We start from the raw sequence: 72,089 nt of genomic DNA, 5'->3' as shown, positions 1-72,089 counted from the left end.
GTATGTCAATATGAAATTTGCTAGGGAGATGTGGGTGTCTTTAGAAAAGAAATATGGTGTTGATGATGCCGGGAAAAAGAAGTATGTGATTGAAAATCGGTTGAACTTTAAGTTGGTTGATTCGAATTGAAGCCTATCATGGACCAAGTCCATGTGTATGAAAATTATGTTGCTGAAATTCTTGCTCAAGGTATGAAGATGTGTGAGATCCTGCAGGCTAATGTTCTAATTGAGAAATTACCTGATTCCTGGTCTGATTATTGAAATCATCTCAAGCATAAAAAGAGGGACTTAACTCTAGAGGAACTTGTGAGCCACATGAAGATTGAGGAAGCAAACAGGCTTAGGGATGTCTCCTCTAAGCCAAAGAATGAACTAGCAGTTAAAGCCAACCTTGTTGAATCTGTTGCTACTCTAAAAGGAAATCAGGTGACAATCATGCCAAGAAGGGGAAGTTTGAGAAGAAGGGAAGTCTCCAAGCTAAGGGCAAGATTGAGAAGAAGAACTTTGTCAAGTGTTGGTCATGTGGTGAAATGGGGCACTTTGCTTCACAGTGCAAGAACAAGAAGAATAAAAATCCAAAGTCGAATGGAGGGATAAAAAATCAGGCTCATCTGGCTGAGAATAAGGATGAAGATGTCATCGCTGCGGTTGTATTTGAAGTTAACTTGGTTAAGAACAACTTTGAATGGATTATGGACACTGGTGCATCTAAACATTTCTGTGCTAACAAAGATTTGTTTGTCAGTATGGAAGAGGCAAAGGAAGGTGAACAAGTCTACATGGGTAATTCAAGCAGCTCTGAGATACTTAGGAAGGGTAAGGTGATTCTGAAGCTGACCTCAGGGAAGACTCTGGCTCTTCACAATGTGTTGTATGTTCCTTCTCTTTGTAGGAACTTAATTTCTGGTTCTTTGTAACAAAGTAAAAGTTAAGTTAGTTTTTGATGCTAATATAATAAACTTATGTTAACCCATAATGGGGAATCTGTTGGTAAAGGTTACCTTAGTGAGGGCCTATTTGTCCTTGAGATTGTAACCGTTTCTTCAATGAATAAGATTTCTACTTCTGCTTATATTGTTGAGTCCTTTAAATTATGGCATAGTAGATTGGGTCATGTTGGTGCAACAAAATTGAAATAAATGAAGAATTTGAATTTGCTCCCAAACATGTCATTAGATGGACTTGAAAAATGGGAAGTGTGTGCGAATTCTAAATTTGTGAAGAAACCTTACAAAACTGTCACAAAAAGAGAGATCACACTACTTGAGCTAATTCACACAGATTTAGCAGACTTTAAGAACTTGGAAAGTAGAGGCGGGAAATGCTACTACATCACTTTCGTTGATGATTGTTCGAGGTATAGCAGAGTGTATCTTTTGAGGACAAAGGATGAAGCCGAGTCTAAGTTTCTTGTGTATAAGGAAAAAGTAGAAAATCAGTTGGATCGAAAAATAAAGAGAGTTCGTTCCGATAGGGGTGGAGAGTATGGCTCTGATTTCCTCAAGGATCTATGTGAAAGTGAGGGAATCATTCATGAAGTATCTGCCCCATATACTCCACAACAAAATGGTGTGGCAGAGAGGAAAAATAGGACTCTAAAGGAGATAATGAATGCTATGATTTTGAGTTCCGGGTTGCCAGACAATTTATGGGGTGAAGCGGTTCTATCAGCAAATTATGCACAGAACAGAGTGACTCATAAGAAGTTAGACAAGATGCCATATGAGATATGGAAGGGTTATGCTCCAAACCTGAATTACATGAAAGTGTGGGGGTGTCTAGCAAAGGTGGGTTATCCATCGTTCAAGCGCTCAACGATAGGTTCTAGGACCTATGATACAGTGTTCATTGGTTATGCTGAGAATAGTGCCGCATACAGGTTTATGAGTCTGGAAGATCGCTCTATAAATGAATCCCGTGATGCAGAGTTCTTCGAACAGGTATTTTTGTTGAAGAAAACCTTAGTTACTATCTTTCTTCAGTTTCTTCATCTACAGAGCCAGAATATGCTTCCCCTAGGATTGAAAGTGATATTCAACCTAGGAGGAGTAAAAGGCAGAGAGTGGAGACAAGCTTTGGGCCGGATTTCCTAACAGCTTTCTTAGAAGTGTTTGAAAATCTCAGTGAATTGAGGATGATCTAGATGAGATCATGTTGTGTCTACAGGTTATGGATGAAGATTCGAAAACATTCGAAGAAGCTATGAGCTCAGTGGACGCAAAGGAAGCTGTGAACAGTGAGCTTGATTCAATCATGTCTAATGGGACTTGGGAGCTCATGGACTTGCCGAAAGGGAGTAGAGCTATTGGGTGCAAGTGGATTTTCAAGAGAAAAATGAGAACCAACGGCACCGTGGAAAGGTTCAAGGCTAGATTGGTGATAAGGGGGTTCACTCAGAAATTTGGTCTTGATTATTTTTATACTTATTCTCCTGCGACTAAAATTGCAACTATTCGATTTTTGTTTGCCTTAGCTTCATCATACAATTTAATTGTGCATCAGATGGATGTTAAGACAGCTTTTCTGAATGCCGATTTGGAGGAGGAGATCTACATGGAGCAACCTCCGTGTTTTGTAGTTCCCAGCATGGAGAATAAGGTGTGCAGACTAAAGAAATCCTTGTATGGTTTGAAACAAGCTCCGAAGCAATGGTATGAAAAATTTCATAATACTATTCTTGGTTTTGGTTTTGTCATCAATGGTAGTGATGCATGTGTGTACTCAAAGATGTTTGGTGCCCAATGTGTCATTTTATGCCAGTATGTTGATGACATGCTCTTGTTTGGCACAAATATGTATGTCATAAATGAAACTAAGAAATTTCTGAATTCAAAGTTTGAGATGAAGGACTTGGGGGAGGTAGATGTGATTCTTGGTGTTAAGGTTACTAAGACCAGGAAAGGTTATTTTTTGTCTCAGTCTCATTATGTGGAGAAAATTCTGAAGAACTTTAATTGTTTTGATTTGCCTCCAATGAAGACACCCTATAATCCTTGTGGAACTTTGGTGAAGAATGTGGGAGATAGTGTGTCTCAAACTGAATATGCTAAGGTGCTTGGTAGTCTGATGTTTTTGATGAACTGTACTCGCCCAGACATTGCTTTTGCAGTAAGTAGACTTAGTTTCTATACTCATTGTCCTAGTGAGCAACATTGGGTTTCCTTAGAGGCGTGTGCTTAGATATCTTCGTGGAACCATGGTTTGAGGATTGAATTTTGTTGGTCATCCTTTGGTTCTTGAAGGGTATTGTGATGCAAATTGGGTAACGGATAGCGATGAAACAAGTTCTACTAGTGGGATGTTTTTTCCCTTAGTGGGGGTGCAGTTTCATGGAAGTCTGGAAAGCAGACTTGTATAGCTCGATCGACAATGGAAGTTCAGTTCATCGCATTGGATCTTGCTACTCAAGAAGAAGATTGGTTGAGAAATTTGTTAATTGATATTCCCTTGTGGGGGGGAAGCCTACACCACCTATGTCAATGCATTGTGATTCACAAGCTGCTATATGTGTTGCTAAGAACAGCGTCTACAATGGTAAGAAAAGGCACATAAGAGTCAGGCACGAGTTTGTGAGGCAGTTTATTGTGAATGGGGTTGTTACGTTAGACTATGTTTGAACGGAGAAGAACCTGGCAGATCCATTTACTAAGGGATAAAGTCATAGACTGGTGGTGGAGTCATCAACTGTTATGGGTCTAGGTCTTATGTTATAATGGCTTGATTTGTAGCTATAAGCTACGTGACATGATACATTGGTTATAATAAATCTGAAACATGTTTTGGTTTATTTGTTTCATTGTGGTGAATCACTTGGATTTGTTATTTATGTATTATGTGTTTGAATCTATAACTCTTTAAGAGTGGTAAATTTTACTAGTTTGATTCTGTTAGGATGAGCTTGTCTCTTAATGTCATTTGTCCAGTTGTTTTCTGAGCAGGGATTGATAATTGTTCTTAAATGTGTTAAGATCGACCTTTAGCCTAGTGGCTCTTGAAACGGGATTGATAATGACACGGAAAGTTGAGGGTTAAACTTTTGTTCTTAATGTTCTAATTCCATTGCATGTAATTCTCTGATTTGCAACGAGCTTCAATATGTTTTAAGCCTGCTGGGAAAGACCTTTGAATTTGCTTGGAATATGTGTGTATAACACATATATTGAACACCTACGTAATTACGAGGGGTGGCCTCCTTTAAAGGAAGGCTGTGGTATTGTTTTCCTGAAGTGCTCATGAGAGCCCAAGTGTTGGCCAAGACTGGCGGAGTTGCTCAAGTTCAAAAGGTGAATTATGTGATACATGTTCCTTCCTCGCTCCTGGGAGTTCAAACCTTTGGATACTCACCAGAAGAGTGTTGAATACTTGTGTCACTAAGTCATTAGTTCAAACCTTATGGATACTAGTGCTTAAGTACCTAACATTTTGCTGTTCAGATTTCATGGTCTCAAGTCCGTTTTGCATTAGTTGGGAATTGTTGGAGTTTTTGCAATTCTAGTAATGCAAATCGGAGCTTTACCAAGTGAGTGTGCAAGGAGTTAACGAGGGAAAGGTGTAGCAAGCAAGTTGGTGAGCCGCGCGAGACCGAGCTGGCAAGAGAGCTAGAGCTCGGATGCCCTCAATGGCCTGCAGCAGGTCCGAGCAAGAGCTCGCCTATGTGCAAGCTATAGCTCGCTGCTGGAAACGCCTTGCGGCAGATCCGAGCGAGAGCTTTCCAGCAATGGAGCTATAGCTCGCTACTGGCAGAGCCTTGCTGCAGTTCGAGCGATAGCTCGCAGCTCATGAAGGCTACGGCAAGTCTGAGGGATAGCTCACTCGCTAGAGAGCGATAGCTCGCCAGCCCAACCGTGGTATGGGCCTTGCGTGAGGCTTGTGCTATTATTTCCTTTTTCTTATTTCTCCTATAAATACTACTCCTTGGCTATTGTTTCAATCATACGTTAATTTCATTATTGAAATACCCTAAACACTCAAACACAAACCTACCCTTTGAGATCTGAACAGTTCTTGAGTAATTCCACTCTTTGGGTTCGGATGCATGAATCACGAGGAGAGTTGCGTTAAACTTGGGGGGCGTGCGTCACTAGGAAACTAGTACCGGTGGTGACGTATTTTGCTTCTAAGGCAGTGGATTTTGTTCTGCGGCGCGACTGTGAGTTTGAGATCTTCAATCCTGGAAAGTTCTAATCTTTATTTGTTATTGATTTCAACAGTTATTTTACTAACACTTTCCACCTTTTTATTTTTACTTCATCCACTTCCTCCTCCCATTTCTTAAATACCGTGAAAAAACACAAATAGGAACTATAATATGAGACGTAGAGAGTACATATCTTTAGAGACATTAAGGTAATCAATAAAAATAAGTAAATGAAATTTCTTAAATAAAAAAGAACTCGTTTCTAGAAAGTATCAAATAATTTAAGTTCTAAAATTACGTTACACGGGAAGCAAGAATATGGGTTGTCATCCAATTATGATGATCCAAAGGTGCAAATCTCTATTCTCAATTTAACCCAATTAATTAAAAACATGCTTGATTCCAACTAGAGAACTTTTAAAAAGTTATTGGTCAATTGATCTATCTCTCATTATATGACATACGAATGTATATAACCCTAATATATTCGACAAATTAAACTTAGGTAAATCTCCATGAAGCTAAGGTAAGAAACACCCACTCTAATTGATTCATACCAAGTTTTTGTTTAGATATATTTGAGATTATAAGTATGTTATGTTCATCTTATTTTCACTTATTTCAGGCGTAATAAGTTTAGATCGATAAGTTAAGTTCAGAAAAAATAAGTTTTGGTAAGGGTTACCCAATAGAAATTACAACTAAAATAAATTTATTTTTACTTATTTCAGGTATAATAAGTTCAAAGAAGTTCAGTTAAATTCAAATAAGTCCAGTTCAGGAAAATTTAGTTCTGATAAGAGTTACCCAAGTATAAATTACAACTAAAGTTTTTAAGGTATAATAAGTACATATTAGTTCAAATAAGCTCAGGTAAGTTCAGATAAGTTCAAATAAGGTCATATAAGTGAAAATCAGATGAATAGAACTCACCCCTAATAAGTTTAGATTAGTTCAGATAATTGAAAATCAAGTGAATAAAACACAACTATAAATTATAAATTATATATTATATATTATAAAAAAAAATCGAAAATGAAAGAGAAAGAAAGAACTCTTTTAATGAATCATGTCCAAATTTAAATGCTAAGTCGCTCTTAAAAAAGTCTCTAGCAACCTAAAACCTAGGCACCCTTCTATCCCCCAATATCAATTATTGTACGACTATAATGGCTTAAAATGAAAATTTTCTTGTCAAAGGAAAAAATAATATAATTCTGCCATTCATATGCAACTAATATTGATGACACTTATTTATAGTTGGGTCATTTGGTTGAGAATTAATGCTGTTTCATTCAAGTATGGCTAGATTTTTTGATTAGTTAAGAAGAGTACAATGCAAGGGTGAAGTAACGGTCACTATTTTCATTTACTCTGTAAGTTCGTAGTTCTTAATTTCTCACCATAATGACTGGATTTGGGGGGGTCCATTTTGGCAAGGACCCGCCCCTCCGAAGTATTTCTGATTTGTTGATTATAACAAATATAATGTCTACTAATTGCATATAAAAAGTTGTAACATAGTGATTAAATATTGTTATTTTTGAGCAAAAGGTTGGAGGATCAAACCTTGGCCCCTCAATTTTTTGGCCCAACATCCGCCACTAGACTACCATTCACCACATGTTGGCCCAAGCTAGTGTTATTTTTTTACGGCCCAAGCTACCATTCATCTCATGTGCATATTTGATGATCTTTATTTATTGCACAATCAGTTGTATTTTGCAAGATCGTATTTTGGAACATGAATACTATTTGTATTCAACCACATAGGCTAATAAATACTATTTGTATTACCATTCAAAAGGTACAACCGATAGTACATTGAATATTGTTCACTTCAATGGACAGAATGATGGACAATTTTGCTCATGTCTAAGATTTGCTCATTTTCCCTTAAAACATTAAGGTTTGAAAATAATTAAATTCAAATCAAGCCAAAAAATTTGAGGACCCTCAAGTTTAATGGCGGCACAACTAAATGTGGAGCATAAGTTTAACTAAATTAAGATACATGTTAATTTTTATGCTAAAATATGTCATCATTCTGTTAGCATGACATGTCACCACATAAGCAATGACATAATGTATTACTTGAGTTCCAAAATATGAAGAAAAAAAAAAAGGCACCAAATCAAGTTACATTTATTTGAGTTGAATATCAAAACATAATAAAAGATGGATAAGATGGTAAGAGCTTTAACTTAATGTTAATGTTGGTCATGAGTTTAAAGTCTTCAAACACTATATATTGAAAACCGTTTGAAATTAGTTATATGTTTATATGGTCCTGTTTCTTGATTAGTTAGTTGGTAGCTAATTGATATAAATAGTCATATAAATAGTTTGACAAGTTTGTTGTAAATAGCTAGTTGTATAAAGGTATGTGATAATAAATAACTGGTTGTATTGTTAACTGGTTCAGTGTATGTAATAACCAAAAAGTTAAATGTTTAATAAGCTAATTTTAAATATTCTTACTATGAGGTTTTTCAAAACGAGTTTTTTTTGAGCTCAAACAACTCTTTCAATAAGTTTTTTAAGTATGGTCAAATCTCTAATAAGCCTCAATAAGCTAAAAACTCTCTGTCAAACAAAGCTTATAGCCCACAGAGATCTGGGGCATCAACCGAGCGGCCGAGCCATGACTAAGATGATTAGGTGGAAAATAAAGCAATGCATGCATGTAGTATAATCTCATTAAGGGAAGGAGGTTTGTGTTGTGTGAGCTAACATTTAACTTCTAAATCTTGTTTTGTTCCAATCAATGATGAACTACTTATTTGTCTTGTCACAGTACATACAGAGTCACAGAGCCTAAACTCTACAAATCGACACTTCTAAAAGAATTTTAAATGTTATTAAATCTTAAATCTTGTTATATATTCTGCATATAGCAAAAACAAAGATGTAATTTTAAATCTTGTTATATATTCCGTGTATAGGAAATTTTATTTTATTTTATTTTTTTTTGGGTAAGGAGAAGGGCCCTATCGGGTTGGAACCTTCACAGGTCCTTTCGGCTCTGGTTAGCAGGCTAGACACTTATTCCGTAAATAAGAATTGATATTCAGTATTTTCCCTATAATGACAAAATGTTATTATCAACCACAAATTATTGTTACGCAGTACTACTTTAGAATGTGAGGTGATGTTTACGTAATATCATAAAATTTTTGTTTCTTACTTCCTCCATTTTTATTAAAAATAAAATGCATCACTTTGTATTCTAAACTATTCATTCATACATTAGCTTTTAAGATTGTTTCAAAAAAAAAAAAAAACATTAGCTTTTAAGATATAATATACTAGTATATAAATATTACGGCTATTTCACCAAATGCCACTGAGTAATTTCGAAATTCACCAAATGCCATCGAACTTTTCCAAATTCACCAAATGCCACCGAGTTTTAACAAAATTCACCAAATGCCATTTCCGTTAGTTGACCGTCAATGTCCGTTAGTTGACCGTTAGTTATACCCCACCACTTGCCACGTGTCACCTTCTGATTGGTCCGTTTTAAAAATATATATATATTTTTAATAAAATTAAAAAAATAACAAAAATAAAAATTAAAAACTTTTAAAAATAGTAAAAAAAAAATTAAAAAAAAAAAAAATTAAGAGGTGGCAGCCACCACCTCCTCCGTGACTGCCCACCCCAAAACCCTAGCCGCCACCACCTCCTCCATGACTACCCACCCCAAAACCCTAGCCACCACCACCCCTGCCGCCAGGGCTAGCACCGGAAGGCGAGCTGGCCTCCGGCGACCCCTCCCCTTCCCCTCCCCTACCCCGTTGCAACCCCTTAACCCGCAAAACCCCACCCCCCTTCCTCCACCACCCCGAAATACAGTGGGGACTGGGGATTCGCCGGTGGGTCGCGACAGGAAAGGGGAGGGGGCTGCGACGGGGGGAGGCGAAGGGGAGGGGGGCTGTGACGGGAAAGGGGAGGGGAAGGGGAGGGAGCTGCGACGGGGAGAGGGGAAGGGGAGGGGAGCTGTGACGGGAAAGGGGAGGGGGATGCGACGGGAAAGGGGAGGGGAAGGGGCTGCGCTGGGTTAGGGGAGGGGGTTGCGACGGGATAAGGCTAGGGGAAGGGTCGCCGGCGGCCGGCGCGCCTGCCGGTTCTAGCCCCGGCGGCAAAAGGGTGCGGCGGCGGCGGCTTCGTGGGCTGGCCGGTGGCAGGCTGGTGGTGGCAGCAGAATTTTTTTTTTGTTTTTTTTTTTATTTTATTAATTTTTTCAAGTATTTTACTATTTTCCATTTTTTTAAAATTTTTTCAACTTTTTTTTTATAATTTTTGTTTAATTAATTTTTTTTTTAAAATGGACCAATTAGAAAGTGACACGTGGCAAGTGATGGGGTCCACTAACGGTCAACTAACGGTTGTCAGTCATTAATGGCATTTGGTGAATTTTGTTAAAACTCGGTGGCATTTGGTGAATTTGGATAAGTTCGATGGCATTTGGTGAATTTCGAAATTACTCAGTGGCATTTGGTGAAATAGCCGTAAATATTATCATGTAAGGATTGGTCACAATGTCTACTTATATTAACTTTTGTGAAAATTTTATTAATATACAGTATAATTAAAGATATTAATGGTTAATTTATGCTTATGCCTCGACAAATGTGCAAACCCCAGCGATGCATTTAAAACAAACATAGGGAGTATTTCTTAATATATGCAACATTTTAATTTATACGAAGTAATCATCATTTTCATTAATGTATAGCTTTAACCAACAATAATAAGGAGTATTAATTTTTGACTAATAATTTTTTTTACACAAAATTTTAACTAATAATTAAAGCTTACTCCAAAATATATGAAATTTTTTATATACATCATAGAATATGCTACATATACGTTAAAGATAATTTAACAACGATGTACACAATAATAATCATTATTTTTAATACTCCCTCCGTTTCATAATGTTTGTACCGTATGAAATCAATCACATAAAATAAGAAAAGAAGAATATTTGGAATCTAACATTAAAATACAAAATTATTCATAATTAGTTTACCTTATTTAAGTTTTTCGATTTTTTTTTTTTTTAGGAACTCATTAGTCATAATGCATAATTCAAGGTAGAGATTTCTTTACTTAGAGTCATGTCATCAATCCACAACCAATTAATTCCAAAAAAATTAAGTTAAAAATGGAACATATTGAATATAGGTAGATCTTTTTAAAAAGCCCAAAATAGTATATGAGGAAAAATAAGTCATATACGTGACTATTATTTTGCCTTCCAAACAAAGGGAGTGCAATTAGACCTATCATTCGGGTCAACGGGTCGGGTTCATGTCAAATTTCGGGTTGTTAGGGTCATTTAGTTCGAGTTGTTTGGATTGTTTGGATCATTACAAATTATGATAAATTGATCAAATCGGGTCTATTTCAAGTCATTTGGGTCGGGTCAGGTCCGGGTTCTCTCTCAGTAAAACAAGTTGGGAATCGGGTCAGGTTACTGGATCGGGTCAGGAATTGACAGGTCTAACTGCATTCCAGTAAGGGAAAGATGAAATTTTGTATGGAGTACTTGTATTTATACTAGATGAAATAATAGTAATTTGATATTGAGAATCGCATCGATATATAGTTTGTACTTTGTATATTTTTTTACAATTATGCAATCAAAGATGTTTAGGGCCAAAGTTAAATGCTAGCATATGTGCAGATGTGCTACTGAAAATGATAACTTAAAAAAAAAAAAAAAAAAAAAAAAAAAAAAAGTATGAGTAATAATATTGAGATACCGCAAGGTTAGTGTTTGGATCAGTTATCAGTATAAGAAAAGAAAAGAAAAAAAAAAAAAAAAAAAAAAAAAGAAAGAGCATGATCAACTCTCGAGCTTTATACAAGATCATTAATTCAAATACAACGCCATAAACAAAGGAGGCACAAGCTATAATAACGAATCTATTTGAGGGTGTTTTAGAGGAATAATAATGAACAAAAAAAACACTACCCCAACATGTAAAGATTAGGGAAAAAAAAAAAAAAAAAAAAAAAAAAAAAAAAAAAAAAAAGAAAAAACCTACTAATGATCATATGGAATATTATGTTAACAGGGGTCAAAATTTGGACAGGAGTGAATACATTACAGATCTCTTCGGCACAAGGGGCAGGAAGCATGCCTCATCAGCCACTTATCGATGCAAGGAAGGTGAAACAAGTGATGACAATCAGGCAAACTACGAGCTGTTTCGCCAATTTGGAAATCCTGAGTACATTTAAAAGGAAATTTGTAAACATTGTTTTACAAAGGAAACCAAGAATCTAAGCTAAGTACTATCAGAAAGATTACAAGCCCATACCTGAAGACAAACGGAACAGGAAACTCTTTCTCCTGAAGCATCTTTATTGTTCTTGTTTGTAATTTTGATCTCAGGTATCTTCTCAACTAAATCTCCTGGTAAACCCTTCACGCTGCCAGTGTCAAAGATATTTGTGACTTCTTCAAAGTTTGTTTCCGTAGCACCCATCTAATGCATATGGCAAATGGATACAATTAGATTTCATCAAAATCAGTAAACATTGTTGTAAAAGGATACTCAGTGATATACAACTTGCTCGCATAAAAAACCGCAAAATTACCTGACTCTGAACTGCACTCAGCATCGCAGGACCAATTCGTTCACGAACAAGCCTTCCACTCAAAAGACTCGCAATGACATCAATCTGTAAAGTCCATAGAAAAATATTCATACAAGGCATAAATACATAACATTAAACAAGGATGTTTGTAAGAAACATTGTAACGCTTTGCTATAAGTGTAGACAAGGAAAGAAGTCCAAAAATCAAACTCGGCCATTTTAATGAAACCCATGTTAAGAGTAGCAATTACACAACCCACCTACTAGTGGTTAAAAGCTTCACAAGAAAAGTTAATCACACGATTGAAGTGACAAACAATATAATTAACCAACACCAACCAAAAAACTGATTGAATTAAACACTATTACTCTGCTCCAAACCACTAACCTAACTTTTTTAAAACCAAATATGCACAAGAATGTAATACTGTAGTCCATTGCACAATGGTCCTGTTTTGATCTCATACACATTTTTTGTTGTTTTGCTAATAGTTATTAAAAGTCTAACTATGTCATCATCATAATGCATAAAAAATTCATAAAAGTAGCAGAAATCAAATCAATTAAGCAGCAACAAAACTCTTCATACCAAGTAAAGAAGGCAGCCAATGCCGGATTCATCCGATCGCCAAAGAACAACCGATGATTCGAAAACCTCGATTGAGAAAACAGCACCAGAGATAGCTCCAATGGCAGCTCCTCTTACAAATCCACTCTCTGTCTCTTGGCCTATTAAAGCACCAGTCATGGCTCCCAAAAGTGTTCCAACTGCATCATGAACCATTACATAAATCATAATTCTCTGTAATCTTGTTCTTAAAACATGAAATCTAACTACTTTTAAAATCCTCCTGCCAAGTCCAATATAAAAAAAAATAAAAAATAAAAACGCATAATTTGACTACTTCCTTCATCTAATACCATAATTGAAACTTGAAAGTAATCAGACAAAAATACACAATAAATCAAGTCAAATCTAATGAAATCGCCCCATAAAATAATTTTTTATTTCAAAAATAATTATGGAACAAAAATATCTAGATTTCCCAGAACCCCAAACAAAGGCGAAAAGGCCAGATCAATAAAAATATCTAATACAGATAAAAATGAAATACCCAACAATCAAATTAACAACAAAAGGAAAATTAACGCAAAACCCACATCAAATTATGAACAAAACAACAATACAATCAAACAAAAATGACAAAATTGAGAGAAAAATCAAACCTAAAGCAAAACAGAATGTGAAGAAGGCAGAGAAAAGACTTCCAAGAGTCACAGAAACAGCAAAACTTAGGGTTCCACGAATTTTTTCGCCCAAATTACATAAAATTGAGGAAGATGAAGCCATTTGTTGAGATGGGTATGAGTAAAATTCCATTTTTAAGCTTCCCCAGAAACAGTTATTTTCTAAAAATTAATCGATCAATAAGGATTTATAATAATTAAGTTTAGGGATTTATAAAGAAGAAATGAAGAGGAAAAATCAGAAATCTTAGTAGCTAAGGGAAACCTACGTCCACCAACTCGAATTTATAGCCTCTCTCAAAATTGAAATCTATAGCCTGGGAATTTATGAGGGTATCGCTTTCATTGACACGAGAATAGAAATAGAAAGAGAAACTTTCAAAGAAATAGGGATTTGGGATGAATTATTATATTTTATATTATAATTATAATTATAATATATAAATAAAAGATATACGTGTATAAATGAATAACTATGAGTCTTTCTTTAAAAAAAAAAAAAAAAAAAGAAATAATAATGAGTCTTATTTGGGTTTGCTGAAATATATAGAGATTGTTAAATTGGAAAAGTATTGGCGCATAACACTTATGTGCTTAAAAAGTATATAGGATGACTTTGGTTTTCTAGTGGTACAATTCAAAGCATAAAATGTACGTACTATTTTGATTAAATGTACCAATGTGATTTCAGTGGTACATTTTCGGAGTATTAAATTTACCACTAGCACAGTTAAGTGGAATATTCAAGTTTTCTAATGCCTGATAAATTACGCTTCTGCCCTCCTATACACTTCATTTGTTAATAGGTGCTATGCGCTGATATGCACTCTGTTAAATTGGATGTTATAACACCTATTTTGGAGCACCGATCCTATATGTGTCGGGACTTGGGATATGGTTAGTCAGTTTCATTAAATTTGACTGTTTCGAACCGATCCGAAAAGTAACTGAACTATTAAATACCCGTTTTTTAAAAACCGACTCGACCCAATTTTTTCTAACCCGAAACTGAACTAAATCGAACCGAATTTGTGCGAACCGTTACTAACCCGACCCATTATCAAGCCAAACCGTTGCAACCCAAAACTGAAAACAACCCGAACCGATTACGTCTAAACCCGATAGTAACCCGACCCATTCTAAACCGAAAACCGTTTAAACCCGGCAAAAATCCGATAAACTTGAACTGGTCTAACCCGTAACCCGTTGTGACCGAACCATTTATAACCCGTAACCCATTATGACCGAACCGTTTCCAACCCGTAACCCGTTGAGACCGAACTGTTTACGACCCATAACCCGTTGAGACCGAACCGTTTACGACCGGTAACCCCTGTAACCCAATATATTTATGATCTGATCCGTTTCAACCCACTACTCAATAAACCCAACTTATTTATGACTTAACTTGATTATAACATGACCCGTTCCTACTCATTATCTGACTAACTCGACTCGATAATGATCCAACTTGATTTTAACCCAATATGATTTGGACTGAAACCTGCTTCAAATTGGGTAAACCCGTTTTCAAACTGACTAAGTTCTATCCAAACCGATTATGACCTGAACCGATAATGACCGGACCCCCGATTTCACCTGATCTGTCTTGAACCGAAACCCATTTTCAAACCGACCCGGCTAAACCCAAATTAATTATGACCCGAACCGATTACAACCCGACCCGATTAGAACCCAAATTGTTTTGAATCGAAACCCACTTTAAACTGGCTAAACCCGTTTTCAAACCAACTCGGTTCAACCCAAACTAATTATGACCCGAACCAACTACAAACCAACCCGATTAGGACCCGACCCGAATAGAAACCGCAATAACTAACGCGATGTTTTTCAAAACCGACCCGCTAATCATTTCAACCCGTTATAAACCGACCCGTTATAACCCAAAACTGATAAACCCAACCTAAACCCGAACTGTTTACCCGAATTGACACCCCTAGATATGGTAACTACTTAGTTGGCTACGTTACACGCACCTATACTAAATTGACCATACGTCCCTAGGGGTCATTTGGTTAAGCCTTTTGAAATTAGTTGAAATGCAGTTATAATCTATTTCATTCATTTTATTGTTTGGTTAGACTTTTTAGATAGAAATCTCATACTAAAAGGATCCTAACTCTATCTCTACCTCCGTCTAGAATCTCATACTTACTTCACTCACAACAAGAAAATTGTCTTTTCGTAGCGATTATACATTCGCTACAATATGCACATATATTTGTGAAATAGTAAAGAAATCCGTAGCATTTTATAATCGACATAGTAAACTCATATGAAATCGATACGAAAAACATAATAATATATTTATCTTTAAACTGCATATTATAAAATTATAGAAAAGCGTATCGTTTACAATCGCCACTAAAACCCAAAAATCAATATAAAAAGCCTTTTTTACACTAGATTTTAAAATTTTATTTGACACGGAGAACATAAAATATGTCATAACTTATTGGAAAAACATTTAATATTAGAGCTTGAGGTTGCATATTCGAATCTTGTATAAATCATATGTAAGTTTGTTTGTTTTTATTTATATATATTTTTTTATTTTTATTTTTATTTTTATTTTTTATTTTTAGAAAATGAGTTCACCATTTGTAGATATTATAATCGTTACAATAATCCCCACGATTGAAAGTAGTTTTCCGTAGCGATTAATGAGGATAACCCTAGCAAAAGCGAAAACACTACTTAAGGCTATGGCAACGGTGGATGTTGTATCGAATAACCATTCGTTGGGATTTTTTTGGTAGCAATTACAATCGATACCAAATGTTAAAGTAATCGCTACAAAAAGGTAATTTCTTGTAGTGACTAATCTGACTATCTATTCTATTAATGAATGTTAAGACCATTTCAACAATTAACCAATTAAATAACATCATACTAGTATGGGATTTAGAATCCGTCCCACTCTAATAAGATTTCATATAGATCCATTCCAGATTAGCTTCCCAAACGACCCCTAATGAAGTTTTGATTTAGTGATTTAAACTGAGAGCTTGTATAAATTAGGTTACAGGTTCGAATCTCCCACCTTCATTGGTAGTTTTTATTGCTCATGATTCATTCGGACAAAATAAAAGTTTGTTGTCAAACTTGGACTATCATTTGAAATTAGGCTTTGTTTAATCCGCTTTATTTTGTATGAAATTGTTTATTTTAATTTAAATTTGCTTTGCATTGTTTTATATGAATTGAAGCTAAGATCATCTATCATCCATGGTTGTAGGTTGATTTACACCAGCTAAATGTTTTCTTGTTTGTTAAATATTGGAAAATCCCACCTCATAACTGTCATAAGGTGTTTATAAAAGTGCATGACTTTAGTTGTTGAAATGAGATAACTTATATCCAGTGGCGGATCCAGGATTTCAAACAAGGGGTAGCACTAGACATTAGGAAAAAAAAACCTACTACGTAATACCTAATAACTTGAAACTTAATCTAATTTAAGCTAATAATAACACATCAAGGTAATTTCTTTTTACATAATATATTGTTTTATTATATAAAAAGTTACCGATAAGTTTTACGGAGTAAATATCTATAAATTTGGCAATGAGTTATTTTCAAGGATAATTTATGTACAACATATTGTACTATTTCATCGAAATATTCGTATTACAATCAAATAAAAAATATTCAAAGTAATAAGATACTACTAATTCACTTCAATTCACATTTCGCTCCATACTATTATTGTTAATCCATTTTTGATGGGAGTTTATATATATATATATATATATATATAGCCAAGAAAGTGAAAAGTAATTTGGGGTGTGGAATCAATTTTTGATGGAGGTTATTTTTATCTAATCAATTTAAATATAAATGTCAAGAAAGTGGAAAGTAATTTGGGGAAGAAAAAGCAATGATAGCCCTAAAATAACAAAAAAGACATAGGAATGAACCAAAAAAAAAAAAGAGTGTATTGTAGGGGATTCGAACCCTGACCCACAGAATTCAAAGGAAAGTTTCATGTTTTATGTAGATGCTTTGTTACCACTGAAGCAGCTTTGCTTATCTTGCATTGTGTGCAGGCTTTAAAATTTATACTGTGTTTCATAGGACGTTTTTTGTAAACACTTTTTTTGTTTTTTTTTCTTTCTTCTTCTTCTTCTTCTTCTGAGGGTAGCACGTGTCCCCCGGGTTCCAACGTAGATCCGCCAGTGCTTATATCCTCCTCCAGCGAATTAAAGGTTGAATTCATGAATTGCATTGGCTAAGGCCTTGTTTAGTTCAACATATTTTTACTCATTTCAGAAAAAATAAGTTCAGATCAGATCATCGTTTTATGTGTAATTTTTTATCGCTAAATATCTTTAATTTCATAATAAAAAAAATATGAAAATTATATATTAATAAAATACACATTAACGAATCTAACAAGATCCCACTTGATATATTTTTTCCTTACAGATTACATACGCTTATGGTCAAAGTTTGGTCAAGTCAGACAATAAGATCAGATTAGATCAGATAAGTTCAGATAAGTAAAAATATGGTGAACTAAACAGGACCTAAGTGTCATTTTATTGTTGAAATCTTGGAGGATTCAAAAGAGTTAACTTGGGTAGTTTGGGTGATTGTTTTTACTAGGATTAGTTGATGACATTAATTATTGTCTAATTATATTAAGGTTAATTACTAAGGCGTGTAAAATCATTTTTATTAAACCTATTTTAAACTTAATATAAAGGGGAAAATTACAAATAGAAGCAACCCATATGAGTATATGAAGAGCCAAAAGTAGACATGGTTAAGTTAAATTATATTTTAATTACATCAATTCATGCGTGATCTTATTATACAAAGTTATTTCTAACTAAACTATCTTATAATTTAGAAAATATTTATGAGTTGTGTATATTATTAACCTAAATTTTAAAGGGTTAGTGCACCCTTTATCCATTTACTAATAAGCAATGATTAAAGGCGTTAAAAATCGACTCGACTTAATCTAACCTGAAAAATAACCCGATTCAAATCCGACTTGCATGGGGACAATGATTAACATGATTCTAACTCAAATTAGAGTCGATCTGACTATACCTAACCGAATTCAACTCAGTGACTTGAATTGACACTTCTAAGCATGGTAGGTATAACACTTGAAGTGAATCATCATATGGAAAATTAGAAAGTAAAACTGCTATTTGTGGTAGTTGCCACTCCATCCCCATGCATATACAGGGTAATATACTAATATTATGTTCATGACTTTGGATAGTTTTTAGAATACGGATGATTATGAGATTGTGATAAATTAATAGGTATATATTCATGAGCGCATCCTCATTATTATACTCAATGGCTAAGCTAAGTGATGGGACTTAAAGATTTATAGTTTGTTACAAGTATATTTTAATAATTAATTTTTCTTTCTTCCAATATATCTAATTAAAGTCAAAAAGTGCAAATAATTTGATGTCCTTATTAAATTTATACACATATGCACCTTCAAAATATCAATGGCTAAGTGATGGGTACGTATTAAATTTATAATGGTTTCTAGTATATACTTCAAATAATATCTTTCTAATTATACCAATAATATTGTTCAAAATATCTAAGTCACATACTCGTATACGTAGTACAGATAGTTTGTGATCCTGACACAAATAAGTATTTTTAAAATGCTTTCTACAAATATTTCTAAAATGCCATTATATATGTGTGATATATTTTTTATCATGATATTATTAGAAGAATAATATACGGTATATTTAAGATTATTTATATTAAGATATTATTTAGTAAATTTTTTTTTAGGATTTATGATTATAGTAAAAAAAAATCTTTTAATAAGATTATTTCCTATCTTATGATCGTAAGTTTTATATAAATATTCTACCTAATAATGAATAATAAGAAAGTCATCTAATATACTATTAACTCTTTAGTCTTTACCTCAAATTTGTTAAATGTTTACACTGTATAAAAGGTTGCATGTTCGTATCTTCCATTTCCATTTGTAATTTATACTATACCCCTTCGCATACAAAATAATTTTATTGTATAAAATCTTGTTGCAACATTTGTCAAATTATTAGTCAATATTCCGGTTTTTCGCTTTTGTGCTAATTAGAAATTAAATTATTTATATGACGTAGCATAAGAATAAGATAGCATTCTACTCTAAAATAAACTATAGTCATGCTATTTTGAATATTTGCGGCAAACCGACAACAAAATATCTACTGGAAAATTTGCGAAGGAAAAAAGGCAATATCAAAATTAAATCCACTAATCCAGCACACAGATTAAGCAAACATAATTGTATTAGTAAAGCTTCATTTGGTGATCTATGGTTGAGCGAGGGGGAATGGATTTGCGGTCTTCATCCTTAAACAAAAATTGATTTTGATACAAGTTTAAGCTAATGATTAATTAAATTAAGTTGACTAGATTACTAGGTTTCATAATAATTCAATTAGCTTACCAGCTTCAATTATTTTAAACTACCAATATTCCAATTATGCGCCTTACGAGGGGTGTTTCTAATCTATGAGAAGAAAAAATAATAAACAAGCTCTAACTATTGCAAATATCAAAATCCATCTAGTCGGATGCTAAATGTCTTGGATACTCCATTTAAAAAACTAAGTGAGGAAAGAACGAGTGACTTTGATAATATGCTCGATCTACTAAGGCACTGTCTAAACGTCTTTTATTGAGTTAATCAATAACTAATAGATTATTACCTTTAATTTGAATTTTCTGAATGCCACATTGAATAGCTAGTAGGATTCCTTTATAAACTGTTGTAGTTTCTGCTATGTATACTTTTGTAGTTCTAAGGTTGAATGTAGATGCTTTGATGAGGGCCAACTGCTATAAGTGATGATGATTACACAATAATATTCATAATACAGTTAATTGTGCGTGTATAGATCTCAAATCCACAATAATATTAATGTGAATCAGGTCCACACAAGTTTTCCCGCTACTCATAACCTAGATTCATTTTTAGATACATCACATTATAGGTTGGTGTGATTAAATAAGTAATGAAATGCTATCGTTAAGACATTCATTACATAAATTTTTTACATTTAATTTAAATGAGACTTTGCGGGTTCAAATCTACAAAATAAACATGCTTGTGTTTTAATTTTTTTTATGTGATCATATATATATATATATATATATATATGTATGTGAGAACACTTCTCTTATGTGAGAACACTTTATATATGAGAACTAGGGGTGAAACTAATGTGGTTTAAAACCGAACCAAACTGCAAACCAAACCGAATTAGAAATATGGTGCAGTTCCTTTTTTTTTCTAATATAGTTCGATGCGGTTCGAGGAATCCTAAAACCGAATTAATATGGTTTGGTTTCAGTTTTAAGATTTGAAAAACCAAAAACCGAAAGCCAAACCGAATTATGGCCCATATCCAAATTATAGCCTAGCTCAATACTAATTTCTACCCTACATATATAAAGCCAAAAAATAATAAAACTTGTGTTTTTTTATGTCCAAGGATGTCAACCAATGTGGGCGATGTTGGAATGCATGACCAATTAGATGGAGCAAAAAGGAAGAGGATGAAAAATTTCAGTGTGGTTCGGTTTTCTTTTGAAAAATCGAATTTAAAACGGTGTGGTTTGGTTCGTTTTCAATAGTAATATGGTGCGGTGTGGTTTGAAAAATCCCAAAACCGAATTAATGTGATTTGGTTTCAATTTAGGCTATAAACCATACCGCAAAACGAACTTTCACCCCTAATGAGAACACATCTATGTTCTAATATGTTAAGGTAGATGGTCTGAAAGTAAAGTAAACCCATCATCTTCAACCTCAACATTCTCTCTCCTCTCCCCAACAGCACCACCGCCACCGTCGCATGTCTCAAAGCTTCGCCACCACCGCCGTCGCCACCACTCTCTCTCCTATTCCCACATTTGTGATAAAAAATGTTAATGTTGAGGTTTCCTTTTTAAAACCATCCTACCATCTTCAACCTCAACATTCTCTCTCCTCTCCCCACCAACACTATCCAATCTCTAGCTCCTCCATCACCACCATTGCATGTTCCACAGCCTTTTATGCCGCCACATCCACCACAAACACTCTTTCTTTTCTCCCCGCCATCATGGCCACCACTCTCTCTCCTCTCCCACGACGAACACCATCACCACATGCTCAAAATTTTGTGTGTTTTGTATCAACTTTTGAACAATTATAATCAAGAATTCAAGTTGTGAAGTTTAATCAAAGGTAAACCAAGCTTAATTGACAGTTTAATATGTGAAATCAAATTTTTTTTCATCCATATCAATCAAATTGGGCAAATTATATAGAGTTTGAAATTTCAAGGTATTTTAATCGAATTTAAGAAACAAAACAACAATTCAACTGTTTTATGTTACATTGGAAATCAAGAATTAACTGATTTTCGAATCAATTCGTTGTAAAAATCGAATTTCAATTCGTGTTCTATATTAATGAATTATGTTCTAAAAAATTTAAGTATGTTCTAATAAATGTTACATATGTTAGTTCTAAAATATGTTGCATATGTTCAGATTTGTTTTTTGAGTTCAAGGTTATAAAATTTGAGTATCATGTTCCAATTAAAAGTATATTTTGAAATGCTAAGTTTATTATTCTAAGAACTATTACTTATGTCAAAAATCATTGAGTAGGTTCTAAATTTCTAGGCATTTTGTTCTAAAAGCTATGCTACAGAAAGTTAAGTACGATGTTTTAAAAGATGTTGCATATGTTTTAAAAAGTTCTTCTAATGTTCTAAATTTTGAAGTGTTCTCACATAAGTATAGTGTTCTCACATATATAGGTGTTCTCATCAGATCCCTTCCACATATAAAAGGAAAGGTAAACAAAAAGTTAGGATAGGCTTCTCTCAACACTATACCCTAACTTATCAGAATAAACAACAAAAGAAAATTTACTATCTATAAACGGATCAATATCTTGATGAGCTTGCATAAAATGGCCTAAAGAAGCAACATAGTCTGCTGCTCTATTACTCTCTCTATAAATGAGGCGCAAATCAACATAGGTGAAATTTCAAATCAGCTCCTTGATGTCTTCCATCAGTAGCTGAACTTTCCACGGACATTGAGCCTTTCCCTGCAAAATATTAATAATTAGCAAATTATCCCCTTTAATAAATATTTTTGAAATATTATGGGCGCGTGCCAAAATAAGACCACTTCGAAGTGCCGTAACTTCTGCAATAAGAGGAGTACTCATACCAATATTAAAAGAATGACTACAAACATTATTTCCTAAATGATCTCTTAGAACAATGCCTACAGCCCAACCCCTGAACCATCCCGAACAGAACTATCAAAATTTATTTTAATAACACATGGGGTGGAGGGCGACCAAGAGACACGTATACTCCTAGGGGTAGGATGAGAAGGAAGAGCGAGAGCACGAGTATTCAAAGAGTCGAGACAAGAACGGAAATGCCTTTCATGATAAATTTTTTGTGCACGAGAAAAAATAATGGTCATATGAGAAAAAACAATTTCATCAAATATCACTAAATTCCTAGTTTTCCATATACTCCACAAAGAAGTTATAACCTTTTTTTAGAGACATAGAGAAATTACCCTTTAAAACCTTAAAAAGCAAATAAATACCAGTAGTTAAAGGGACTCGACCAATCCAACGAATAGTAGCATTAGCATTCCAAAATTGAGAAGTATAGGAACAAGATAGAAAAAGATGAACTTGAGTTTCATCATGACATCTACAGAGGGGGTACATAGAAGGAATATCCAACTGACAATGAGCAAGATTAACCCTAGTAAGTAGAGCATTATGAATAAGTTGCCAAACAAAAATTTTCAGTTTTGGAGATATATAATATCAAAATACCGCTGCAAATTATTGGTTTTGATTAGTAGTTTGAGTAGCTTTGCGTAATCACGCGACGGTAATACACCTAAGTCTATCTCTACGGTATAATTATACGTATTATACTGATATTTTCGTAGAGGGAGATTTAGGGGTGTTACATTAGCAGTGACAGAACGAACCCAAAGATTATTTGTGTTAGAGATTATTTTCCAACCTAGTTTAGCTAAAAAGGCAGAGTTAACCGCCTCAATTTTACGGAGGCCCTCATCAAGGATATATGTAGAAGGATATCATGTGTATATGTCTTAAGTTATAGGATCAGCATAGACATATTAAATCAATTTCTTGATAAAAATATTAAATACTCCACATAAAATAACACCTATATATAAAGTAAAATTATTTGAAGAAAATGAACTTTTTAACTTCATTTTGTGGATAGACGTTAAATAGGGGATTTTGGAAAATTTTAAATAAGATGACCAATTTTATTAGACAAACAAATTTGAAAAGAAGAAATCTTAATTCATACTATAAAGTTATAATAATTCAGAATCCAATCAAATAATGTCCATAAAATTCAATGTTTTATCTGTGCTATGCCTTAAACCTAAGGGAAAAAGCTAGCCATAGAGTAGATTTGTAGTAATCCGGAAAACAATTTCCAGAAATTTGTGATGGTTGTAATCACGATTAACTAATACAGTTTTTTTAGTTAGTCTACATCATATGATCTAATTACTTAATTAAATTTGCTAAATTAGTTTCTTGATAACAAATTAACAACTCTAATCATTAAAAGTAAGCTTAATTAGTCGTTATTAGAAGTAAAGTTTAGTAGTATTAGACCAATGACGTAGAATTAAGGATTTTGATTTGTTAGCAAAGATCTTGCATCTTGAAACTTCTATCTTTTGCTTCTTGTAGTTACTTACACTACTTGCTTAAAATCATTATCACTGAGATTTTATCCCCAATGCCCCACTGAAATGTGTAGAAGTTTACCCAATCCAAATTCATCGGCTACGTGACCTACTTCCTCCATTTTTAAATAAATAAAACGTTTTAACTTTTTTAAATTTTTAGAAAAATTAGTTGAATTTATTAAAGTAGTCGGGTACAAGTTTGAGAAGAGAGAAGAAAATAAGGGGTCTTGTGGGGACCATCAATTAGTAGAATATTATTAAAAAATTAGAGAGAATATCATTTAAAAATAGAGAGAAGTTACTAAAAAAGGCAACGTTTCACTTATTTAATCTCGGCCGAAAAAGAAAAACGTTTTATTTATTTAAATACAGAGGGAATACAACAATTTTAAGGTATCCATTTACTGTACTTATATTTTGTAGTGATATTTAATTTACATATATAGTATTTCCTCTAAATTCTCTTAATTAATTTTTTAATTTTTTTTTCCTCTTCATTTGTTTGGATGATTGTGCTGAATGCACGCACTGAATTCATGATTTGTGGTATGAAGCACAAAGTGAAGGCCAAGGAAACCAGCCAAGTACGAGTAGTAAACTTTTCCCTAACTAAGATCTTGTTAAGTTGTTACTCTTTCCAACTTTATTATAAAAAAAAAAAAAATGTATTTCTTACATATGCAATTTGATTAATTCTAGATACATATATACTACGAAAAAAAAATAGTGTATATAAAGTAAAATGAGGGACTAAGAGTCAATAATGTTACGTAAGGAATAATTAAGTTTAGATAAGAATCATATGTAGTTTAGTTTTGAGGTCTTTAAATTTTGAATCATTTATATAAGATATATTCAGTAAAATAAAATGCTCAATTTCTAATACTCATTTGTCTAGAAATAATAGAATCATAAATAGCTAAATTTCTAATACTCATTTGTCTAGAATCTACGTTGACAAACAATACCATCAACAATTTTAAAATTTTAGGCATATGGGGCATATCTCTTATCAAGATTATTATCATCATAATTTTTAGGTTTTATTGGGCAAAGTTTACAAAATTAATTAATTTGACTTTTTTTGTTCAAGTTAGTCCATTCTGGAAGTAGGGAGCATTATTTTGTTGTATAGATTATTTCACTTTAACTAGAAACTTAACAAATTGATAATAATTAAATTTCTTTGAAAAATGTATCCAAATTTTTTTTGTATATCTGGTTTACAATTATATTAGTGTGCATGTATCGAACAACATCATGGTGACTTTTAACCAATTTAGGGTAACTTTAAGCCTTAATTATGATAACTTAAAACCTCATACGATTTTAATGTAAATAGACAACAAGATAAGATTTACAAGGGCGGTATAATTACTTTAATTTCAATCACTGAGATTTGATTAATAGTCAGTTAAAAATCGTAACTTTATTAATAAATAAAGTACATGTAACTTTTATTTTTAGTGGGATAACTTTTATTAAGTTTATGTGTAACTTTTGATAATTTTAAGTTAACTTTACGACGGATGTACAATACTTATAGTACACCCGATTTTTATAAGAGTTTGTGTAACCTATCTAATACTATACAAAGTATTATTCACTTACAAAAATTATAAACACCTAAATTTTTTTGTTGTTTCAGCCGGTTCACCCTTTGGGTTAATCCAAATTCGAGGCTCAATTCCGAATGGTTAAGTTTCAGTCCCCTCCCAATTATTGTTGTGGGGGATCGAATACGCAGTCCTTCCTACCAAGTGCAACCCTAATCACCACTGCACCAACAGTCAAATGATATAAATGCCTAAATTATAATTAGAAGAATTTATGAATTATAAATCTAGTTGATAATACAACGTAATAAATTTTAATTTCTTTTGAGGAACTTGCTTAGACTTAACACTAGCAATGCGATGAAGTATCAAGATGGGACTTATTTCAATAGGGGCTTTGTAGGGGTGTGCATGTACTGTACTCTTAAGCCCTGTCTTTTTGAGCATTTAGGCAAGCAGAGTAGAGTAGAGCAGATTTTTGTAAAAAAGAGCATATTTCAGCAGAGCAGAGCAGATTGAATCAGCAGAACAGAGGAGAACAGATTTCAGCTTCTAAAAAGAAGAGGGTCTTACTTGTCTCCTTCATCTTACTAAGGTCTTAATTGAAATGGACCTTGAAAGGATAATTTATTAATGTAAGATTGTAGGCTACTACTTTGTGAGGTGTGTTAGCGCCGCCAATTTTTCTTTTTGTTTTTTTTTTGTTTTTTTGTTTTTTTGTTTTTTTTCCCCCTCCTTTTTAATGAGAATCATTTAACATGGCACATATATAGTGTCGAAGTAGGCTTTCAAATTAAGTAAAATATGTAACTGTCCCACATTGAGAAAAGAAGAGAGAGTTAAATACTTTATAGGCTAATTAAGGGATTACTCTTTCGTTCTATTGCCATATAGTTTTAACATATACGGAGTAGTTATAAGCAAAATGTGTAGGCTTTTAAATATGTAAGTGTTCCACATTATGAAGTGGACTCTCTATCTTTTAGTTGCGGGTGCGATCCAAACTCGTAGTTAATATGTAGTTATATAAGATCAAGTTTAATATGTAAAAATAAAAAAAAAAATTACATATTTACAGTGCTATTAGCATATAAATACACCTATTCGAGTTGACGGAGAATTACCACGTGTTTGCTTAATCCACTGAACAAAGATGGAATTGATCTTAAGATTCCCAAGAGGATCCGACAAGATCATAAAAATTCCTAGAGTCGAACAACAAAAGATCACGTTTGATAGTCTGCATGCATGAATGTTATACTTTTGGTTTTCAAGCTTGCCTCCATATTATCATTTTATTATAATTAGCATGTTGAGATATTTTCAAGTTATAATAATTCAATCTTTCGAAGTTGGTAAACTAACAAGTTGACCCTATTTGCAACCAATTAAAGATAAGATATACAACCGTAAATTATGTGCTTAAACTAACTGTAATAGAATATATACACTTTGCAAAGGAGCAAGAGAAGAGTCTAGAAGGTGGCATCGGACAATTATACCCCTAACTACTCTCCTCAATTCGCTTAAGAAAGTTTAAGATCATGATTAGCATTTAACTAACTGATCGAATTGTTTTGAATAGGGCTTTGAATCAATCTTTCACTATATAAGTGACCTACCATGGGTGTCTCGTACGTTGCTCCTTAAATTAGCTTAATTATGTAATTAATTTTCTGCCTGATCTACAAACGTCCTCTCATACATTGATATAGTGGACGTGTTAATGAATCACGTTAAATATGTGTATTTTTTTCAATTTGTTGATCTATTGCTTAATGTTTTTTTGCATGTATTACAAACTTACATCATGGATAATAATCATGTAAACAAAAATCATTGAGTTCAAGCTAGGGGTCAAACATGCAAGGGTTATGATGGGTATACATGGAAATACAACCTATCTTGAATTGACCTGAGCAAACTTGAACCACACCTAAAACTAGACTTGAGCTGAAATTAATCTGATTTGACCGAAATTATTTACATCTAATAGCAATTTGTTTCTCACAATAAGTTAATAGTTCTTCTCATTTTCCTTTTACACGTTTGTCAAAAATACACATTATTCTAAATTGTTAATATCTATAAGTATTACATATTAATGAAAATTATTAAATTTAGATTTCAAAGTACTCATCGAAACGAATCAACCAAGAATAGCAAGATAATGAAAAATAAATCTTCTATATAGTGGATTTAAAACTTGTTTACCTTGAGAGCTACTTCGTAGTCATATTCAAACTACACATATTATTTTATTTTTATTTTTCCTAAAAAAAAAAAACCACTACCGTGTTATGATTAAATTTTTTTTGTGATTGATGGTTGATTTATAAGAAATCGGTGTTATTTCATAGAGATAAACTTGACTTTTATTTGTCCAATTTGCATGCATGTGCTGATGATATGATCTACTTCATATTATTAGTTTATCACACTATTCATGAAATTGACTTAATTTTATTGCACTTGGTTAATACGACGAGTACTACACCTTTTGGCTCTTTGACGTTAATTTGCACATAGTTAAGATCATATAATCAAGTTTTCATATTAAAATGGTTTAACAATAGTCATGTCAATAGAAAGTACTTGGAATTGCTAGAACGCATGAGAATGTTGAATTGGTTCATATACAAACGCGCACAAGTACAAAATGTCAAACCTCATTAAATACTTGCTAGAATTTTGATTGTGTACTACAAATATACCACCGATTCAATTTTTCAATAAGAAATATTCAATTTGTTGGCAAAATTCTAATTAGCTGGTTGGTTTTGTCAAGTAATATTGAGTAGACAACGAAAGTTTAGAACGACCCGTTGCATATGGCATAATCTACAAACGTGTTAATAGCAATATAGCATATTTACATAAGATAAATAAATAATTATTAGTGTGGTCGAATTGGGTTGCAAAATGAATGCAAGTAAATTTCACAATTTGTTAATTATAATTATTAGCACATCAATTACATGGGTAATTCATATAGTGGGTAGATAAGTTTTTTAATTTCCAAAGTGAACCTTTTTTAAGGGGTGGTTCTTAAGGTCAATCTCTTTGTCAATTCTATTTGATTTCCATAATACCAAATATAATGTCAAATATAATGTAAACTAATGGGAATTTTTTTTATTTTATTTATTATATTTTTTTTTGACAAAAGTTCACTCAGAAAGAAAAGCTGAAAAAACCAAAAAAAACCCCTAGAAAGAGTAACGAAGTAGCCGACGTTTCCTAGCTGAAGTAGCAAGATGATGAGCAGGATAACTGCCTATCGAGCAACCTTCTAAAGAAGACAAACAGTAAAAGTTGGAAGGATGTCCTTTAGCTGTTGCAGGATCCAAACAACAGAGATGTCATTGGAACTGTCATTTCGCAGACTAGAAAGGGTGGCCATACAGTCTGTACGAACTTGCAGATGGGTGAAACCACGTTGATGTGCCATCCGTAAAGCAAAGAGACAGACAAGTAACTCTGCCTGAAAAGCCGACAGGGCAAAGCAAGCTTGAGCTCCACCTCCTAAGCAGATATCAGTATCTAAAGAGTAAAAGCACCAACCAGTACTCGCCCTGCAATCCTTGGAGTCCCAAGCTCCATCCACAATGAGATCTACTGACGGCTGCACATTACCACAACGATGAAGGGAAAGAGAGAACACTTGAGGACCAAAACCAAGGGGAGGGGCAACATCTTCCAGGGTATCGTCCCTAGGTGTAGAACTACGAAGGAACCAGTCCTGAGCAATTTGAAACACAGCTGCAGGAGACCAGTGAGCTCCCCGAAACCGAATGTTATTTCTGAGGACCTAAATGGCCCAAGTGAAAGAAAAAATAGAGTTCAAGGCCGACTAATCCCCAAGTGTGATGATAGAAGAAATTAAGGAAGTGAACCACTGTGAAAAAGAAAGATCAGTCGTAGGAATCCGAACACCCAAGGGACCAAAAATCCAGAGACGCCGAGTAAACGAGCACTGAAGGAAGAGATGATCAGTCGACTTAGAGCAAAGGTGACAAAAGGAGCAATTAGGGTCTATAGTGACACCCTTGTTGCGTAATTTAAGCGCCACTAAAAGTGCATCATGAAACAACCTCCAAACAAAGAGTTTCCATCTGGGGAGAACAGTTAAAGCCCACAGTTTGTTCCACCCTAACGGAAAGACCAAGGATGCATCTTGAGGAAAAAAATCCGAGTGGCGGATCAGATTCGCATATGCCAAATTTGAAGAAAAAACCCCATCTTGAGTGAATTTCCAGTAAAAAAAATCATCCATAAGTAGAGGAGGAAATAAACCATGAACCAAAGAAGGGTCCATGCGTTAGTGCATGGATCCAGAAGAGAAGACACTAGAGTCGGGTGAACCGATCCAGCTAAAGAGTCCTTGAACTGCATAGATGTCCCTAGCACCCAAGAATCCTGAAGAATACGAACCTGAGAACCATTTCCTATCTTCCAGCTAAGACCCATCAACAGGGACCTAAAACCCTCCATTAAGCTTCTACAACCCCAGGAAGGTCTAGAAATACGGTCTTAAGCGCGAAGATTCAGAAGTGAAGGATATTTGGAATGGATAACCCGAGAAATGAGCAGTTAAGGATTCTGTATAATACGCCAAGATTGCTTAGCTAACAAGGCTGAGTTAGAAAAAACCCAGGTGTCAAAGTCCTAATCCCCCAAAACCTTTAGGTCGAAAGAGAAGGGAGGAAGGGGCCATAGCAAGACCTTTAGAGTGAGGATTAGTCTTCCACCAGAAACGGATCAAAAGATTGTTAATGGCATCAGTGACTGAGGAAGGAATCTTAAACACCGATAAAACATGATTAAGAGAAGTAACCAAAACGGAGCTAATAATTACCAACTTAGCTGCAGCAAAAAGATGAAGGGAGGCAAAGCCGCTCAACCGATTAACAATCGTATCAATGAGGGGTTGAAAAGCTTTACGTTTACTTCTGCCAATATCCACCGGAAGACCTAAGTACGAACCCAAGGATGCTTGCACTTTTAGCTACAGAGTAGAAGCTAAAAAATCTCGATAGTCATCAGGCATATTAGGGCTTAACCGGACAAAGGACTTCTGTAAATTTACCATCTGCCCCGAGAGGGCACAAAACTATTGGACCACCTGCAGAACTTCATTACAAGCCGTAGGAGAAGGCTAAAAGAAAAGAAGGGAATCATCAGCAAAAAACAGATGTGAGATCGAAGGAGCATGTCTAGAGATTGTAATGCCTCGAAAAATATGATCTCTTTCAGCCCTGCGGATCATAGCAAAAAAAAACTCTATGTAGAGGACAAATAAATATGAGATAAAGGATCCCCTTGAGGAAGCCTGTGCGCAGGTCGGAAGATCTTTGTAAGATTTCCATTAACGAGGATTTGATAGGAAACTATAGAAACACACTGCTGAATGATGTGAATCCAATACGGAGGGAAGCCAAAAACCCGAAGAACCTGCCACAGAAACTTCCAGTTGACCCTGTCATAGGCTTTGTTCATATCCAGTTTCAGAGCAGTAGACATAGTACGACCCCGGGATCGATTCATATAAGAAAAAAACTCATGATCGGTAAGGCTATTATCAGACATAAGTCTCCCTGGTACAAAAGCATTCTGGGAATCCGACACTAGGGAAGGCAGAACTTTTCGAAGTCTAAAAGCAATGCATTTGGCAATGCATTTGTAAAGGACATTGCATAAACCTATTGGGCGAAACTGAGAAGGCTGTTGTGGATGATCCACCTTGGGGAGGAGAACAATGAAGGTACGATTCCGTTCACGAAGCATGTGACCATGGAGGAAGAAATATTGCACAGTAGAAATAACTGAAGGGCCGACAGTAGTCCAATGAGATTTAAAGAACGCAGAAGTGAATCCTTCAAGACCAGGGGTTTTAGAGTCATTAATGTTGAACATAACTTGCTTGATTTCAGCAGCAGATATAGGAATCATAAGGTCAACCTTACCAGAAGGCGAGAGGTGAGGAAGGTTCATAGTAGCCCAGTCAAAATCAAGCAGGTTAATGTGCTCATATGGAGAACAAAACAGATGCGAGAAATAATCAAGAATGATTTTACGAACACCGTCATGGTCATGAACCACCCAACTGCCATTTGAATCTAAAAGACCCTGAATTTTATCTTTACGGCGACAGGCCTGGACATAGGAGAAGAGAAGATGAGAGTGACAATCTCCCAAGGCATCCCATTTAATCTTAGCCCGTTGCTTCCAATACAAAAAAGCAGCCTGAGATTAAGCAATCTTCTCGTCCCGAAAAGAGAGGAACAGATGTCGATGAAGTTTGGAATTCAAATTTCGAGCTAGGGGGGAAATAGAAGTATGCAACTCCTTCCAGTTGATGCCCCAGAGATTCTTGTGATTGACACACCATTTAAGCAGCTTACTACGCAAAATCTCCAGCTTTCTAGAAATAGTATACATAGGAGAACCTGAAACTTCCAGGGACCAAGATAAAGAAATGATGTTCGCCACCTCTTTTGAAAGAAGACACCAGTTTTCAATTCTGTATGGCCGATGAGGAGTGAATTCAGGTTTATCCTGAAGAATTATAGCTGCATGATCCAAAAACAGAATAGGCTGGTGAAGAAGAGAGGCTTCCGGATGATCGAGCAACTAGTAATGTGTTCCAAAAGCTTTATCTAATCGTTAAAAGGTAGGATCTCTATTATTATGACCATTAGTCAAGGTAAAAGTAGGTCTAGTAAAAGGGATATGTAACAAGCCACTATCAATTTTCCATTCCTGGAACTGTGTTTGTCCCGTAATTTTTGCTGAACCCCCAACTTTGTCTGTGTTGTATTCAACTTGATTGAAATCCCCAATTAGAAGCACTTTGTGATAGGTTTGTAAAAGATGAGTAAATTCAGCCCAAACAGAAGAGCGACCCGATAAATCAGGTGATCCATACACAAACATTATATATTTTATTTCATCATTTAGAGTACAAACTTCACACAAAATAACATTTGGGGAAACCGAGATAGGTACTACTCGAAGCAGGGAAAACCAAAACACTACTAACCCGCCGCTAAGACCCTTACCACAATAACCATCAAACCTTAGTGATTAGGGGATTTTTATCCACCAATCACCATCTGACACGTGGACCAACCAAGTTCCGCCACGTGTCCTTCACGTAGGCCAATGGGAGCCTGCCACGTGTCAACCAGAGATATGTCCTCCATGGACAAATTGCGACGCGAGACGTGTCCATCCATGCCAAATAGGTAAATCAGCCAACAAGGCCCAATCTTGGTGGGAGGCCCAGTCAGCCCTAGGTTTAACCTAAACCTAGAGAGTGGCACGCTTCCCAAGGTTATAAATACCTTCATTAGTCCTCATTAAAGGGGATTACGCACATTAAACACTCTCACCTAGAGAAACTCAATTACAATATTCCGCATTAATTACTCCGTAAACAAGTACTAACTTGACTGTTGGAGGCGGACCTCCAAACCACCCGGAGAGTCCGTTTGTTTTGCAGGTACAGGCGTCCGGTTCCAGTCTCGGAATTGTAACTCTCCCGCAGGACATCAGAAAACCCCGAAACATTTTTGCGCCGTCTGTGGGGAGAGTACTTTTGAGATGGCATCCACGTCTGTACCGACTCCTGAAGAGAGGCGTCCCCTGGACGACCCTCAAGTTCAGTCGGACCATGATACTGAAGAAGAGTTTGAAGTTGAAGCTCATACAGCTTCAGACGGGACCCTAGGGGCCCGGGGCACCCGTCATACCGAAAGGAGAGAACGGGAAGATCCTCAAACTGGACACAATGATCCAGTCGGCGCACCGCCTGCTCAGCAGCAGCCGACTAATGGGTCTGATCCCATTACAGGGAACGAACTCATGACCTTCATGAGGGGCTTCAAGGGAGAGATTCAGGAGCTGATCAATAAAAAGACACCTGTTCCGGCCAAGGAGCAGTCGGCTAAGAAACCTTCCTCTTCAGGAAAGAGGAAGCCTGTTCGAGGGCGAGAGGCGACCCCTTATCCTAACTCTAGGAAGTGGGAGCCTCCTGTCCTTGATTTCAAAAAGTACCGCTTTCCTACTCCAGGAAAGAGGAAACCCATTCGTCATATTCAGGCGGATGGGCCGAAGAAAACATATACAGATGCTCGGCTATTGCTAGAGCAGAAGAGGAACGACCGACTGTCAGAGTCGGCCTCTACTTTAGATTTTCAGGATAGTCTGCGCAATACCTCTATGAGGTATGCTCAGTCAAATCATGAGAGTCAGACAGGCGGTACCTCCCGTCGGTCTGATTTTCAAAGTGACCAGGCGGTGCCAAACTTACCATTTGTACCGCAACAATATTTTCTGCAGCCACCTCTGTTTGGAGGACAGGCGGCAAAAAATGTCCAACCTATGGACTGGCAGCTACGGTTGCTTAGACTTGGGGAACAGCCGTCGGCCTTCTCCAAGGAAATTACTGAAGCCGCTCAGCCGGCAAAAGTGAAAAATGTGTTAGTAGGCGCCTATGACGGCACTACTAACCCAGAAGACCATTTGATGGCATTCACCAACCTGATGTACCTTCAAGGGTTGGATGATCCCACTTGGTGCAAGTGTTTCCCAGCGACTCTTAAAGGAATCGCACAACAATGGTTCGGCAACCTACCGACTAGTTGTGTGAACAACTTCAGGACGCTTGCTTACTTATTCACCTCCAACTTTGCCATGAACATACCTGCAAAGAAGACGACCCTTGATTTAGGGACGATTCAGCAGGGCGAGAAGGAGGGGCTTCGTTCTTACATCAGGCGGTTTAACCTGATGAGAATACAGATTCAAGGGCTACTAGATGAGGTAGCTTATACTGACTTTTTTAGAGGTCTCAAGGACGGGTCGACCTTCAAATTTGATTTGGTTCGAAAGAGGGTGGCGACTCTTCAAGAAGCCTTGATTGAAGCAGAAGCCTATATACAGGCGACTGATCTTTGTAGTACTGGAAAGCAGTCAGACGGAAAGAGGTTCGACAAGAAAGAAGGACGACAGAAACAGTCGTCCAACAAAGATGAGAAAAAGAGAAAAGAGGTCTGGGCGGCCAATTCCTCTAAACAGCCGGCCCAGAAGAAGAAGAAAGAATTCAAACCATACTCCCCAAAGTATGTGTTTAACAGGGATAGCCAAGCTATCCTAAAAGAAATCAAGGGGCGGATCTTAATTGAGAAGCCAGCCCCCATGAAGGGTTCTGCGAGCAATCGGAACCAAGAAAAATTCTGTGATTATCATGAAGATGTTGGTCATCAAACCAAGGAATGCATCAGTCTCATGCGGTATCTGGACCGCTTGGCTGAACAAGGCGATCTTGACTCTTATGTCAAGAAATCTAAGGGGTACACTTCCTTGAAAAAGCAGTCGGCCAAAAAGAATCAACAGGCCGACATTTCTGATACAGATGATGCAGTCGTCTACACCATTGCAGGCGGCTTCTCGGGAGGCGGCCCCACTATCAGGGGAAATAAGAACAATATCAGGCGACTAGACGTCAATTCCGTTCACCAAGAACGGCCCTCCAAATATTCATTTCCTGAAATTGTCATCACTGAAGAAGATCTAGGAGGGGTAAGGGGGCCGCATGACGACCCTATTATTATTGAATGCAAAGTGGCCAACCAGAGAGTTGGCCGAATCCTCATAGATACCAGAAGCTCCTCAGATCTTATCAGTAGCAAATGTCTGTCTAAGCTCAAGTATCAGACTGATTGCATACATCCGGTATCCCACCCTCTAGTAGGGTTTGGAGGAGGAGTCGTCCACCCAGTGGGACGAGTGGATTTACCCATCCGCCTGGGTGAAAAAGGAGAAGGTCGCCACATGGTGGTCCGGTTCCTGGTAGTTGAGGAACTCTCGGCCTACAACACGATTCTGGGACGACCAACCCTGAATAATTCCAAGGCTGTTATAATCCCGTCTCTTATGTTGCTCAAATTTGAGAGGGATGATGGAACAGTCGGCTCCCTAAGGGGAGATCAGAAGATGGCCCGAGAGTGCTATCTCTCGGATATTAAGCCCACTGTCATGGCCGCTGGGTCAAGAGGTGGAAAAACAGACCTTGACAATGTCAAGGAGAGTGCGCCTGTTCAAGAAGCAGGCGGCAATAAAAGAAAGGCTGCCCAGATGGGGGCCACAAGAAAAAAGAGAAAATAGCAATCCTTGGCAGAGGAGTGGTCAGATGAATTCCACCCTCAGCCGGCTGGTCAGCATACGGACCTGATCCTAGACGACTCGCGCCCTGACCGAATAGTCAAGGTTGGGACGACTGCTCTGAGAGTTTAGGGTGATGACTTTCATCAACTTTTGAATGAATACAAAGACATCTTTGCATTCGAAGTCCATGAAATGCCAGGCATCAGCCCTGACCTGGCGGTACATAAATTGGCCGTGGATCCGAAAAAGAAGCCGGTAAGGCAGAAGAAGCGGAACCATGGCGAAGAAAGAAGTCAGGCGGCAGCCGTCGAAGTTAAGAAACTACTTGATGCAGGGTTCATTTAGCAATGCTACTTCCCAGACTAGGTTGCGAATGTAGTTCTTGTTAAAAAGCCGAATGGTACCTGGCGAATGTGTGTGGACTACACGGACCTAAACAAGGCGTGCCCAAAAGACAGTTACCCTCTGCCTAAAATTGATAATCTGGTCGACTCAACAGCCGCTCATGCTTTGATGAGCTTTATGGACGCCTACTCTGGTTTCCATCAAATTCCTTTATGGAAGAAAGATCAAGAGAAGACGACCTTTGTCACTGATCAAGGGTTATACTGTTACACGGTCATGCCGTTTGGTCTGAAGAATGCCCCGGCCACCTTCCAGCGAATGATAAATACTGTATCTTTGATCAGATTGGGAGGAACGTCGAGGCATACATTGATGATATGATTGTTAAGTCTAAGCTTCAGATAGATCATCTGTCGGACCTCCGAGAAACTTTTTCCACACTCAGGCAGAACCATGTCATGCTCAATCCCAAGAAATGTGTATTCGAAGTTGAGTTTGGGGAATTTCTCGGATTTCTTATCAATCAGAGAGGAATAGAGGCAAACCCTGAGAAGGTGCAGGCGGTCATCGACATGCAGTCGCCTCGTACCGTCCGAGAGGTTCAGAAGCTAACAGGTTGTCTGGCGGCCTTGGGAAGATTTCTAAGTCGATCAGGTGACAAATGCTTATACTTCTTCCAGGCCATTAAGAAAAAGGCAAGGTTTGAATGGGGGCCGGATGCTGAGGCGGCCTTCCAAAAGTTAAAAGTTCATTTGCATTCCTTGTCGAGGCTGGTCAGTCCTTTGCCCAAAGAAGTACTTTACATGTATCTGGCCGTCTCAGATCATGCTTTAAGTGTTGTCCTTCTTGCTGAAAGAGACGGCTTCCAGTTCCCGGTCTACTTTGTCAGTCATGTACTGAAAAATGTCGAGTTGAGGTATCCCTTAGTGGAGAAATTTGGTCTCGCACTCTTCATGGCTGTTAAAAAATTGAAGCCCTACTTTTTGGCACATGCAGTCGTCGTGTACACAGATCAACCTATCAAGCGGCCACTGACCACCATGGAGTCGTCAGGCCGGATGATCAAATGGGCCATAGAAATTCAGAGCCTCGAAGTCACATTCGACCCTAGGAAAGCAGTGAAGGGGCAAGCCTTTGCTGATTTTATTGTTGAAATGACTCGTCCCCCTGATTCTCAAGTTCCAGACCAAGTCTGGAAGGTATATGTGGACGGGAGCTCTACTTCAAATGGTTGTGGAGAAGGCGTCATATGTCAGTCGCCAGAGGGCGACAGGTACGAGTATGCTCTACGTTTCAATTTTCAGGCCTCAAACAATGAGGCAGAATATGAAGCCTTACTAGCCGGAATCCGCATGTGTAAGGCGGAAGGGGCAAGAAAGATAAACGCCTGTTCTGATTCACAATTGATAGTGAGTCAGTACAATGGCGAATACGAAGCAACCCATCCGGCAATGATCAACTATTTACAGGCGGTACGACAAGTAGTCGGATCCCTTGAAGATTTTCATTTGACTCAAGTGCCGAGATCAGAAAACAACCAGGCGGATGCTCTTTCAAAATTAGCATCCTCGGCCTCCTGTGATACTCCACGAACTGTTTTCTGGGAGGTGATGGAGAAAAGACGCATTGAGGTAGACCCTATTGGAATCTTAGACAGAAGTTCAACCTGGATGGATCCAATCAGGACGTATCTCACAGACGGCACCTTGCCGGATGATCAACACTAGGCGGCTGCACTGAAAAAACGAGCAACCAGCTTTGAAATGATAAAGGGAGAACTTCACAAAAGGGGATATCTTCAACCCTTCTTTGAAGTGTGTTACTCCAGAAAAAGGACGAGAGATCCTAGAAGATCTCCACTCTGGTTACTGCGCTTCCCATGTAGGCGGCAGGTCGCTTGCTCAACGGGCAAGGCGGCAGGGTTACTTTTGGCCTACTCTGGAAGCAGATGCAATGGAGATGGTGAAAAAATGTGACAAGTGCCAAAAGTTTGGCAAGCTAATTCACCGTCCAGCTACCGACCTCACTACCATTCATAGCCCACTACCGTTTGCTAAGTGGGGCATGGATATTCTGGGTCCCTATACGCCTGCTACAGGCGGTAGGAAGTATATACTTGTGGCAGTCGACTACTTCACTAAATGGGTAGAGGCGGAGGCTGTCAAGGGAATCAAGACGAAGGATGTGATTTCATTCGTCTGGAAAAATATCATCACTCGGTTCGGGGTTCCCATGTCTATGGTTTTTGATAATGGTCCCCAATTTGAGACTCCTGTTCTCAAAAGCTGGTTGGGTGACCAAGGTATCTCATATTACTTTGCATCAGTCGGCCGTCCACAAGCAAATGGCCAAGTAGAAGCCTTTAATAAAATCATCTCAGACGGACTCAAGAAAAAGATTGAGCGAGCAGGCGGCCTATGGGCAGATGAACTACCACATGTTCTCTGGGCCATTAGGACGACTGAAAAAGGATCGACTGGAGAGACCCCTTTTCTCCTAACCTATGGGGCAGAAGCTGTTCTGCCAATCGAACACTACGAGCCGACTCTTCGAGTAATGTTATATGACGAAGAGGCAAACTGGGAATCCATGCGCCTGGCCTTGGACTCACTCCCAGAAAGGAGGGGCAATGCAGTCTTGCGCCATGAAATTTACCGCCTGAGAATGACCAGATCATACAACAAAAAAGTACACAGGCGTCCACTCAAAGTGGGGGACCTTTTACTAAGAAAGATGGAAGCAGACGGTAGGGCTAATGAGTCTGGCAAATTAACTCCCAATTGGGAAGGACCCTACCGAATCTATGAAGAGGTCAGGGACGGTACCTACCGTCTGGAAACACCAGACAACCAATCGTTGCCTCGAACCTGGAATGTAGATAATCTTAAGAAATATTATTTTTGAATGATGTAAATAGCCGAGAGCTACTTAATAAAAGTTTACTGTTTCATTCAATTTTGTACTAAGAGGGGCATGCCTACTGACAAACATTCGGCTACTCTCCCATAACATAGTTCACCAAGAACTATCAAAGGCTCATGGCCGAAATGGTCAGATCAGGCGCCATGCCAACTGATTCAAATGTTAAACTAATCCGACCTGTCCCAACATCATAGCAGGCGTCCGGCGGCATCCATCCGGATGAAATTCGTCGCAGTGAGCAGCTCCCTTTTGGGTGGAACATTGTTTTATAAAATAATTACACGGCACCTATACGACTGTCTAACCAAGACAACCACGTAGCCGTTTCTCATACAAGGATACCTCTCACTTAATCGACTAATCAGGTCCAAGTGTTTGCAGTAACCATCCGTGTCAACCAACCGACTGAACTACTTGGGATAAGAACAGTCTGTACCTTATGAGTTAATAGCCAACAAACATTGGCGAATAAAGGGGAACAATCGGTACCCACCGCTTGAAGCCCCTACTACTCAGTCACTTGGCGTCTAAGTAACAACCATGTTTACTTGGTCACTCCTTAAAACTTGGTATGAAACTAAAAAAAAAAAAGGTGTCCATATTTCGCCTGTTCTTACTAAGTTAACACAGCAGGGACTAGCCGGCCTAGACCGCTTAGTGTTTTTTTTTTTTTTTTTTTTTTTTTTTTTTTTTTTTTTTTTTTGCTTAAAACCATGGCAGGTAAGAAACCACCTTCCTACTTGGTTAATACTAAAAATGACAGGACCGCCCGCCTAAAGGGGATCCAGTCTTCGAAATGAGTCAGACATTTGGATAAATGGCCGACTGATCGCCTAGCCTGGTAACAGACAACCAGTCGTGAAGGGGCATAGGCAGTGTGGCTACCTCTTACCTGTCTACAACTATCGACCATGCAAACAGTCGGTATAGTATGCAACTGGATATCAGAGTTTCGATGCTTAGCAAAATAAAAGCACCAATTCGAAAATTCGAAACATTTTGGCAAAAAGGCGACCTAAAATAATGGTTGCCTAAGTTATATTAACAGCCGGCCATAAAGATCGGCATAAATATTCAAAACCTCGGCCCCTTGGCCAGGTAAAAGATACAAAAGAAGCCGGCCATAAAGACCGGCAAAATATTCAGAGCCCCGGCCCCCTGGCCGGGTAAGGAAAAACAAACGGCACGCAGGCCGAAGAAATAAAAGACAAGCTTAAGATGGGGGCAGATCTTCAACAGTAGCAGTTGCCGCCTGGTCAAAATTCTTCTTGCTTGACTCGGCCTCAGCTGCATCTTTTTTCGACGCATCTACCCCAAGCGGCACTAGGGCCACTACCGGATACTCCTCCTCAAACGCCTCGTCCTCAGCAGCCGCCAGGATCTCTTGATTATATCTCTCAGAGCACTGGCGATACGTTTTTTCCCATGAGGCAAAGTCGGCATTGGGGAAGAGACGGCCCCAGGTCAGGCGCTGGATCTGAGCCGAGTCTTCCATCATCTCTCGGACCAGATCCTGCTTTTCTTGCTCGGCCTTTGCCGAGAGCTCCGTAGTAAGACTCTTCTCCTGAGTCGCCAAGCGCTCCTTAACGCGCTCCAAGGATTTCTCCAAGGAGTCGTATGAGGTCATTTTTTGGCGAAGAGGTTTCAGCTCGGCCTTGAGATTGTTGATGGTCGTCTCCAGCTCATTATTTATCTTCTCGGCCGCCTCCAACTGAGTTCGGATAGCAGAGGTAGCCTGCGCCTGATAATAAAGAATATCAGTTGTCAAAATCTCATTTTGGGCAATTTGAAACATTTCCTTATCACAGTCGGAGGCGGCCATAGCTTTAGCAGCCTTTACCTCTTTGTTCTTCCTATCAAGCGGCTTGCGAAGGCAGTTCACTTGGAGCAGAGCCTGAGTAAAAGGAAACAGGCGTCAATTTTTAAACAAAAAACAGGCGTCCTGGAGTTTAAATGACAAAATTATGCTAAGTATAACTCAGCATGGACCCCTGCGATTCCGTCTAGGTCAAGGGTACCGACACCCCTAATCGCCTCTCTCTCAGCCGGAGGGACGACTTTGATCATAGACTTGGCCACCTCGACCAGGTCCGATTCCTGAGGGCCGGCTGCATCAGGCATAAACAAGCACGTTAGACCTAGTAAAAAGGAAGCAAGTCTGAATTCACAAGGACAGTTCCATACTTCTAGGCGGCCTGCTTGGAGTTTGAGAGCGGCTGTTTCTCGGCCGCCGCATTTTTCCTGGCCGCGCCAGGAGAGCTCGCAACAGTCGTCCTTCGGGTCTTGGAGTCCGGCTGTTGGGAAGAAGAAGTTCTTGGAGTGCCCGTCTAAAAAAAAAAAAAAAAAAAAAGAGAGAGCACACGGTCAGTATCTGCATAAACCCAACTTCAAAAAGGAGAAGGGGTGAAAGGCTTGGAACTTACCAAGGGCGCCTCCTTGTTAGGAAAGTCGGCAGAGGATTGTTGCATAATAGAGGCTTGCAACATAGCCGCCGCAGTCTTGGAAGCGGTAATTTTGCTCATGGCGTCCGCTGCAAGAACAAATACCAAAGTTAATAAAAAGTCATAACAGTAATGAATGGCAAAACAGAGTATTCGACAGGCCAGCTACCTCTTGAGCACCGACTACTGAGGCCACAGGCGGCCAAAAAGTACTCTTCATAGAGCCATTTGAAGCTCGGGACGAAGTGCAGGGGTACTTGCTCTCGCACCCCTGTAGTAGAGTCAACCCTCGTCTCTATTTTAAAGAGTCCTTTGTCTAGGATCTCTTTCTTAGCTCTTGGGGGAACAGGCGGCATGCTGCGACTGCCTGCCAGAAGAGACGGATCCCTGTTCCATCTGTTGAAGCGCTGGTTCAGCTCCGTGTTTGAACTCTCAATGATAAGGAAGGTGCTTCGCCAATCCTTCCACTTGTTTTCTTTACCTCTTGTCATGAGGTAGCCTCTGTGGCTGGTCAATTGATACTAGTCGGTACCGCCTGCCTTAGGGGTCCGGCTGAGGTAGTTCATGTGGGCGAAAGCCTCGAAGTTTGGCTCCACCCCGTGCAGTTCGCACCCGGCCATATAGCCGAGAACGTTGAACCAAGAGTTTGGGGCTAACTGCCATAACCCCAACTCATACCCATCCAAGATCCGCTGAACAGCCGGATGTAGTGGGAAGCGCAGCCCAGCTCTGATGCCCGCCTCGTAGCAGCCGAAGCAGGCGCTATCGTAGCTGGTACCAGCCGGTCAGACGACTGTGTCCTTTGGATCCGGCACAAAAACTAAAAAGCCGGGGCCCATTGTGTGATTCGCAATAAAGCTCCCCACTTTCTCTTGCATGGCCTTGATCCGGCCTTTTGGGACAGTGCAGTAGTAAGGGGTATTTTGCTCTCTGTAAGAGGCGGACGGCTCCGCCCAATTGTCCCCCTTCTCAACTGCATGAGAAAGCCTCACCTCTTGTAGGCGGTTGTTTTTCTCTTCTGTGTCTAGAGAAGTATGACCAGAAGAACTAGACTCGGACTTGTCCTCTGACGAATCCGAAGAGGACGACTCCTCTCCTCTTCCAGAGGGGCCCGCCTCCTCTCCTTCGATAGGAGCGGGAGAAAAGGTAGACATGTCAATTGTAAAATGGGAAGGGACCACCTTGACCCCTCCTTCAGAGCTGTCGACGGTCAAGCCGCCTTGGTTTACTTCAGCATCTGGCGCCTGATCAGATGTCTCACTAATCGGCACCTGGTAGGAGGAGCCGTCTGAGTTGGTAATCCTAGCAGTTCTCTTTGTTCTGGCCATTATGTTCTGCATAGACACAGAGACAGTCGGACTTTGTATAAAGGGCAAAGATTGGTTCGGAAAAGGGCAGGCGGCACTCCTAGTCCTAGATTCAGCCGTCCCTGGTGACCGACTGATCACTAACCTAGGTCGTGTCGTGTGCTTCCGTGGTGCCATTTCAAAAAAAAAAATAAAATAAAGAAAAGATAAAAGAGTGAGAGAACCGACGATTACCTGAACAAGTGAAGTTGACGAAGTTCTGAGAATTCTGAGTAGCCGGCTTGTCAGAGCAGGCGGTAGGCAAAAAGAGTCCGGAATGTCTGAGCAAGTTCAGGGGTCCGAATGTTCTCTTCAAAAGTTCTCAAGTGTGAAAATGATTGAAGTCAACACACCCTTATATAGGCAAAAATGAGAAGGCGAAGGGTCACTCCCAAATTCAAAATTTGGGCGGGAAAATCTCTTGGCCTTTCGCCGAGTGACACCTGTAGCAGGTCGTCGCCTGTTACGGTGTGACACCTGTCACAGGTAACACGAGACCAGTCACGTGCCACCTGTGAGGGGCAAATGATTAGGGGATTTTTATCCACCAATCACCATCTGACACGTGGACCAACCAGGTTCCGCCACGTGTCCTTCACGTAGGCCAATGGGAGCCTGCCACGTGTCAACCAGAGATATGTCCTCCATGGACCAATTGCGACGCGACACGTGTCCATCCATGCCAAATGGGTAAATCAGCCAACAAGGCCCAATCTTGGTGGGAGGCCCAGTCAGCCATAGGTTTAACCTAAACCTAGAGAGTGGCACGCTTCCCAAGGTTATAAATACCTTCATTAGTCCTCATTAAAGGGGATTACGCACATTAAACACTCTCACCTAGAGAAACTCAATTACAATATTCCGCATTAATTACTCCGTAAACAAGTACTAACTTGACTGTTGGAGGCGGACCTCCAAACCACCTGGAGAGTCCGTTTGTTTTGCAGGTACAGGTGTCCGGTTCCAGTCTCGGAATTATAACTCTCCCGCAGGACATCAGAAAACCCCGAAACACTTAGGAGCTAATTTTTGTACAGCATCATTCACAGCAACAAAAATCTCCGTTATAAACATGATTGGGAACCAGATTCATAGAGGTGTGGCCCAAATCTTGAAAAAGGATGCCTCGATAATGTGGTTCATCTTGAGGTCTAGGGAAATAAGGCCCAAATACTGATGAAGCTTCAACATAAGGATCTAGGCCGTGGAAGATAGACCAAGGTGGCCCAGTTTGAGGCAGATTGTGAGTGAGACCTGTGCCTTGGTTCCGATTTGGATCAAGACCATGAAAAATGTGGTGGGGCAGCATGTACGGGACATGTGGAATTAAGGGAGCATGATCAAGAGGAAGTCCAATATTATGCATCTGTCTAGGTGGCATATTTTGCCCATTACCCATAAGTTGTCCAGATTGATGAGGATTATTTGCATGACTTACACGTGTATTATTGAAGGAGTCAGTGGTGGGTCATCAATTTTGAGGTCCTCCCTAATGCACTGGTTGATACCCAATTCCCGCCGCCAAACCTCGTCCCTGCTGTTCCGATAACCACTTTGCGGAGGTCCGGGCATGGGATAGTTAGTTGGTCAATTTTGCATCACCAAACCAAACTTGCCATCAAAGGAATGACTTTGCTCGGATTGAATTTTACATTTTGTTACGACTTTCCATATTTTGCAAACAAATTTTTTTTTCTTCCTTTTGAAAGGTGCAAAAGAAATACTACATTTTTGTTTTCTTTTACTCCCACGTACTTGTCCTCCATGATTAAATGAACGGAACTATGTCAGCAAAATGAGTGTAATTGGATGAAGACATTTACATACCCTAATAAAAACTAAAAAAAATGGAAAATAAAACACGCATACACACATACACATACATTACTAGTATATCATAGTGCTCCTTTAGAGCTTCGTAAGATTCTTGATGAGGATGTGCAAGGGGTGGCTTTATCACGTCTTGTTCTTTCTTGATAGTGTATTTGGTTGTTTTGTGTTTTTTTTCCTTCTTTTCCTTAGTGTAAGCCTCATTTGCATTAAAAAGACTATATAATAATAAGCAATATTTATCTAAGCGTAATATTAAGCAATATTTGTCTAATAAGCGTAATATTAAGCAAAATTTACAAGCTAAACACCCTTCCTTTCCGACTCCTATCTAATTACCGGATATTCCCGTTGATCATCAACTTATTGCTACTCCTGCTGTTGTTTAGGACCAGATTAGGGGTTTTCCGCGTGGTACATCATGCGGTAGAGACGGCTTACGTGCTCAACACCTTATGGATTGCTTGAGTGGTGCTGCAATTTCTATTTCAGATGAGTTGGTGGACTCTATTACGCAGGTGGTTAATCTCTTTCTTGCTTGGAAATGTCCTGCTGTGTTGGGAGAATATATTGCTAGTGCTCCTCTCACGCCACTTGTTAAGCCTGGTGGTGGTATTCGACCTATTGCTGTGGGTACCCTTTGGAGGTGTCTGGTTTCAAAGGTTGGGGATGCTTTAATTGGTCCACGTCTGGGAAGTTATTTAGGAAGTCTTCAGTTGGTGTTGGGGTGCCGGCGGGTGGTGAGGCTATTCTTCATGCAGTTAATTGTTTGGTCGAGGCTCGTGGTGGTGATGTTGGCCTCTCTATGTTGCTGGTGGATTTCCAGAATGCCTTTAATTTGGTTGACCGTATGACATTGTTGCGTGAGGTTCGTCTCCATTGTTCAACTCTCTCGAGTTGGGTTGAATTCTATTAATATACTCTAGCCAGGCTGTTTTATGGGGAGCATATCTTATGGTCATGTCAAGGTGTGCAACAGGGTGATCCTCTTGGCCCTTTGCTTTTTGCTTTGGTTCTCCATCCGTTGGTGTGCCGAATCAGGGATTATTTTGACTTATGTTTGCAGGCTTGGTATTTGGATGACGACACTATTATTGGTGACACCTTAGTGGTAGGAAAGGTTATGGAGTTGAATTTGGCGGAGGGACCTCGTCTCGGCCTCCATGTATACAATGAGAAAACGGAAGTTTTCTGGCCCACGGAGGACCCATGTAGCCGTCTCGTAGGTGTCTTTCCTCCAGATATTGCTCGTCCTGTACATGGTGTTAAGTTTCTTGGTGGTCCTGTCAGTGCGGATTCCTTTTTTTGTGGTGCGCTTGTTTTGCAGAGAGTGTCGAAGACCATTATGCTAATGGATGCTGTTGCTAAGCTTGATGATCCCTAATGTGAGTTGTTACTACTTCGTGCGTGTACTGGGGTTTCAAAACTCTATTATGCTATGCGCACTTGTCCCCTCGTCTTTTTGAAGTAGCCCAGATTTCTTTTGATGTGGCCTTACGGGCTTCTTTGGAGCGCATTGTAACTACTTCAGAACCTGGCTTTGGTGATTGGCAATGGTGACTTGCCACTTTACCTTATACTTATGGAGGACCGGGTGTTTATTCAGCGGGTGATGTTCGGCACTATGCTTTCCTTGCATTGCGTTTGCAGTCTACTGGTCTTCAGGTTACGCTTCTTTGCAATTCTGGTATTGTTAGTCCGGGACCGGCCTTCGATGATGCTCTTAGTCTTTTTAATAGGATTGTGGAGACTGACCTTTTGAGCAACCCTAGTGAGATCACTGCCCCTAAACTCATGAAGAAATTGGTAGATATATATTTCACGAAGGTTACTGCATCTACAACATCTACTTTCTCCGTATCTCCACGTCAGGTTGCCTTATGGAAGTCCGAGCAGGAGGATCACACTTCTGCCTGGTTGCAGGCGGTCCCAATATCGTTATTGGGTCAGACTATGAATGGTAAGCCTTACCGTTCTGTTCTTTGCTACCGGTTGTGTGTTCCTTTGTTTTCCGTTTTGACACCGTGTTCTGCTTGCTCAAGGGTTTTTGATGGAGATATTTTTGGGAATCATGCAGTGTCTTGTGCTGGGATGGTGGATATTAAATATCTACATAATGTTGTTCGCAATACCCTTGTTGATATTTGTTTTCGGTCTGGGATTTCTGCAAGAAAGGAGGTTAACGTTGGGTTGGCTGGAGGGAATGATGGGGTTCTTCGACTTGCAGATGTGTTACTTTATTCCTGGGATAGAGGCCTTGATGTGTGTGTTGACTTGACGGGGTCTTCTCCTTTAACACAATTTGGGTTAACTGATTTCGTTCCTGGTCGTGTTGTGTCGGTTGCTGCTCAGCAGAAGCGGGACAAGTATGGGGAGCGTTGCAGAGCTATTGGTTATGGTTTTCTTCCTTTCTCCTTTTCTTCATTGGGGGAATTAGAGAAGGATGTCGTTGCGTTGCTGAAACGGATTCAGGCGTTCGTTAGGACTCAGGATATTGGTGCTCGTGCAACTGCTCACATCTTCAGCAGGATCGGGTTCGCTATAGCTAGAGGCGTGGGGGCCCAGATTGTATCTCGACTCCCCACTAATTTCTTGTAATTTATTTGACTTTGTAGGTTTTTGAAATTTTATAATAATAATAATAATAATAATAATAATGGTGTACAAAAATTATTTAAATAAATAATGATAATGAGGCTTATTGCATCCCCGTATACAAATGACCATTTATAATCGTATTTTTAAAATTAATTTGTCATCGGTGTTTTTTCGTTTTTATTTTTATTTTTTATTTTTTTATTTTTTGAATTAGCACAAATGCACTGTTGTCCATATCAAATTAAATTAACAACAATCTTTCCATCAAAAAAAAACACAATTTTCTTAGTGATCAAGCTAGTTATTGCAAAAATTAATTAGCCATACATTAGTACAAGGTTTCTTTTCCTAATTTCTAGGAAAGGACGAATTTAACTTAGATGGAAGTTTTATGGTATCTATATTATATACAAAGTAATCACCAAAATTATCCCAAAAGTACACGTGTCATATCCACAGCAAAAAAATTTCCGGATTTTTTTTTATTTTTTCCTTAAGTAAATAACATGATAAAAAATTTAATGAATATAAACTTGCGATAATTTATAAAAATATTTTAAATTATAACTAACCCGAGATTTTTAAAAGTAGACATTGAATAAATTCAAATGTTTTTTTAAAAATGTACAATAATTATTTACAAGTCTTGTTTTTATGAATCTGTGCATTGCACAAGGCAAAAATTAGTTTTTGAATAATTCGCAGGGACATAAAAAGGGAGCCCTAGTTTATCACGAATCAAGTGGCAAAATTGTAAATAAATCAACTAAAATGTCAAGTCAACATGACAAATTCATAATTATGTCAACATCTATGGAGCTCATATTTAATAAAAAAAAATGTTGATTTATTTACCGTTTTACGCAAGATGATAAACTTGTATTTTCTTCATAAAGAGTGGAGAACTTGTATCAAATTGTACAAAGCTTTTTTGAGGGAACAAAGCAATTTAATTTAAGAGTGCTTAAGCATACACTACTAGAAAACAGTCAATCAACGATGGACAAAATCCGTCGGAAAACCCTGAAATTCCGTAGGAAATGCCCATTTCCGACGGAATACACCGTCGCATTAGTAGGAATTTTGCGATATTCCGTCGGAAAGGTCCATTCCGACGGATTTTGTTCTGTCGGCGCTTTTGTTGACTTGAATTGAAATTCCGTTGGAGTTGGAGATGTTCCGACGGAAATTTCCGTTAGAGTTGGGGATGTTCCGACGGAAATTTCCGTCAGAAGGGGTATATTCCGACGGATATTTCCGTCGGAAAAGTTAAAAAAATAAAAAAAACCCCGACACACCCACCCAGACCACTCAACACACCCACCCAGACCACCCACCCACCACCACGCCCACCCAGACCACCCCAACCCCCACCCAGACCACCCCTACCCACCACCACGCCCACGCCCACCCCCACCCACCACAACGCCCACCCAGACCACCCCCACCCCCACCCCCACCCCCACACCCACCCAGACCCTAACCCACTATACTAACCCAGAAAATCGAAAACCCAGGAACTTGAAAACCGAGAAAATCGAACCCCCACCCAGAATAAAAAAAAAAAAAAACCGAAAAAAATCATTAAAAAAATGAGCAGAGGAAAGGAAAATTGAGTTCGTCGAATTGAACAAATCTAATATACAGAAAAATTGAATATATACAAATAAAAACAATCAGATCTAACCACAAATTAAAGAACAAAATCCGAACAAAAAAAATAAAAACAAAAACATATACAAATCTAAAATCAAAATCTGAAAAAAAAACCAAAAAAAATTACAAAAAAAGTTCTTCAAATTCCGGTGAAAAAATTTCTTCAAAGTTCTTCAAATTCCGGATGCTATTTTGTTCTTCAAAGTTCATCGTTTTTGGGCTGGTGCTAGTTTTGGTTGATGAGAGAGAAGAGAAAAGGAGGAGGAGGAGAAGCCAATCGAAAATAGAGAAGAGAAGGAGAAGAGATCAGAGGAGGAAGGAGGAGAGAGATTACGGGGAGAAGAAGGAGGAAGGAGAGGAGAGAGAAAGGAAAAAGAGGCAGAAGAGAGGAGAAAGAAAAGAAAAATGAAAGGGGAGAGGGATTAGGGTTTTCGGGTTTTTATGTTGTTTTTTTTTAAATAAAATTCCGACGGAAATTCCGTCGGAAATTTTCGACGGAATAATAATTTGTCGGAATATTTGGGATTTTCGAGGGAATATTTCCGTCGCAAGAATTCCGACGGATTTTCCGTCGTAACCTACCTTTTCCGACGGAATTTTCTGACAGACCCTAATTCCGTCGGAAAGTTTGAATTTTCCGACGGAATTTAGGTCCGTCGAAACAATTCCGTTGAAAAACGGTCTATTTCTAGTAGTGATAGTCTTCCCAAAAGAAACATGTGAGTGTCAACATTGAAAAAAATTAGTGATCATAGGGTTATTTTACCTTTTAAATTTACTAGGGCAGTTAACACCCGTGATGCGCACGCCATAGCTAGTCATATATGAAATTTCTTTCAGTTTAACTTTACATCACTATTTAGTTATTGACAGCATAATGAGAACAAATTTATTTATGGGTATAAATATTCGCGCATTATTCTTAAGAGTTCTAAAAAAAAGGGTAATTATCATTAATGAGGGTAAATAAGTAAATAAACATTTTAGATGTTATAATTGTCCAAACACTATTCATTAAAAAAAACTTGTACATATTAATGAGGGTATTTATGTAAATACATATTTAAAGGGTATAATTGGCATCACACTATTCATAAGAGTAATCTTATACTTCATCCGTTCCAAATTAAATGACACGTTTATAATCACGCTTGCCAATGCATAAGCTCAATCGTAAATATCTCTCATTATCAATAAGTAAAATTATAAAAACTTAAAATTTTGAAAATACATACACATTAAGAGGATTCCAACAAGATTCTCACATGACTATGTAATTTCTTATATTTAAATCACAAAAGCTAGTTAAAATAACATTTGTGAATAGTGTCAAAGTCAAAACGTGTCATATAATTTGAAACGGAAGAAGTACTTTTTATAAGGTAGGGATTACTATGTGAGCGAAGATAGTATACATTAATAGTACAAAATATTGTTACTAATTTTAAAATGTGGACTTTAATTGATTTAATTTATTTTGACTAAAGTTATTTCATTTGAACTATCTCATAATAGCTGAATATATTTTTTCAAAAAAAAAAAAAAAGAAAAAAATTAAGGTTGTCTAAATTGTCTTTTTTTTTTTTTTTTTTTTTTTTAAAAAAAAAAAAACTCCCAAAGGACACTAGTTTTCATTAAATATTGTTATACAGATTCTTCAAAAAAAAAAAAATTATACGGAACCTATAATTATAGCTGTCAAAAGCTAACCCGACCCGAAAAATTTACCCGAACTCGATCATGACCTAACCTGTTTGAACCCGAGAAATTGGTGACCCGAACCCGATATGACCCGACCTGAAACCAACCCGAGACCCGAGTTAACCTTAGGATTCTTGACCCGAACCCGAACATAACCCGACCTAAGATGACCCGACCCGAACATAACCTGTCAATTATTGACCTGAACTGAACCCGACATGAACCGGAGATTGACCCACACCCGTTTTCACCCGTTGAAATTCGAAATCAACCCAACCTATTACTAACCCGACCTGAATTCAAACCGACCTGGATTGAACCCGACTTGTTACTAATCCGATTCGAATTCAACCCGACCCGTTTTTAACTCGACCCAAACTTGATGTAACCCGACCAGAATAGTAATGCAATTAACTCAAATTGACCCGAACCGAGCCAACTCGACCCAAACACTCAAATTGACAAATCTACCTTTAACATTGCTTACACATTGATTCCTTAAATCAACTTTCCCACACAACACACATATCTTAACTCTTATACTCTTATCTAATATAGCTAGTAATCTAGTTTAACACATTAATGCTTTAAAATGTTTCCTTAATGAAGCTAGCTAATTGAGAAGGATTGTAATCCGAATCATAAAGCTAATAATAAAGAATTGAGTATAAAATTGGCACAACCAAATTAACGTCAACACCTTATATTTGATTTATCAATGTCGTCATATTTCAACTATGTATCACGGTACCAGACCATCCAAACTCGTATTTGAACTTATATGAAATTATTTATCCTAAAATAATTGAAAAAATGTAGTTTAAACTTGTTAGCTTGAATATGGGCTTATCTGAAATTATTTCTTTTACAATAAATGAAGAAATTGATAATGATTAAACGTGAATGTCTATACATGAACTATTAAAAATGTACCCGAACCCGATATACCCCGACCTGAAATCAACCTGAGACCCAGATTAACCCAACATTTAAGACCTGAACCCGAACATAAACCGACCTGGAAATGACCCGACCTATTATAACCCGCAAATTAAATTATTGACTTGAACTGAACCCGAGAATGACCCTAACTCGTTTTAACCCGTTAAAACCCGAATTAAACCCGATCTATTATTCACCCGATCCGAATGTAACCCGACCCGTTATTGACCCGACCTAAACCCGACCCAAACTCGATAAGATATATGACCCGACTCAAGCATGACCCAATACGAACCCAATCCGCATAGGTTATGACATTAACCCAAATTGACCCGACCCGAGTTAATCTGACTCACACTAACCCGACCCGTTTACACGAATTGACAGCTCTACACGAATTGACAGCTCTACCTATAATTCACAAATAACAACTCAAAAAAAAAAAAAAAGGTTAACTAAAACAAACAAGAATCTATCTTCAAAAGGCTAAGAATCTAAATACATAAATATAAAAATTCAACACATTCTCGATTTATTACATCATACAAGTTTATGAGTTTATTCATTGCTTCATTCGTATTTTCAGAGGAATAATTTTTAAGTGATAACTTTGTAACCTAAATCTGTTCAATTATAGTCATGCACAACTTGAATACTAGGAAACATAGATGGTTTAATCGAGAAAAAAAAATAAAAATTGAAAACTTATAAAGCAAAAGATATTGGGTCTAACACTCTCACCATCCCCAATGGTGGATCGGATGGCAGCCCCTTCGTCCCCTTGAAAGAAACGACTAAGGTTCACTCAGAGGATGAGAGGTTTAGGACCCACTGTTGCGATTATTACGAAACGGAGGGAGTAAACCTGGGCACGGGCCGGGGTGGCCCGCGTGTCGCCCAGCACGGCCCGCCTTTCGACGCAGCCCGGCACGGCCCGACCCCAGGCACGGCACGGCACGCCAATTGAACTTCGTGCCACGGGTCGTGCCACGGACAACCTTGTGGGTTTCCAGGCACGGCCCGGCACGAGCACGGCCGTGGCCCGGCGTGCTGGCACGTGGCACGGTGTTGGGCACGTCACGCAGGCACGAGGCACGGCCCAGCACAACACGACCCGCGTGCCTACCGTTTAAAACGGTAATATTACCATTTTCAATAGCCATTAACGGCTAGTTTTTGGCCAATTAGCTCCCCAAAAATTCTATTAATTCCCACCTCCATTTACTTCCCAAATCACAAAATCACAATCTCTTCTTCTTATCTCTTAATCTCTTATATTCTCTAAATCTCTAATAATCCTTATTTTCTTAAATTCTCTAATTATTTTCCTAATATCGGAAAAAATTAAAAAGTTCGTAATCGTAATTAGTGGATCGTTGAAGCACGGTTGTAAGATCTAAACTAATCTTTAATTTATTATTGTTTTATTGTTATTATTAGAATAATCTTGTTTAATTATTATTGTTGTTAATTGTTATTGTTGTTGTTATAATTGTTGTTATTAATTATTATTATTGTTACAATTATTGTTATTATTTATTTTTGTTGTTATTGTTATTGTTATAGTTGTTGTTATTAATTATTATTATTTATATTTTTATTGTTAAAATTGTTGTTATTAATTATTATTATTATAGTTAACCACTTTTTATTAAAAAATTAATTGTTAATTAAGGCATCAAACAACCCATCATCTAGGTCTAGGGGGAAAGGCCGACTTACCCGTAATAGTAGTTCTAGGGAACCACCAAATACAACGAGCCCCCAAATTCCGAGTCCAACCAATGACCCCACTTACTTCCCCCCGGGCTATGAGCCATATAATATGTCGGGATTTCCACCACCACCACCAAACCAATTTCCACCACCACCACCAAACCAATTTCCACCATCAAACCAATATCAAAATCCACAACAATTCCCACAATTCGGTCAATTCCCACCTAATTATTTTGGTGATCAACAAAACTATTATTCTAGCCAAAGTAGCCAAGAAAGTACCCAAATTCCCTCCGGTTCTACCCCTTCTACTACTAATACTAACCCAAACACACATCATGAATGGTTAACCGAAAGTGAGATGGTACTTTTGAAAAACCGAAGCAGTGAGGTATGGCGTCATTTCGTCCTAAATAAACAGGGCCAAACATATGCAAAATGTAAAACATGTAATGGTGTATTCACGGCATTTTCCAAATCCGGGACGGGACACTTAACTATACACATGAAAGCTTGTGCAAAACCAGCTAGTGATCCAACCCAGCCCAAAATTTCCCAATTCCATCCATACGGCTTTACATACAACTATGAGAGGGATAGGGATGAACTAGGAAAAATGATAGTACACGCCGAACAACCTTTTCTTTTCTCGGAAAGTGACCCATTCAACACCTACATTAACAAATCACTACAACCCCAACATAAAAGAATCTCTAGGAAAACCGTTCGTTCCGCCGCAATGAAAAATTTCCTAGAGTACAAAGTCCGGTTACAAGCCGAATTGAGTAACCTTAACTGTAGAGTATCTTTAACAGCCGATTCTTGGGATAGTGGTTATAAATATCACTATTTATGTGTGACTTGCCATTGGGTAGATGATCAATGGTTGTTACAAAAAAGAATAATACATTTCAAAATGCTGGAATACCCACAAACTGGCATTAACATTGCTCACCATTTAATGCAAGCAATAGACGAATACAACCTTCGAGATAAAATGATGTCTATGACTTTTGATAATGCAACCTCTATGACATACACAGCTAATCTTATCAAACAAAACTTAACCGATGTACTATTAGACGGTGAAACTCTTCATACTAGATGTGTTTGCCATGTACTTAACTTATGTGTACAGGATGGAGTTCGGGCAATTGGCCCATACTACAACAAAATTAGAGATGCTATTATGTCTATTAATAGCTCTAACATGAGATACCAAGAATGGAAGAGTTTTCTAAAACAACAAAAGATAAGGGTAATAAAAATTAGAACCGATTGCCCAACTAGGTGGAATTCCACCTATGACATGTTAACAAAGGCAATTGAGTACAAGGGCCCGTTAACATTATTTTACAACCAAAAATTTCCACAAAATGCTTTGTACGATGATGATTGGAATAACTGTGAAAGATATATGCAATTTTTACAGTTATTATATAACATGACGTTTTGTTTTTCTACTGTTTACAATCCTTGTGCTCAAAACTTTCTTTCTAATGCATGCTTACTCGCCCAACTTTTCGCTGATCATCGCAATCAAAGTGATTATGATCAGTATCTTCCAGCAATGGAAACAAAGTGGCGTAAATATTATAGTGAAATTCCTTTGATTTATATTTTTGCTTCCATATTAGATCCTAGGCAAAAGTATGAAAACACATTTATGTTAGTTGACATTTACTTTCAATGCATGTTTCTTGACGATGATGTAGAAAACTATAAGACTAATGTGAAGGATCAGTTTTTTGCTTTATATAGAGTCTATGAAGCCAAATATGGCACCGTTCCTCGCTCAGGGCCTTCCCAACCATCCAAAAACGTAAGTAAGAAGGCCAAACATTTATTTTCACAAGCTACTAACTTGATTTCAAGGTTTTCAGGTGATTCATCAATCAGGAGAACGCAAAGCGATGTCTTGGAGTTGCAGATGTACCTGAGTTACGACTTCACCAAAGGCATGGACGACGATGAGATAAACAGCCTCGACCTCCTTGCATGGTGGAAACAACAAAGCTCGAAGCATCCAACTTTGGCGGCAATGGCACTAGACATTCTTGCTATCCAAGTTTCCTCCGTCGCCTCCGAACGAGCTTTCAGCGCATCCGGAAGGGTTTTAAACGATAGAAGAACAAGTCTAAAACCCGAAACACTAGAAATGTGCGTGTGTTTCAAAGATTGGTTGGATGCGGAAAATCGCTCACAAGACCGTTCTTACGACCATAACGACAACGAAGAAGGAACCTCCGCTTCCGACCGTTCGGGTTCGGCTAGTTCCCAATCTATCCAATTAGCCGATGACCTTGAAGGCGAAGGCGAAGACGAAGACGAAGACGAGCAAGAAGAAGGAGAAGAAGAATAGACAATTATTGTATATTGTACGATTTTAATCATTATCAAATATCAATTTTATCATTTTCCAATTTTTGTTTAATACCATCATTGTACGATTTTTATCATTGTTATCATTGTACAATTTTCTCAACTCAAGTAATAATAATATAAAGTACGCATTATTCACATCCAAAGTCCAATTTGCCTTTTTTCCCCATTTTGTTACAATTTGTAAATTCATATTAAAAAAAATAAAATTATACCAATTACTAATACAAAATTATATTTAATAAATCATAAACATTAAATTTTAAAGTAATAGTATAAAGTAAATATATAAATATAAATATTGAATATACAAAATTATAAAACATAAATATTCAACTTATAATTATAAAACTTATAACTTAATAACTTATAAGTTATAACCTTATAACTTATAAAACTTAAAACTTAATAACTTATAAGTTATAACCTTATAACTTATAAAACTTATAATTATAATTTTATAACTTATATACATTATAATATAAGTTATAATGTTGTCACTTATTTTTTTTTTAAAAAAAAAAAAAATAAAAAAAAAATCTGGAAACTGCCACCAGCCCGCCAGCCAGCACGCAGGCCGGCACGGCACGAGCCCGCCAGGCACGAGGGCCGTGCCAAGCCATGGGCTGGCTTGTGAGAATGGTCGGCACGGCACGGCACGACTTTCTGGGCACGACGGCACGGCACGCCGGAGCCCGTGGCCCGCCAGGCACGGCCCGGCACGATGCCCAGGTTTAGGATGGAGTATATGATTTTGTGTGAAAACTTATTTAGATTTAGGGCCTGTTCTCTTCAGCTTAATTTCAGTTCAGTTCAGTTCAGCTTTAATCAGTTCAATTCAATTCCTAATTTCCTTCGCTTATAAACAATTTACTTCAGCTCTACTCAGTTTAGTTCAGCTTCAATCAGTTCAGTTCAGCCCAGTTCAGTAAATCAGACAGACCCTTACTTTGCTTGAACTTAACTTGATACGGAGTATAAAATAAAACAAGCAAACCCTTTGTAATTATACTAACATCTCCTATACCCAAGAAATGACTGAACTTGTGAAGAAAGGTCGGGTGTTTCATTTCTATTTTGATTTTTGCAGCTCAAAACTCAAAAGTAAGTGACCGCATGTTTATGAATTACAACTTTTACAAGCATATCAGATCCTCTACATTATATAGTTATACAATATTTTTCAAAACTTATTCTATGAGTAAAAATTAATACAGATTTGAGTAACAGATAAAATACAGTGTAAAATCAATTCAAACATCAAAATTGTAAGCTTCCTTTTAATATGGCCAAGTTGGCGCCTCATGATTCAGCAATAGTTAACAATCTATTGGGTAATTGATACACATAATACAGCAACTAGTTAATTGACATCGAATGTGACCTGCAACAAACATGAATAGTGAACCTTTAAGTATATGGTTGTTAGGGACAAAACAGGCTTAGATAAATGGAAAAGGCAAAGAAGGCAATGTATTCATTTATTTAGATTTAAACGAGGGAAGTAACCTGTGGCCAGGATTTGCATGAAGGGAAGTATTCACTTGGACACCAGAAATATGAAACTAGCTATTGCCTTTCATTTCAGGGCAACTAAAAAAGGAAAACCCAGCAGACCAATTCACAACTTGTGTCCATGTTCATATTATTTACTTTGCATCAAGAAGTGTCATTGAAAACGACCAAAAAATAATCACATTGCTGAACATGGGTGCATGCATGCGAGAGAGAGAGAGAGAGATCAGGATAGAAAGTAGTGGTAAAACAAAGTGTATTACCTTTTAACAGATCAGTTGAAGATTCAAGAGTGGTATGCATTGACACGAATCCATTTTGTAGCTGACCACTTGTTCCCTTTAATCACAGGGCAACCACCTGAAACAAGGATGGACAAAGCAGATCATATGGTAGAGCTGCAAGAGGAGTATGCAGAGAGGGGTGTTGTATAGCAAAAAAAAAAAAACCAACCATGCAAACTTAAGGGGTCCAGAGAGGCATCAGGCTTCATGCTCCAAAACAGCAAAGCATCACCCCTATTTGGTTTGACCGAAAGACCTTCTTTACCACATTTAGATAACTCGTTCCAATAAGGTACAGCACTGATGTTTCCTTTTGCAGAGGGAAACACTGTCTCACCCCCTTCTTCAACATCAGAGCTATAAAGTGTAGCAGAATTTAATTCACAAGTTATAAATTAATATTAAAGAGACTAATTAAGACATCATTTTACATAAATTGTGAGAGATGAGCCATGCAACACAAAAAGGAGAATGAAAAAAAATGGAGGAAGGACTTACAGATACATGAGAACAGTGGCTATCCGTTGACCTCCATTGGCAGTGCTGTAGTCTTCCAAAAAGTAGTCAAAGTGAGGCTCGTACCTTTGTCCAACTTCGTAGTGAAGAACTTGAAGACCTTCACCGTGATCTGTGGATAACACCATCAGACAATAAAAGGTTACTAGTCTAGATTGCAAATGACACTCAGAAGCTAAATGTATGAATCAGAAAGTTAAACAAAATGTGTGGAGCATCTAGGCATTGCCAGAATATTCTCAAGTACAAAGTATTTCTTTCAGAGAGTCATAGGCTCATAGTTTGACCCCTATATATCATACCAAATTTATCACTAAGGGAACATGACATTGACCAATGACAATATCAATATCACATCTCTATATGTTACATTCAAGATAAGTAAGAAACAATGGAAAACTAATATGTATCAAAGCACAAAAGCACTGACATAGCAATTTTTTTCCATAAATCAAGAAAGTTTTAGCTATGTGCTAAGCAGCCATCCCACTCCCTGTTCCCAACTCCTGATTTGGTACTCGTTGGGCTAGTATGGCCTTTTCAAGAGAAAATCCCATTAGAATTTGACTAACAGTGGTCTTCTTGAATGATTATGAGCCAATGAGCCTCAAATATAGTCCAGTCGTGATGGACAAGGTCTTTGACTACAACACAACATTTTATAGAATCATTCAGGATCACTTATTGGAGACAATTCAGGCTACTGCTACAATAAACAACACATGGCTATCAACTAGCCCAACTTCTTTTTCTTTTCAAAGGCAGGTCTCCAAAAGATGTTATCAGGAGAAATTATATATAGAATGTCTCATGAAAGAACTTTAGTTTGTATGCATTTGAATTACTTGCTAAGAATATTTTCTTCATAGCATTGAGGTGTATTAATTTAGTTCCGGTTCCAGTTAGCAAAGGATGTCAAGTAGAAAGCAGTGTCTAAGTTTCTGAGTTTGTGAGCGAGCAAGTTTGCATAAAACTAACCCCTTCCTTCTGGTCATAAAAGCAAAAGAGTTTTCAAATACGAGGTAGAAAATAGATTCTTAGTCACTCACTTTGCAACTTGTGAGTGGGTAAGTGCGCGAGCAGCTAACGACTCCCCCTACTCACCAATTCCCCCCACCCTACCCCAATTTAGATCAATCCTGAGTTCCTGACTTTACCTATTGGAATAACCAATAACCAATGCTTCTACTTCCTAATAATACAAATGGCTACTGAGAGTACTTGATGTGGATCCCTCAAGACTCACAAGGCTCCCAATCTATAATAACATATTGGATCTTCGGATCTAGCAAGAAGCCAAGAACTAAAGAATTTAAACGAAAATTAAAGTTAGAATACTCTAATTCTCGCGAAAATAGAGGGTCTCTTCCTTGATGTTTTTGATTAACAATCAAACAAGCAACGCTCAAAGGCACCAAAATCTATATTGGTATGCATCCATATTTATAGGGTGAAAAACCATACAAAAATAAGATAGGAAACTAATAATCATAATCCATAATCCTAAGAAAAGATAGAAACTAGGAATCCTAATCCTAATTTATCTCCTAGTCATTTTCGTAACCAACTACTAATTCTATCCTAACATGACTGAATTAAACAAATAATTATCCTAATAACTAAAACCGTTAAAGCATAAAAATAAGAAAACCCTTAGTGAAAGGTAAAAACCCATAGGCAAAAATCCTAGTAACTAATAATAACTAAAGGATAGTGTAGGTTCTCAAAAAACTCCATGAATCTTCAAGATTTGCAAGAAAATCGCAAAATTCTTTACAAACAATTTACAATTGAACATTCCAAGAGTCTTCAAGATAACCCATATTGGACGATTGCTCCCGCATCAGTACTCCAGTCCAACATCTTTATTTTTCTCAAGGTTAGGTCTCCAAAAAACATTGTCTGGAGAGTATACGAATGGAGCTATATAACTTTAACCTTTGAATTGCTTGCTAAGAATCCATTTCTCACTGTATTAGGACTATATTACGCTGTCTACTTCTTTAGCTCTGGCTCAAGACAGTATAAGATTTGTTAAACTGAAAGTAGAGTTCTTAGTCACTGGTTGGTGATCAGAGAAGTTTGCGCAAATTTGTCACATCTAACTCATCCCTTCCTTCACTGCTCTGCCCACTCAAAAAATGACATGGTTCATAAAACAAAAGTATTGGCCAGTGGAGAAGCCATAAGGAAATAGTTTAGGAAGTTTGCTATCATTGTTTTATGTTCATTACTTCATTGAGTATAAACTAGCATCCATCATCCTAAATCAATTGAAAATTCATATTCACAAATCCAACTACAATATAATTCATCATAATTTGCAGCTAGCAAAGTCAAAATGAAGAGCTGATGGGGTATTGTAAAATATAAAAATAAAAATAAATCGTTACAGTAGATTTAGAGAGTTTTTGCTATTAGGTATGCCCTAGATCAGAAAATATTTTCTCAAAAAGCGACCCATTCTTTTACAGACCAAAACCATGCATGCTTCATTTGCTCATGTCCAGTTAAAAAATAATAGATATCACTAACTGGAATATTTAATCAGGACACGTAATACTGTAAAAGTTGGCTCTCGATTACCACACATAGTAGATTTTCTATACCATTTAGAAAAAACAGCGGTAGATAGGGAAGGATATGGTAGATAAAAGTGGGAAATGTCTTCCTCATATAGCAAAAGGAACAAAAGCAAGGATAGATGGTAAACTTATGTACAGAACGAACACAGAACAATCAAGCACAATTTTAATGGTATGGACTATTACATGGATTACACCAAACCTAAGAGCCACAAAGTTGATTAGGGCATAGCTTTCATGAATCAAAAAAGTAAAAGATCTAAAGTTGAAGTTGTTGCACTTAGACTAGTTTAGACTCATTTAATACCTATACAGTGATGGCACGAGTCTCAAAAAATGTACATGCAATTGCAATATACAGTAGGGTCAACAGGTTCTTGGCAAGCTTCCTAAAGTTCCCTCAATCCATAAAATTAGGAACCAAGGTGGCTAAGGAGATTTAGAGTAATCAGTAAAATCAAAGGCCAAAGGTTGCTCATCACCAGTAGATATCTACCCTGTCCAGGATGCTCTAAAAAGAAAGCAATTAAGTTTAGTATCTTCAACTGTTAGTCAACCTATGAGAACTGTTACTTTCATGCCATAGGTCCCAGCTTACTTTCAAGTTTCAACAAGTAGATTCTTAAAAATTAAGGATTATGATGGTGAGGGATACATTGTCCCTTATTCTAATAATATATAGGGCACGGGAAGGGAAAGGAAATGGATGGATCCATTTTCTTTTCCCTATTGATAAACTACATCCCTCCCTTGTTGGAGAGCTTTGGAAGGAAACTGAAGGTCGCTCTTTCCATTCCCTCGCCTTCCTTTCTTTTCCCTCTTATTCCTTCCCTCTTATTCCAAACAAGATAGAAACTTAACAATTCAAATTCCAATACCTCGGCCCCAAAACGGATAAAGAAATTAAATTAAAATACTTCCATCGTTTCAATAAAATTGCAACACTTCACATTTCACGCTTGCAAATTCATAAATTGAGGCAAATCTAAAAAGATCTTACATGACTATAGTTTTCTTTAACCATAAATCGTAAAAGTTAGGTAAAGTAAAGTATGTAAACAGTGCATAAGTCAAAGAAGTGTTACAAATTCATAAATCGAGGTGAATTTAAAAAGATCCCACATGACTACAATTTTCCTTAATCATAAATCATATAGGTAAGTCAAAGAAAAGTATGTGAATAGTGCATGAGTCAAAGTAGTGTTGAAATTTTAGTGAAACAGAGGAAGTATAAAATAAGCTTCAAAAAGGAGCCTTAGAAGAGTTACTTAATTTGCCAATACGAGGTTGGGTACGGGTAGACAATTCACACTACCTAACTTATTTAATTAGACCAAAAATGAAAAATGTACCACTTTCCTTATAATTCATTATTTTTTGGTTCATGGTTCGCAGGGGAGTAGCATATTGAGTAACTATGGTTCTTATCAAACAATTACACCAAAATTTCTAAGCTTCATACCTACTGGAAGAAAAGTGAAATCTGCAATTCTCTGCTCTATGGTCCTGATGATCTTATCCCGACCTCTAGCAAGGAATGTTCCTGAACTAGTACGCACCCTACAAGAGAAGAAAATCAAAAATCTAATAAGATAAGTAGACAGCAACCGAAAAAAGGAAAACACTATGAGATAGGCATCATAAAATGGCAGCAATTTTTTAAATGAGAGGAAACAAGAGAACTAGGGATAACAAAGACTAGAGAATGGAGAGGGAATATAGAAATTTGTGCCTGCTGTCTTTACTCTTGCCGGTTTGCTCATCAACAACTTGTAACTTTTCCATGCGAGGTGAGGCAAGTTTGATAAGGTACTCACATTCTTCCTTAGACTGCCAAGGACCAAAGATTTGATTAAGCTTTCAATATCTTTTTAACTATCAAAGAATTCAATCTATTAGACTGCCAAAATCAGATACTTCAGTATGCGTTCAATTCCTTCCATTAATGTAACTTGACGAAGCACCAAAAGTTCCTTCCAATGATGCATTATAATGTAGTGAAACAAGGTGCATTATGTCTCAACCAATAATCCATAACTTTCAATTAAGCTCCAACGAAAACCAAAACAAGGAACAACCTCAGATAAAAACTTATACTAGTGTAATTCTCCACATCAATTCTCAATGATAAAAACTCCATCGATCCAGCTTATGAAACACATTTTCCACACATTAAAAACCCCAAAGTAACCAGCAAACGGACATAGATATAATTCAATCATAGCACATGTAAGAAATATAATAACAAAAACATAATAAATCAATAACATATATTGAATATAAACTTGTAGTTGTATACATTGACCATCATAACTTTTGCTCAATTCTAAAGAAAATGAAAAAAAAAAAAAAAAAAAAGTCAACTTTAACTGGAAATGAAGTAAATAATTTTGAACACATACCAAGAAATTATGATAAACAAAAGCTCTAGGCTCCCAAGATAGTAATTCAACCCATTGCTGATCTCTTTCTTTGCTCACATGATCAGCCCTGCTAACAACATAAAATCAATTTAACAAAAACCAAAGTAAAATCCAAAACCCGAAAACTCCAAAATTATCTCCTCGACTATCAATTTCAAAACAATAGTCAGTCTACAATTAGTTGTTGGATAATCAGGCGCAAAATCTACATACATTTCGGAGTGTTTATCAAAGAGATAAATTCAGCTGCCCTCGAAAAATTCGATCACATTGAATTAGCAATAATAATTGGAATTTCAATTCAAAATGAGAACATTGGTGAAATCAAAACCTGTGAACAGCATTATGAACGATGGAACTGAGATCATTAACTTGATGAGAAGCGGAAGGATTAATGCTGGGAATGGAGACAATTCCAAGAGCAAGAAGGATAAGAACGAGAACGGAGAACAAAAGAAATAATGCGAGTATGAGCGTTGACGATGGCGTTGACGATTTCCGAAGTAGAGGACGACCGTATTTTGCTTTCGCCATTGTTGAAAGCTTCGAGGTTTTTGGAATTGCAGAAACCCTAAGTTGATTGCATGAAGAAGAACATAAAAGATCTGAGGTGTTTTTGAGTTTGCAGGAAGAAGAAGAGTGGAGTTTGGGAAAGGAGAGAGAAGAGAGAGAGCATTAAATTTAATTCAACGAAGGAACTGAATTTCTTGTATTCAATTAATCAAATTCTATATTTCGAGGAATTGACGTTAAATGTGAATCTATATGGTACAGTACTCTGTCTGTTTCCCATTATCCTTTAGGCAGTACTGTACAAATATTATTTTGTATTTTTTGCCCGACTTGAAGAAATTATGATGCAATTACGGAGTACTTTATCTACCAAGTTAAGCTTGGTCTAGTATTAACGATTGTACTTTTCAAATTTAAGGTTGAGGGTTCAATCTCCACTCAATGACGGATCCAGGATTTACAAGTTGGTACTAATATACTATTACATTAATTTTATGATTTTCTTAAACTTAAAATGGAAGTTTTGGGGAAAACTTTAAAATTTGGTTATAATACAACTAGTCTCTTTAATTATAAACAATCAAAGAAACCGGTTATTATAGATAACCGGTCTCTTTGATACTGATACTACACTTTCAGAGCGTGAATAGCAGTACCAAAGAGACCGGTTATCTATAACAACAGGTCTCTTTGATATTTTTTTTTAAATTTCTTTTATTTTTTTGCTTGTAATGCACGTGCACCAGTGTGCACACACATAGATATGCCCATGTCCCCACTAGAGACACTTTGAGAATGGAGATCTCTTACCCTTCTCCCCTCACTCTTAAAGTGTCTAACCCGTAATTATCGAACCAAAAAAACCGTGAGGGTCTGAGTAATAATAATAATTAATAATTAGTATTAATAATAATAATAATAATACTCCCTCCGTCCCTTAATGATAGTCCCTTTTGGCCAAATTTTAGTCCCAAAATGTTCACCCCATTTGCTTTTCCAACAACCATTAATATTAATTTTTTTACCAAAATTCCCTCCAAATGCAACAATATTTATGCAAATTTAGCTTTCTAAATTTTTTGTTTTTCCATGTACTTTTATTACTTTCTCTCTGTACTTTTTTGCATACCCCGTGTAAATTTATCTTTCCAATGTACTTTTATAATGTTTATTAATTCCCGTGAAAATTGTCCATAAGGGGTGATCATTAAGAGACGGAGGGAGTTGTTTAGGGGAAATTTCCCCGCCACGTGGACCACTTAAGCACTGCCACGTGTCATCCACGTGGATCAATTAGAGTCTGCCACATGTCACCTCGTGAGGTCCAAAGTGGACCAATCAAGCCGCGACACGTGGCAGATAGATAGCCCATCATGTGGGGTTTCGTAGTGACCCGACACTACGCTGAAGGAAACCCACCAAGACCCGCCCCTTAATTAAAGCAATTAACAAGCATAATAAACTTAATCAAACAAGATTAAGAACAAGAATTATACCTTTGACGAGTGCTTCGCTCCCAAAGAGCTCTTACTTCAAAATCCCGAAAAGACGAGATCTCCGACGGATCGTACCCTCGACCCGACCCGAGCGTCCTAAGTCTTGAAGGTTAGTCAAGACCCGGACAAAATAATTATGAGTTTTACGAATCAAAGGTTTACTCTTTCTTAGAGTTGCCTTTTTAATTCCACTCAAGGTTGTTCATTTCCCAATACCCAAGCTTGGTATTTATAGGGAAATTAACCCTTGGTTTTTCATCCTCCACCAATGTGGGAGTGTTGAAAATCAATCATTTATTTAATTTCCAAATTAAATAAACAATCAAGTTAATCATATTGCGACAAGTGGCATGTTCTCATGCAAAGGAGTGGTGGCTAAGGTTAGGTGGGGGACCATATGCCTTGCTCTCCAAGGGCTTGACTTGGTCCCCACAACCTTGCACAAACCGGGTTAAGGGAGGGCTAGCTGGCTGCGAGCTATCGTGCCAGCTAGGGCTGCTGCCCAGCACCCAGCCAGCCAGCCAGTGCGTGCTGCTGCTGGGCTGGTGCTGGTGCTTGTGTACTGGCGCTGGGCGCTGCTAGCACATAGTGCTGGCACTGGCCCTAGCAGCCCACACACACCTCCTTTGCGCGCCATTGCTTGCACACCTGGCCCTTCCCTCGCATCATCCTACGCACCACGCACCATGCACCACGCAATGCTCGCACACGCATCAGCCAGTGGCTAGCACTGCTATGCTTGGTGCGAGGCACGCACACACATAGGTGCGTTGTGCTTGGTGCATGGCCTGCGATGGTGCCCATGCACGCATGGGCAACGTTGCTTGCTAGCTCGCTGTGCTTGGTGCTGCCATGCGAAGGCACGCACACAAGCACACAGCTGCGTGCTGCTGGGCGATGGTGCACACGCACATGCACACACGCATGTGTCTAGCACTGCGATGGTGCTGTGCGTGGCGCCATGCTACTGCAATAGCCTGCCACATGCACCCAGGCACCCAGGCTAGCACGCTGCTAGCTGCGATGGGCTGCCTGGTGCTTGTGGCGCTTGTGATGGCTTCCATGCGCACCCAGGCACCCAGGCTAGCACGCTGCTAGCTGCGATGGGCTGCCTGGGGCTTGTGGTGCTTTGCGATAGGCTGCCATGCGCATGCCTAGGCTGCGATGGTGCGCCTAGCCATGCTAGGTGCATGCTAGCTCGAACTAGCCTAGCATCCACATGGTTAGACCATTGTGGTGCTACGGCTACACTCGTACTTGTCGCTTGTGATTTTGCGACGCTCGGTCTCGACGCCCTAGGCTCGATTTCTGATGTCTGTATTCGTAAAACTCTGCTGACTCATTAAATCCTTTCAGATTAATTCGTCGTCTCAGATCGGTGGTTCGATTGGGTTCGACCCGAAGGGTTCAGTTAAGATTAAGCTGTAACATCAATTGCACATTGATATTACTGATCGGAAGCGGTCTCCACCTAGGCATTCCGATCACTTGATCTTACTGAAGAATTAGCTCCGTAATAATTCTGAACCCTCTATCGGAAGAATACACTTGTTGGAAGGACACCATTCCTTTCAATCTCCCACTTGTCCTTCCGGACAAGTGTGCATACAGTGTATAGCTCATTTCCTATGTCACTTAATGTTTCTTCGTGAACTATAAGGTAAGATTCTTTGTCATCCTTATTACGTTCAGAAGTGTTTCTCGATCTCTGAGTTCGACTGTCAATAAGCAGATGATTTCTAAAATCCATCTAAGCACGGCCATGCATTTTCACAGTCTCGCTCTTCGAGCGGCCTTGTAAACAACAAAACATTTTTCCCTATTGTTAGTAGGGGGACAATCCCAGTCTTGTATTTTAAGTTCTTCTTACTAAGAGGACATAGTCTCCTGAGTGCTCCCGTTATAATCCCTAGTTACGACAAACGTTTGGAAACATCAAAGAGTCTAGTACTCAAACAAGAAAACTTCACAGTACTCATGGTCGGAGGAAACAAGTTCTGATAGTCATAATGAGAAATGTACTTATGACAAGATTTAAATTTTCTTAAAGTACTCTCATAGGTCTTATCCAGTACAGTTCCAAACTGTGCCTGTGCAAATGATTTATGACCGTCACGTCCTTGCAGCACAAGAAACGGTGTTGTAAATCATACTACACACTAATCTATGGCGGTCATCAATCGTCCATCTGTTAGATGACCTCGATTAGGGACAATTTTTGATTTAATATTCAATGTTCACTTAACAGGTGTTTTTTTATCCAAGACATGGTCTTGATACCCTGTTTTGAATATTTCCGTAAATCGAATGGACTCATTATTTAATTATAAACCACAATTAATAGTAATGGAGTGAATGATAATTTTGCACAAAAATTAATTACTCCATTAATGAATGGTTTTAATACAGTGTCTTACATTAAATATCCAATTTAATTAAAACACATGTACAGGGAATTTCAAAGCCAGTCTCCAACATGCTTGATTCCCATCGCCTCAATGTGCTTGTTGTGTTTCACTTGAGGCAGCGGTTTAGTCAAAGGATCGGCTACATTATCATCCGTGCTAATCTTACAAATTCTGATTTCACCTTCGGATTTCCATTCCCTTATCATGTGAAATCGCCTTTGCATGTGTTTGACCTTCTGGTGCTCTCTCGGCTCCCTGGCCTGAGCGATAGCTCCATTGTTATCACAATAGAGATCTATCGGCCCCTTGATTGAGGGTACAACACCAAGTTTGCTAATGAACTTGCGAATCCAAACAGCTCCTTGGCAGCTTCTGAAGCAGCCAAGTACTCGGCTTCAGTTGTAGAGTCTGCAGTGGTGCTCTGCTTGGCACTCTTCCAGCTAAACGCTCTTCCATTCAGACAGAATATGTACCCCGACTGTGACTTGAAGTCGTCTCTGTCAGTCTGGAAGCTAGCGTCGGTGTAACCTTCAACAACCAACTCTTTGTGGCCTCCACACACCAGGAATTTATCCTTGTTCCTTTTCAGGTACTTAAGGATGTTCTTGGCCGCAGTCCAATGTGCCTCTCCTGGGTTCGATTGGTATCGACTCGTTGCACTCAGGGCATACGATACATCTGGCCTTGTAAATATCATGGCATACATGATCGATCCGATTAGCGAAGCATATGGGATCTGATTCATTCTTTCTCGCTCAACAGGTGTATGTGGACACTGTTTCTTGCTGAGAGTTACGCCATGGGACATGGGTAAATGCCCTCTTTTGGCATTCTCCATGTTGAATCGAGCTAGTACCTTATCAATGTAAGTACTCTGGCTTAATCCAATCATCCTCTTAGATCTATCCCTGTAGATCTTGATGCCCAATATGTACTGTGCCTCTCCTAAGTCTTTCATTGAAAAGCACTTTCCCAACCAGCCCTTTACGGACTCCAACAATTTTGTGTTGTTTCCAATGAGAAGTATGTCATCGACATACAGGACTAGGAATGCAATATCACTCCCACTGACCTTCTTGTATACACAAGACTCATCTGGATTCTTGATAAAACCAAACTTGCTAATGGCTTCATCAAATCGCAGATTCCAACTTCTGCTGGCTTGCTTTAGTCCATAAATGGACTTCTTCAGCTTGCAAACCTTTCTAGCGTTGCCTGGATCGACAAAACCTTCAGGCCGTGTCATATGCACATTTTCTTCCAAAATTCCATTAAGGAAGGCGGTTTTGACATCCATTTGCCATATTTCATAATCGTAATATGCAGCAATCGCTAGGATGATCCGGACGGATTTTAGCATTGCAACTGGTGAAAAAGTTTTATCATAGTCAATCCCGTGGACTTGTCTATAACCTTTTGCCACCAGTCTAGCTTTGTATATTGATACATTTCCATCCTTGTCTGTCTTCACTTTGAAGATCCATTTGCAACCAATGGGTGTATAACCCTCGGGCAAATTCACCAAGTCCCAGACTTGATTTTCAAACATGGAGTCCATCTCGAATTTCATGGCCTCTTGCCATTTTGCAGAGTCGGGGCTCGTCATAGCTTGCTTGTATGTCGCCGACTCCCCACCATCCATGACTAGGATGTCCTGATCGTCGGTTAAGACGATACCGAGGTATCTGTCTGGTTGAGATCTTTGTCGTTGCGACCTACATAGGGTAATCGGTTGAGCATTTACATTGTCTGTTTGATTCTGACCAATCTTCTTAGATTCTTCCAAAGTATCTAGATTGTTAGTTTTGTCAGGTTGACATTGTTGCTCGTCCTTTCGAACTTCGTCGAGTTTGATTTTCCTCCCACTTGTCATTTTGGAAAGGTGATCCTTCTCCAAAAAGACACCATCACGAGCAACAAAAACTTTGTTCTCGGATTTATTGTAGAAGTAATACCCTTTGGTTTCTTTTAGATATCCCACAAAGAAACACTTATCCGATTTGGGGTGAAGTTTGTCCGAAATTAATCGCTTGACATATGCTTCGCATCCCCAAATCTTGAGAAAAGACAACCTAGGAGGTTTCATAGTCCATAATTCATATGGAGTCTTTTCAACAGCTTTTGACGGAGCTCTATTCAGTGTTAGTGCTGCAGTTTGTAGCGCATGTCCCCAGAAAGAGATAGGGAGTTCACTAAGACCCATCATTGATCGAACCATGTCTAACAAGGTTCGATTCCTCCGTTCGGACACTCCGTTCTATTGAGGAGTTCCGGGAGGTGTCAACTCTGAAAGAATGCCATTTTCTTTCAAGTGATCGTCGAATTCATGGCTCAAATATTCGCCACCTCGATCCGATCGAAGTGCTTTGATTTTCTTGCCAAGTTGATTTTCAACTTCTTTCTGAAATTCTTTGAATTTCTCAAAGGATTCAAATTTATTCGACATTAAGTAGATATATCCATATCTACTATAATCGTCGATGAAAGTGATGAAATATCGGTAACCTTATCTTGCGGGTGTGCTCATTGGTCCACATACATCCGTGTGTATTAGACCTAATAAGTCACTTGCCCTTTCTCCCAACTTGGAGAATGACTGTTTTATCATCTTGCCTAATAAGCATCCTTCGCAATTTTCAAATGACTCTAAGTCGAATGAGTCAAGAACACCTTTTTGAAGAAGTTTCTTGATGCGCTTGATGTTAATGTGGCCAAGACGATAATGCCACAAGTAGGTTTGATTCGACTCGATGGTCTTAGCTAGTGGTATCAACTTTTGTCTAATAATATGTAAAAACATGCAATTTAATTGAACATAAATTTGTAAACAAACTTGAAACAACTATTGTCAAAGTCTTACACTCAAAATTCCTAGGTGTCCAACACCGTGGATCCTAATATGTTCAAAGGCATGTTGAAAAACTAGAATTAGTTTAATTACATGTCATAGACAAAATAATGCATGCAAGCACGACCGAAAAACCATCTTTGTCGTCTTCTTGCTCTTGCACCAACACTTGATAAGCTTCTCACTTGGTCCCTGAAAAGGCAACATTAAGTGAGTCATACTTGGTATCTAATACCTTATGATAAGCTTAATTCACAAGTGTTTAGGAAGATACCTGAGGTAGTCGGAGTGATCCCCTCTTCCTTGACGAGCATGCATTCCCTCTTGTAGTGGCCTTGCATGCCACAATGGAAGCATCTCATCTTTGCCTTGACCTTCTTGAACTCCTTCTTCTTAGCTCTCAAGGGCCTTTTGGTCATTCCATAGGCGGTGGCTTGGCTAAGTAGTTGCACCACATCCTTGAGAGAGTGTGTCTCCTTTCCCGCAGCGATATGCACTCTAAGTGCATCATAGCCCGAGTGGAGTGAAGCAAGCAAGATATGACCAGCCATTCCATCTTCTAGTGGAATTCCGAGGAGTTACATGTGCTTGAAGAGCTTAGTCATTCTTGCCACATGGGGTCGGAGGGGCATACTCGGTCTCAGCTTAGTGTTGCAGGCTGTAGACCAAAGGTGGTACCTCTCTTTCGCAAGACAATCTTGATCCGATGGCTTTACATTCATGTCCATAAGTGACCTAGTCACTTCAAACAAGAGTCCATCATTGTTGTCGTTGAAACTCTTAGAGAATCTCACACCGACAACATCCCTTAGTCCTCCAAGGAACAAGTCCGGGAAAGAGAATGGAAGTTTTTCTTTCCATTCTTCCGGGATGGAGTTAGCCATGAGTTGTGACACTAATTTGAAGTCTTTCGACCATGCACAATAAGTTTCGTCACTCAAGAGGGTCTTGGAACAGAGGGTTGGGAGGGAAGTATCCAGAACATACTCTTTAGTACAACTCCGGAGAGTTCTCCTGAGTTCTTCTTCCCATTCATCAAGGTTTGTTAAGTTAAGCTTGATAGCTAACTTTTCGGGGAGTGTCGGGCATAATTGGTTGTTGTTTGAGTTACTTGCAGACATTTTTCTACAATTGAAAGAACTTGAAGTGAAAAACCATTCATACATCAATAAGTTGAAATTTTAAAACGTTCATGCATATATTCAATCTTATTGAACATTTTATCCACGCATTTAAAATTGTCCCTTATGGGCGAGAATAAAATGATTCCGAGATCCCAAAGATCAAGAAATGGTTAAGCATGCTTTGGCTTGTCTTAATCATTAAATATCTTAAGGTAAGCAATCCAATTGCTAATAGCTCCAAGCTACTCTCGGTTTGATAAAATGTCGCATCTAATGCATTCTTGACATTTTATCTCTTTTGCCACGACATCTAAGGACTCCTTACTGATATCGTTAAGCTTAACAAAGACAACTTGTATACCTAGTATACCTTACGTTCCTAGGGAAGTAGTGATGCCTCGCTTTGGCGTAATCCATCACGTACGCGCATTAGTTCGGTAAGTGTTGTTCTTGGAACGACAAATTTTAGCTCAATATTATTAAAGGGACCTAGGGTTTCTATGTTGGTTGATTTAAGTGAACTTAACTAATCGTCGCAACATAATAGAAATCCTAGACATGCATCTAGAAATCATATATAATAGCAATATATATAAGGCATAAAAATAGATGCATTTGGCAACTAGCATGACCCCTTGAAATCTTTAATTTCCATGGGTCTTCATCTTGGCTCGTCTTCGTCGAAACGCCGTCTTGAGACATCTTGGCCAAAAATGAAATAAAAGGAGCTAGCTAGAACGACTAAGATTAATCTAATAGTACAAAAATACTTAACGGTTCGCAGACCGTATTTAGATTTACAAAAATACATAACGGAACGCAGTCCGTATTTTCTATCCTAGTCGGGCCCCACTAGTTGCCATTTTCAAAGAACCTGTTTTGAAAACAATCTTCCATTCACCCATTCCTATTTGTGAATGCCTCATGCAATTTTACGAAATACATAATTAAACACGCAAAACTAGTAAT

The 72,089-nt window shown here is 38.1% G+C and overlaps 3 protein-coding genes across 4 annotated transcripts; all 3 read right to left on the bottom strand.

The window, feature by feature from the left end:
• Nucleotides 1–10,978: 10,978 nt before the first annotated feature.
• Nucleotides 10,979–13,369, bottom strand: LOC110697991 (NEP1-interacting protein-like 1). Its single transcript, XM_021875390.1, has 5 exons — nucleotides 12,983–13,369; nucleotides 12,345–12,523; nucleotides 11,756–11,839; nucleotides 11,476–11,643; nucleotides 10,979–11,381 (listed from the first exon to the last, which is right to left on the bottom strand). The coding sequence occupies exons 1-5, from the start codon at nucleotides 13,134–13,136 to the stop codon at nucleotides 11,259–11,261; spliced, it is 708 nt and encodes a 235-aa protein (XP_021731082.1). The 5' UTR covers nucleotides 13,137–13,369; the 3' UTR covers nucleotides 10,979–11,258.
• Nucleotides 13,370–30,016: 16,647 nt separating this feature from the next.
• On the bottom strand, nucleotides 30,017–32,292 carry LOC110698221. The gene is made up of 5 exons (XM_021875620.1): nucleotides 32,052–32,292; nucleotides 31,745–31,928; nucleotides 30,811–31,462; nucleotides 30,482–30,514; nucleotides 30,017–30,364 (listed from the first exon to the last, which is right to left on the bottom strand). The coding sequence occupies exons 1-5, from the start codon at nucleotides 32,290–32,292 to the stop codon at nucleotides 30,017–30,019; spliced, it is 1,458 nt and encodes a 485-aa protein (XP_021731312.1).
• A 24,163-nt stretch (nucleotides 32,293–56,455) lies between these two features.
• Nucleotides 56,456–63,465, bottom strand: LOC110697990 (probable prolyl 4-hydroxylase 10). 2 transcript variants are annotated; one of them, XM_021875388.1, is made up of 8 exons: nucleotides 63,063–63,465; nucleotides 62,711–62,801; nucleotides 62,041–62,138; nucleotides 61,771–61,868; nucleotides 57,706–57,835; nucleotides 57,377–57,564; nucleotides 57,187–57,283; nucleotides 56,456–56,792 (listed from the first exon to the last, which is right to left on the bottom strand). In XM_021875388.1, exons 1-7 carry the CDS (start codon nucleotides 63,263–63,265, stop codon nucleotides 57,210–57,212), a joined length of 882 nt encoding a protein of 293 aa, XP_021731080.1. In that variant the 5' UTR covers nucleotides 63,266–63,465; the 3' UTR covers nucleotides 56,456–56,792; nucleotides 57,187–57,209. The 2 variants fall into 2 exon arrangements, with proteins under 2 accessions (XP_021731080.1, XP_021731081.1); XM_021875389.1 differs by having other exon boundaries at nucleotides 62,711–62,798; nucleotides 63,063–63,464.
• Nucleotides 63,466–72,089: the final 8,624 nt, after the last annotated feature.

Source organism: Chenopodium quinoa, unplaced genomic scaffold (assembly GCF_001683475.1).
Source record: "Chenopodium quinoa cultivar QQ74 unplaced genomic scaffold, ASM168347v1, whole genome shotgun sequence".
Lineage (NCBI taxonomy): Eukaryota > Viridiplantae > Streptophyta > Magnoliopsida > Caryophyllales > Amaranthaceae > Chenopodium > Chenopodium quinoa.
The sequence above is the reverse complement of the archived record's forward strand: the minus strand, read 5'-3'. Positions and strand labels throughout refer to the sequence as shown.

Excerpts from the sequence above, each read along its gene's own strand:
- LOC110697991 (XM_021875390.1), bottom strand. The coding sequence starts at position 13,136 with ATGGAATTTTACTCATACCCATCTCAACAAATGGCTTCATCTTCCTCA. Across the intron at positions 11,840-12,344 it reads TTGGCTGCCTTCTTTACTTG|ATTGATGTCATTGCGAGTCT; the intron begins GTATGAAGAGTT and ends TGGACTTTACAG. Across the intron at positions 11,644-11,755 it reads TGAGTGCAGTTCAGAGTCAG|ATGGGTGCTACGGAAACAAA; the intron begins GTAATTTTGCGG and ends CATATGCATTAG.
- LOC110698221 (XM_021875620.1), bottom strand. The coding sequence starts at position 32,292 with ATGTTTGTGTATGGATCACCTGATTTATCGGGTCGCTCTTCTGTTTGG. Across the intron at positions 31,929-32,051 it reads TACTTTTACCTTGACTAATG|CTATAATTCTTCAGGATAAA; the intron begins GTCATAATAATA and ends TGGATCATGCAG. Across the intron at positions 30,365-30,481 it reads CTTGTAATGAAGTTCTGCAG|CTAAAAGTGCAAGCATCCTT; the intron begins GTGGTCCAATAG and ends TCTACTCTGTAG.
- LOC110697990 (XM_021875388.1), bottom strand. The coding sequence starts at position 63,265 with ATGGCGAAAGCAAAATACGGTCGTCCTCTACTTCGGAAATCGTCAACG. Across the intron at positions 57,565-57,705 it reads GCCACTGTTCTCATGTATCT|CTCTGATGTTGAAGAAGGGG; the intron begins GTAAGTCCTTCC and ends TACACTTTATAG. Across the intron at positions 57,284-57,376 it reads GGACCCCTTAAGTTTGCATG|GTGGTTGCCCTGTGATTAAA; the intron begins GTTGGTTTTTTT and ends TCCTTGTTTCAG.